Genomic DNA, 72089 nt, shown 5'->3' with positions numbered 1-72089 from the left:
TTTATTTTATCAGTTTTGTGTGTAAGTGACCTCACTGTCTCGAAAAATAATTCATTCTTTTTAAAAATGAAATAAAATAATTATTTCTGCTTATTATCATGAATTTTAGGCGCGATAAATTTTATGCGCACGTGACCTCATTATCTTGAAAAATAATCTTTTTAATAAAAATTGTGATATTTTATCTATGTTAGAAATTTTGAATGCTGTAAATTAGAAAATTAAAGTTATTTATTTTTCTTGTTTATTGTTAGAAATAAATGCGATATTTCTGCTTGTAGTAAAATTGCGATATTTCTTTCTACTGTTTTGAATATTTAGACATTGTAAAATTCATGTGCAAATGACTGCCTTATTATTTAAAAAAATTGACATTTTTGCAATTGATTATAGTATTGTTGTGAAATGTTTATTTGTGGATTGATATCCCATAAATTGTGATAATTCCGTATTCTTGAATTTTTATAAGAGTTTTTCGATACATATTAAATTGACAATTATGCTAGAATGCCTTTACAAACTGCTACCTTTCTAAATTTGAGCCCAAAATATTTGATTGGTTATTTTTGAAATATTATAGAGAGTGACTGTTATTAATGGTTTAAGTGAAATTCATATTAATGGTTTCAGTGATATGTTGAGTACATGATATTGCTGCTTTCGAATGTTTAAAGAGATTTAGAAATAATTTAAGTATGCAAGTGGACTCATCCGGTTCGCCGGTGAGGTATAAGTGGACCTATCTGGGACGACGGTAGGGATTAAGTGGACTCATCCGGTACGCCGGTGAAGTATAAGTGGACCTGCAGGGATTAAGTGGACCTATCTGGGACGCCGATAGGGATTAAATGGACCCATCAGGACGCTGATGGGGTATATAGGTGACCTACTTGGGACGCCAGTAGGGTATTTTGTGAAATCCTTTGAATTATGTACTACCGTTAAAAGTGTTATAAGCATTTCAATTACTCGGATTATACTTAATTATGCATTTATTGAAAGTGAAACTGTTGATGCATTTCTGTTAATAGATCTCATTTTGGAAAATATTGATATCTTTCAATCATGATTATTTTTAGGATGATGATGATCACTTACTAAGTAGCCAAACTCATCAAACTATGGTAAACATTTTTTCAGGATAACTACGGATTCATTTTGAGTGCTAGTCAAGATCAACCTTGGAAGATACTGTTGTTGTGCTAGCTTTCTTTATTTACTATGTAAGACCTCGCCACTGTAAATTTGTCCTCTCAATAGATGTATATATGTTTTGTCCGTCACATCTCAGGAATAATAGTATTGTAAATTCTTGGGGTGTGACAGTAAGTTTATTCCCAAAGCATAGACATTGAGATGTAAGTTTATTCCCAAATCATAGACCATTGAGAAATGCATTTGAAGTTGCTAAGCTAAACATTTGCACACGAGAAAGAAATGTACATTGGTCTCGCCCACCTAAAAATTGTGTAAATTTGAATTTTGATGGCAAGTCAAATGGAAACCAAGGTCTTGCAGGTTTCAATGGGATCATTAGATACCATATGGGCAATTATATATGTATTTATTTGAGGCCATGTGCGAATATAACAATGAATGAAGCTTAAGCAAGAGCCTTGTTGGAGGGTTTAAAATTACTAAAAGATCTCAATGGCCGTAAGGTAGTTGAAGGGAATTCAAGTAATGTCATTGCTTGGGCAAAGGGAGAATCGAAACCATTATAGAGATTGAGTAGCATTTTTCTTGAAGTTTTTTCAATTTTAACATGTGGATCTTTTGAATTATATCATTGTTTTAAGGAGGCTAATGTTGGATAGTAATATAATGAAACGATTTTCAAAAACAAATGGCCCAACACATGGTTTTTTAATATATATGGGGCGTGATTTCATGCAACGGTTGTATAGTAATATAATGAAACGATCTTCAAAAACCATGTTAGGGTCATTTGTTTGACTCCAATTATAAATATACATTTTTTTCATTCCAATGACAAATCACAAAACGAAAAATTAAAAAACACAAGTTAGAAAGTGCTTTTTTCGCCCAATTAACATAGACCGTCCATTTTGATAATATGCTTAGATCTAAGCCTTCGAAAGAGTTTTTTCTTTCCAAAATTTTTAAATTACTTTATTATCATTAGATTAATAATATTAAAAATAAAAAAAATAATTAGAATTCATAAAGGCTTAGATCTTGATTATTATTATTATTATTATTATTTTAGATTGATTATTGAGATGAAGAGAGTGTGGTGTGCAAAATTTTGGATCATACAAATACTACAAATATGGTTTTCTAGAAGTGTGGTTGCATTATCCTATGATACAATTGTTGCATTAGATTCCTACCACATATATAGGGTGTGGTTTTCTATAAGGTTGCAACCTTAAGGCGCACCTCCAAATTTTATCATAACATGTAATTTTGTTGTAAAAAATTGTTAGGATTATCTTGAAATCCATTTTCATATCTAATTAGAAAATTTTAAATTTCAAAAATGGTTAAAATCAAGTAGATCTATAAATATAAGAAAATCTTGAAAATGGACGGTCTAGATAATGTGTTGCAATATGCATTGTGGCTAGGACGCAAAATTTTTTTGTTTTTCATAGTCATACATCTTGTTGTCTGGATGATCAATTAGAGGGTTTTTCAACATTAAAACAACATTTATAACAGATTTTCGAGGTGCATTTGTGATTATACATTTTAAGGTTGCAACCTTATATAAATGTTTCCTATATCTATATACATATATATATATATATATATATATATATATATATATATATATATAGAGGTTATATTAGGGTGCTCATACTATAAAGAATTTTATAGTTGTACTCAATAAATTTTGGACACTTATACATAGGAAAATTGTTTGCTGTGTCCAAAGCCGCCCCTGTTATTGTGTCGGCTTGGATATCTACACCGTCCACCAAAATCAGGTCCCGTAAATAATGGTCCTCCAAAGAAAAAGTAAAATCAACTGTTCAAATTTTTTTTCCAAAAAATATCATTTTTAGTTTTTGAAATTTATTTATTTTTACATATTAATAATCTACATGTTAAATATTATATATTCCCTAAAAATTAAGATCAAATTCGATATTTGTAAACCCCTATCGCCCCCTCTCCCCATGCATGCACTTAATTGAGGAATTTGAGGAGCTTGGCTAGGAGCTCAAATCCAACATTTAGGATTTCGATATTTTGCGACAGGAACAAGTTTAATGATTGATCCTCCCTTCTTGATTTTCATTAAAAACAAATTCTCTATTGACCCAACTTTCATCAATCAAGGCAATCTTTTTGCCTCTTGAATTTTCGTCATTTTTTCTCTTCCTCACCCTTCCTAGCTCTTACAATGTGTTTGATTGATGGAAGAGAACTGCGAAAGCAACCTTTTCCACTAACTCCGGACGTCACGGGTTTCTATAGAGTAAGATGGAAATCGTAACTTCTTAAAGTCGACATCATTTAACAATATTTTAGATGTTATATGTCACGTTTCCTGTACAATAAATACAAAAAGTATTGCAGTTAAGGCACGTTTCATTCATGTAAAAAAGTTTTCTAAAAAAATATTTTCTTACGAAAAAATTCTCTTATGTGGTCGTGTAGGAATATTTCTACATCAATTAGTTGCCAATTAGTGTGAAAAGATGTATTAAGACCAATTTATATGAAAATATTCTCACACTTCATCACATAAGAGAATTTTTTCGTGTGAAAACAGATTTTAAAAAACATTTTCATGCGAATCAAATGTGCCACATAGACGTTGTGGGTTCTAGAAAACAAACACGCTCCTATCTCATCTGCATGGTTTAGATTTTATCTAAAAAATTTTCAAAAAACAAACAAATAAAACACGTTGAGAAAGGGAAAACATGACTTCACTCTTACACTCTACATTGTGTAAAGTTGTTAGTTACAATAAAAAATTTACAAAAAAAAACCTAACTTGTACGTCCAATCTCATATTTTGTGTCCGACCCTCAAATGACTTGCCATGGTGATCATGATTACCGAGCATCATAGGTATTTAACGATTCTTGCAAAGGTACTCTCCTATCACGATACCGATCCCGATCCCGATCCCTGCTGTCTCATCCCGATCCCGCTCCCGCTACAGAGGGTCAAGCTCGGGCCCACCAAAGGACTGTAGAGAAATTTCGGTATCAAGTCAGCCATAAGAGAAACAAATAACGAAACAAAATATACATAACCATAGTATTTTGGGAGTGATTCAAAAGTCGGCGAGTCGCTTGCTGTATTGTATTTGGGAGTGATTCAAAAGTCGGCGAGTCGTCCGCTGATTCTTCAATAGGTATTTTTGTAAATTTTAAAAAGTTCATGCACCTTAAGATCTATACACCTCGTCGCATGACTCTCCTCACTTTACACGCATTATCCTTGTTAACTACAAAGAGGTATTTATTCACTACAACTTCCTTCTACCTCTTCGATGTGGGATAATGTGAAGGTATTAACTTGAAACATTAATATATTATATATTTTGTTTGCGCTTTTAATACTATTAAGTAGCATGTAGCTTACTGGTGGAGGGCGTGGGTTCCATTCTCCTAGGGACGAAAGGGGTTTTTTTTATCAACTATTTTTCTTGTCAATTTTATTTTTTTGAGCTCAAATCTTTTTCTTATAAATATTTTTCTTGTCAATTTTATTTTTTTGAGGTTAAATGTTTTCTTATAAAAAAAATGAAACGTTTTTTAATCAATTTCGCTTTTTGTCAAATTTTTTTATTATAAAAAAATTGTAAGGTTTTTTTTTCAATTTCGCATTTTGTCAAATTTTTTTCTTATCAATAAAATAAAAATTTTCATATAAAAAAAAATGAAAGGTTCTTATCAATTATTTTTCTTGTAAAATTTCTTTTTTTTGTCAAAAAAAAAAGTTTTTGTCAAAAAAAAAAAGTTATTGTCAAAAAAAAAAAAAAAAGTAATAAAAAGTTATTGTCAAAAAAAAAAATTTCTTATAAAAAAATAATAATACGACAAGTATTTTTGTCATAAGAAAAAAATGAAAGGCTTTTTTATCAGTTTCGCTTTTTGTTAAATTTTTTTCTTATCAAAAAAATAAAAGGTTTTTTTTTATCAATTTTGCTTTTTGTTGAATTTTTTTCTTATCAATAAAATAAAAAGTTTCTCATAAAAAAAAAATGAAAGGTTCTTATCAATTATTTTTCTCGTCAAATTTCTTTTTTTTGTAAAAAAAATAAAAGGTTTTTGTCAAAAAAATAAAAAGTAATAAGAGGTTATTATAAAAAAAAAAAGTTTTTATAAAAAAAAATTAATACAACAAGTATTTTTGTCAAAAAAAAGGTTCTTGCTAAAAACAAAAAAAAATGTAATACAAAAAACATCTCTTGTTAAAAAATAAAAGGTTTTTGTCAAAAAAACTAAAATGTTCTTATAAAAAAATCATTATTTATTGTAGTCTATGTATGATTATATACTTCATCTATGATAGTTCTATGATTTTTATTTTGTATGATGTAATTTAATGGTTAAAATAAGTTCATACAAAGAAAAAATATCTCAATATTCACATATTGATGAAAAAAATGAAAATTAATAATATAGTATCCCGATTTCTTATTGGATTCCTAAAAAACAACATTTATAATAAATTTTAATAATTTTTTTATATTTTTTTTACAGCTTAATCCGACCGATTTGGCCAATTCCCAATCCGGATCACCGATCCACAGATCCGTATGGGTTTTTGAGGTGCCCGATTAAAGCCACCGATCCGTTTTTTAAACCACTGCATATAACAATAAAAAATAGAACATATAGGTCCAAGGCACAAAATGCTCAACATCAAGATATATTACCACATCAAAATGGACTATATGGCCAGATCGCCAACCAAAATATACATTGCAAAATAGAGCTTCAACGGAAGGGGGGTAAGGGACCCTAAGTACGACTACCAGGACATGCCACTCCAATTACGGCTAGCTATCACTCTACATGAAGGAAAATTTATCAGAGTGAGTTATAAAACTCAATAAATAAGATCTAGGTTCCATGCATTTATGCTTACAAATATTTTGTCATATAAAAAATCAGGGTTTTAAGCGAGTCTTACAAAAAATAGAATCATGTGTCAAATTCAAATTTAAACATACGTATCATGTATGATTTATTTCATGGTGGAGTAATAACTAATCAGATTAATTAGATATGATTGTAATAAGAAGTCAATCAAAACATTCAAGCATGCGAATTATTGAGCATCATGACCTCAAGATGCTTCGATAAGGGGAAAAAAGGATTTCGATGATTGAAAATAATATCTTGTAACACATTTTCTTGACTATCTATTCTTAAGATTTTCAAGCATTCAAAGATCTACCTACACCATTTTTTGAGTTTTAAATTGACAATTAGAAGTGAAATAGAGGTTTAAGCCATCCTAAGAATTTCTTTTGCCAAAATTACATCTTTTGATAAAGTTTAGAAGTGAGGCGAAGTTTAGAAGTGAGGCGGACTTTGATTGCTCAAAGTAGAGTCCTAAAATTAATTAGATCCACAGTGAGAAAGATCAAGAGAGCAAATTAGATCCAAAGTGAGAAAGATCAAGAGCGAACTACAGTGAGAGGGAGAGAGAGGCGCATCCTAAAATTAATTTGATCCAAAGTAAGAAAGATCAAGAGAGCACTATGGAGAGAGAGAGAGAGATAATGTTCACAAGAGAGAGGCCTACTTAGAACATGAAATTCAGTTGTCTCGTTGGCAGAGGAGAGGGAGCAACAGGGTGGGACCCGACCCGAACCTAGATCCAACCTCGACCCAATCTTTGGTCTAGAAATTAAAAAAATAAAAATTAAATTTATATAAATATTGTTGTATATATATAGGAAAAGTCTTCCCACAACTTATAAGCAAAAATGAGCAGCCGTCCAAAGTTCATCGCACGTTCACAGTTGTCCGATAATGTTTCAATTTTCATTTATTTTTTACAAATTGGAATAAACTGAAATTTGGAACGTGTGTACATTTTAATAAGGTGCACCTAATAAAAATATAAAAATAATAATTCGTGAAAACAAAGCTAACCAAAATACCCCTAAAATGTTTTAGGGGTATTTTGATCAATTTTTTCATGTAAAATATATTTTTAATATTTTTGGTAGATTCGCCTATTTTTTATGAACACGCGTTCCAAATTTTAGGTCATTCTGATTTGTAAAAAAAATGAAAAAATCAAACACTACCGGACAATCTTGCCTGTGTGATGAACTTTAGACAATGATGAGGGTAGGCGAAATCACTGTTCATTTTCACCTATAAACGATTTTGAACAGTATTTTGTCCTGCCACAAACAAGCTATGTCCATAACAGTTTATTGAACGGAACCGCAACGGACGGCATGTGGCCCGTGGCAGTTTCCGCATGTTTTTTGATCGCCACAGACATATTATGTCTATGACGGGATACCGCTACGAACATGCTAGGTCTGTGGCCATCTTTAATCCTCGCCATCCGAAAGTCTATGGGGGAAAAAACTATTCATTTTCGCCCATAAACATTGCGTAGTGGCTTCTTTATATATATATATATATATATTATCGACTTAGATTTTGTGCAAATCATTTGGACCCAACCTCTACCCATGTATCCAAAACATAGAGCTGGAGTTAGACTCGTTTGGGTCGACCCAACCCGGTTGCTGCCCTTGAAGGGAGAGATGACGCTTTCCTCTTCCAGCATGAGTGGAATATACGTTTGGACGCTTCTGATTTCTTACTTGGTAGCAGTGGTTTAAAAAACGGATTGGGTATCAAAAAAACCCATCTAGATCGATGAATTGGCATTTTGGATTGGGAATCGGTCGAATTTGGCCTTAAAAAAATTAAGAAAAACTATTAAAAATCATTATAAATGTTGTTTTTTAGGAATCCAATAATAAATGATGGTACTATATTAATAATTTTTATTTTTTACATCAGTATACGAATATTGAGATATTATTTCGTTGTGTGAAACATTTATTAAACCAAACTAAATACAATATTATACATTGAAATTAGAATTATTGGTTTGCATGTTTTTATTTTATCATCATTTTACTATACAAATAATAATAAATTTGAAATTTGTTTTATAATATCATCTATTTTAAAAATCTAATTTACAATTATAATAAAAAATAATACATTGCATTATAATGTAAATAAATTAATAAATAAAATATAAGATTTTATTATCACTATAGTTAGTATAATTATTCAATATTATAATAAACATGATTCAAAAAAATAAGGGTATGACTCTCACAAATAAATAAATCTAATGTATAATAATTGGTGTTGATAGAAATATAAAATTTAGTAACATAAATTTGCAATCATATTTTAATAAAATTAGAAAATAAAAAAAAAAATTCATATTTACAATGTGGGATAATTGATAAAGCAACTTGAAATAAATTCTAAAGTGGTATGAGCTAGTGTTATTTTTATCTATTAAAAAATCTCATAAATAAGTATTTTTTTAATGTTTAATAAACCAGTATTAGTATTATTTTTTGCTTTTTTTAGTATCCTATGAGCTAGTACTATTTTTTTTAATCCAAATTAGCTAATAGCCTAATAATATTAGTTTGTTTTTTTTTGGATAAGTAAGTTTAATTTTTTTTGGTGAAGGATAGGGGTGGTGGGCCCTATCAACTAATTATTATTTTTAATAATTTCCTCCTTTTTTTTATCTCTTAGTTTTTTTTCTTCAAAAAAACACTATAAATCTCTAAAAATAGTGTTCTTTTAGTTTCTAAAAGAAACTAGAAGTGATGCATTGTGTACTTTCATTATTTTGTAAAAATAAGTGCATACTGAGATATTTTTCTGTCTGGATGTTTGTATAATTATTAATTATAATATGGTTTTATAATATTATATCAAAACAATTTAAAATATTAGAAAACACTTCCATATTATAATATTAAAAAACTTATTTTTCAACATAAATTAGTATCACATCAAAGTATCAAACGTTTATTAATTCGTTTTACTCATCCAAAAGTATTACAACCTAACTAACTATAATAATATATATTGAAATTGAAGTTGTTGGTTTATAACTTTATATGTTTTTAGTTATTTTTCTATACAAATAAAAATATAAAATGTCTTACAATATCATCTAATTTTAAAAATGCTATTTACAATTACAAGAAAAAAATGATATATTACAAAAAGTATAATATAAATAAATTAATAAATAAAATACAATATTTAGTTATTAAAAAATTTAAAAATTTCATATTTGCAATATGGGATAATTGATAAAGCAACTTCAAATAAATTCCGAAGTGGTATGAGTTAGTGTTATTTTTTTCTTTGAAAATATCATCTAAACTAATATTTTTTTTATATTCAATAAAATAGTATTAGTATTATTTTTTACTTTTTTTAATATCCTATAAGCTAAGACTAATTTTTTAATACTAATTAATTAATTAATTAATTATTAATCATATAATGAAATAATCCCATGAGATAATAGCCTAATAGAGGTTTTATGTTTTGTTTAGTAAGTAAATTAAAATTTTGGGTGAAAGATAAGGGCGGTGGGCACCCAATTATTATTTTTAATAAATTTTTTTATTGTGTAATTTAATAAAAAAATTACATACATATCAATTATACTTTGCATTATTACGGATGTACCAAATAGGTTTATGTTATTACATGTATATCCGTTTTTTACCTTTTATAACGTAATTTTTTTTAAAAGACGATTTTACCTTTTTTCGGATGTTGAAAAACCGAATTGGAGGGTTTTTCGGATGTTCAACATTCGAAAATAGGCTGAAAGTTTAACATTCACATTTTCATTTTCGGGTGTTGAACATCCAAATTAAAGGGTTTTTCGGATGTTCAACATCTGAAAATATGACTTTGAATTTCCAGAAAGTCTATGGAATTTCGTAGCCATTTTCGGATAATGAACATAAAAAAATATGACATTTTCGGATGTTCAACATCCGAAAATGTAATATTTTCATAAAGAATACAATGTATCGACATAATCCTTCAATTTAGATGTTCAACACTCGAAAAGGGGAATGTGAACGTTAAACTTTCGGACTATTTTCGGATGTTGAGCATCTGAAAACTCTCCATTTCAGTTGTTAAAAATCCGAAAAAAGATAAAGTCGCATTTTTTAAAAGATTGAATTATAAAATGTAAAAAACAGACATACATATAATAGAAACTATTTGGCAAATCTGTAATAACGCAAAGTATAATATATATTTATGTAATTTTCTCTAATTTAATTGCCACCATAGGACGTACACCCTTCTTATTCATGACGTGCCCATCCCCACCTAATAGTACACTCACGTAATATAGTATGCCTAATAGTATTAGTTTTTTATAAGCTATAAAGTTTATTGGATGCAAACGTGTATTAGAGAAATGTCCCATTGAAGGGTCACCCATGATAATAAGTATTGGTGCTTCTGGGCCATGTTCAAATTTTTAATTGAAAAACATTATTGACGAGTCAGATCCGGCAATCCCTGACATCACTTGGTGACTCATGATGTCATCGAGGCGATTCTAGGTAGAGAATCGTTTGAATCCCATTTTTCTATACGATTCAGGATGGGCTGAGCGATACCTGATCAGGTTTGCTCGATTCCGAATTGGGTTGCCGATTTTTAAAACACTGGTGTACACCAATCATTATCGGTGGGGGCATGTAGTTCAATTTTTTAATAGAAAAACATTACTAGCTAGTCAGATTGGACGATCCATAACATCACTTGGTGGCTCATGACGTCATCAGGGCGATTCTAGGTAGAAAATCGTTCGAATCCCGTTTTTTACACGATTCGAGATGGGCTAAGCGATACCCGATTTGGATCACATGATTCCAAAACGAGTCGCTGATTTTTAAAACACTGCTTAGTAGTGTACTAAGATTCTAACGTAATGCAAAAATCTTCTTATAATTCAAACAGGTCGCTCAATCGTTAGACTAAAGCAACTAACGGCTTTTCCACCGTGGACCTTGGTGATAAATGAAATTTACTAGCCGTACGTTGTGGTCATCGTACGCTGCAGGCTTTTCCTCCCTGGACCTTGGTGATAAATGAAATTTACTAGCCCTACGTTGTGGTCATCGGATGGTATGCGTTCTGTTTATTTCCATGCTAAGTAATAGGTACCACCTCGTATTTCTCATGAGCCCTTGAATCAAGGGGTGGCAATGGACACTTACCCGACCTGGGACCGATGGCTAGACCTGACTCGGGTTGTATGGGTCTAAAAATTGGACTCGGCTGGTCAGTTTGGGTCCTAATCGTGGACCCAAATACTATTCGAGTTGGGGTTTGAATCGGATTGGATTTGAGTCCCACATTTACCAAGTTATAAACGTGTGGTTTCCATAAGGTTGCAACCTTAAACAATCCAAGTAAGGCACACCTCCAAATTTTGTCATAATATGTATTTTTGGGGTAAATTATTTTTTAGAATTATCTAAAAATCTATTTTCATATATAATTATAAAATTTTAGACTCCAAAAATGGTCAAAATCAAGTAGATATATAAATGTAAGAAAATCTTAAAAATGGTCGGTCTAGATAATATATTGCAAGAAGGACTCTTTTTGGGACTTAATATATATATATATATATCATATTCATATATCTCGTTCTCGAGATAATCAATTAGAGGGTTTTTCAACATTAAAACAACATCTTTCTGATAGATTTTTGAGGTGCGAATATAATTCTACATTTTAGTGTTGCAACCTTATATAAATTTTTTAATTTATAAAAATATATTTAAATATATAAGTATTTTAATTTTTGGGGTGCGTCCAATTGGATTCAGGTCCTACATTAGATTTTCAGGTCGAAGTCCATATCTAGGTCCCATCCAAGCTCAGCCGAACTCAGACCAGGACCCGGACCCGGAGCCGGCCCATACAACCCGACCTGCTGACCTTATTACCTATCTTCACACGTGGGGGAAGCGGCATTAGCGTATTATTTTTCGAAAGTGAAGGCCTTCATTAAGTGTGGTCTTAGTTCATTCACCCGCCTCCCTCTTATTGCGGTTGCATCCCACGATTGACCGCAGCTCCTCTCTCTTTCTCTCTCATCTTTAGACGGTATAAGTTTCTCTCTCTTCTGTACTCGCTCTTTTTTTTTTTTGCACGAAGACGATCCCCGTCTTTTTTTGCATGAAGACGATCCCTGTCTTGTATAAACAGAGCAGGCCTCACGTTAACCGCTTCTCTCTTATACAAAGTCTCTCTCTCTCTGTGGATATTTTTTGTCCCCTCCCCCCTTTTTTTTTCTGAAACCTCTGTGAAATCTTATTGTGTTTAGGATTGAAGAGATGTTGCGCGTTGCTGCTAGAAGAATTTCTTCATTGCCATGGGGGGTTCAGCCTGCCATGGCCTCTATGCTTTCGAGGAGTCCTGCTTCAATAATAAGACCTGATTCCGAAGCACACTCCTCAAAAATGGCATCTATTCCGCCTAGATGGGCTCATTTTGACATGATCAGAGGTTAGTTCATGTTTCCCAAGTTTCATTTCTTTTGAAAGTTTGGGTTTTTATCGCTCTATTGATTTCTTATGTGATTTGTTGTTTTATGATTTTATCTATTGGGTTTTTTTTTTTGTGATTTCTTCTCTCTTTATGTGTTGCTCGTTTGTTGAAGATACTTGGGTTGTTATTTCCTTGTTTCGTTTGATGTAGTATCTTATTTCTCTTCTTCGTTTGGATTTTAGGTGCTTCTCTGCATAGTTGGTTTTGGTGTAGATGTTACCTTTCCAATGAGCATGTACTTGGGATGGCAATGCATCATTTGGAATTAGGGTTTCTGTGACATTTGATTCAATAGCTCAATTGATTTCTCAGAATATCTCGATTGGTTTAATGGAAAAAGGTTAATGGATCAGCTCATCTAGGGTTACTTGAGTGGCTCGTGTTCATTGTCGAGTGCTCACTTCCCAATTTATCCAGAGCATAGGTAAAATTCTGGGGTTCTGAAATTTCTAAAAATTTATTGGGAACATAGATAAATTTTTGGAGTGATGAATTTTGTGGAAAAACCTATAAGGTTGGGTTAAAGAAGAAAGGTTGTCGATATGCCAAAAGCCTGCTAAATTACAGGAACTAGTTGGGTTTCCAATAAATCGTTCTTCAGTTTTGGAATTCCAAATTCCTTGGGTGACCATGATTTCACGTTATTTCTCCCTAAATTAGTGCAAAGTCATTTTCATGGTCTTTAGGTGAATTATCTGGGTTCAACGCATTGAGAGTTTCACTTCCCTGAACTTGTTGCATTTATCTATTGTTTTGTTTATTTTTTATAATTTTTAAGCTTTGTAACTATGATTTTAGGGATGCAAGTTTCTGATTTTGCTCTTCCTTTTCCATTTTGGTTTTGGCATCTTGAATATCGTAAGTTGCAGAACTCGGTTTCATATTTTTGTGTTCATTGCATTAAAGGAAGTGAAGTGTAATTTTTCATGGGAAGCATTCCCACAATGGAATGGACGATGTTTGTGGTCAGGAATTTCCTTTTCATATAGTAACAAATTTGTAGTAGCAGATGACGACCCTTCCATATCAATATCTACTCTGTCTTTTCAAGAATTAATGCCAGATTATGATGTCCTGGAGTTCTTAAATGTTTCATGGTTTCTTACATTTGTTGGTATGGTTATGGGGTAGTAAACGATTTTGTGTCTTTAATTGTTTTCTTATTGGTACAGTTGGGGGGAATAATCCTTTTAATAGGTCAAATTGGTTGAGAGCTACATCATATGTTTTCCTCCTCTTCGATTAAAGGTGGGGGTAGGATAGGGAAGAGCTTCGCTGATTTGGTTACAATGAGAGAACAATTAGCATATGTTTTTGGTCGAGATAGAGGCCATCATTGTGGGTTTTTTTAGCCATATGATAGGAAGCCTGCTTGATTTATCTAGGGACAATTAATTTAAAAAAATTAAAGATTTAGCTGGGGAGAATGCCTTTTGAGCCACATATGGAATATCTACCCACCAAGTTTCTTTTATGATAAAAGGATTGTTTGACTTCGAGGGGCAAACTCTTGCATCGAGTTGCTTGGAGAACAAAGTAGGGGTTCTTGTTCTTTCATGGGCTCTAGTTAAGCAAGATTTGTAGTGGACCATGGCTGGCGGAGCTGATTCATGAGTGGATGACTGTCTTAGTGAATCCTTGATGCAGCCATTGAAGGTGCCCTTGAAATGAAACTTTGATGGCAGCTCCTTTTTAGGCCTTGACCTTTTTGGTGCATGGAGAATCTACCATGATGATAAAGCTTCGGTTTTGAATTTCTTTTCTTGGCCTCTTGGTGCTTGCTGTTGTACTAGGTTAGAGGCATGCACTTTTTGAGTTTGACAAACTTAAGATTTTCCTCTCATCAACTTGTATCTTGTAGGGTATCTATCATTCCCTTGGAGACTCACAGTCTCAAAAATATTCTGGTTTGTATGCTATGCATTTCCAATTTCCTTGGATTTGATCATTCTTTTCCATTTACCGGGAGCGCTCTTGGGGGACGTGGTTCTGGCTCCAAAATCCAAATCCCGCGCTCCGAAGCCTAGAACTCGACTGAAACTCTTTTTTTTTCAAGGGAGCTCGCCCTTTTTCCAGATAATCTTGATTCCTTATCCGTAGGGACCTCGATCCCACCTAACAATGGTGCTCGATCCCTTTATTTGTGGATCTTGATCTCTATCATGTTTGGATCATGATCTCTCCATTCAGGGATCTCGATCCTCGATCCCTATATTTATGGATCTTCATCCTTATCGGGATCTCGATCCCTATATTTGTGGATCTTCATCCTTGTTGTGTATTGATCCTAAACATCAGGAATTAAATTATAATGTGTAAATTATAGTAGGAATTAAAATAATTAAAGCATTTCACACAATCGAAAGAGGGAACTCATTTGTTGCGTAATGGGATCGAGTTTCCGTGAGCATTGGGACTGCGATGCTTTATATTTATAGATCGAGGACCCCAATTCATATGGATAGCGGTCCCTGGGTATTTGGGGTCGAGATCCAATAAGAAGTGGGAACAATGGTCCTTGCAAAATGGGATCTTACTCCCTTGAGCATTTGGGAATGATATCCTTATATATGGGATTTAGCTCCAGGATAGATACATTGTCTGGAGTGTGCTCCCTGAATATTGGAGCTTCTATCAGCCTTCGATCCGCCATTCCAGCTCCCAATCCCAGAGCCATCCCCGATCCGGCTCCTAGCAACTATGCTCTTTTTCGATAAGTATCTAATTCTTGTCCATGGTAACATAGGTTTTTAGATATATAGTTCTATTTATGAGATTTATTGACGACCAATGGGACAGAATAAATGTTGAACATGTGGGCCTTTGAGTACTTTGTGCAATTGAGTTTAGACAATTGCTTATCCTGATAAACGAAATGAGGGATTTGATTATGCCAAAAAGTGGGATATTAGTTAAGAGCAGCAAACAGATTGTGTTGGCAGTCCTAAACTGCTTGGCACATTGATTCAATTGACGCAAGATCGACTGAGAGGTGGCTGGTTGAGAGGTTCAATGGTGTATATTAGTGGTAGAGACAACGATTTAAGGATTTAGAGGTCTTGTGCCATCTGGATGGATTTAAGGAGGATGAGATCTTCTCTCAATGGTGTATAGTATTGGTAGAGACAAGGATTTAAGGATTTAGAGCGCTTGTGCCATCTGGATGGATTTAACCTTTTGAGGAGGATGAGATCTTTTTAGTAGTGTCTTTGCCTATGAGGGCTGTACACATATCTAATTTCATTGGCCTCAATTTGTGGATTGTGAGGAGTTTGTTCAAAAGCATGTTATTACTTTCTAGGCAGATCATTACAATGACTTTAGCATGACAAATGTTAATGCACATTTTTCTGCCTTGTGGGGTCTTTTCTCTGCATCTACTGGATACCATTTTTGTTGTTCTCTTGCATAAATGGGTTCTTTGAGAGGCTTATGTAACATTTGGTGGGTGGGTAAGCCCGGTTAATGTAATTCTCCTCTGTAAGCCATGTAATTCCTATCCCACCATGGTTTTTGGGTTGTAAACCATTGCATTTCACCGATCGGGCATTTTATACCCTTAGCCCCTATATGAAAAATCTCTCTTATTTTCTTTCTTAGTTAGTATGCTTCCACCACATGGAACAATGCGATAATGTACACTAAAATATTTTAGGCGCTAGCATTAATAAGGAGCAGCCGGTTCGCCTAAGAACAAACATTGGAAGTTTCCGTGGCCCAACTTCCTCACGTCTTTCCACCATGAGATCCAATGACTCGGCTTACACCACACATGGCGAATCTTATGCTTGTTAGCTTATCAGGTAGACTGGACTCTACTAGCACGAAACAAGTGTACAGCGACTACACGCCAACAACCTAGGGACACCCGATGAAATGGGGGCATATAGAGCGAGCAAGCAAGTACGGTAAGTTTGCCTCGCTTTCTTAAAAGCAAGGACCACTAGAGGCCAAGAATTTGGGGCTCTACCTTTGTAGTATAGTGAAATATAGTATAGTATAGTCTTGAACCTTGACCTCAATCGAGGGATCTGAGTGGTCCAGGGGGACCACTACGGCTCCTCTCTTCTGAAGAATCCATACATAGAAACGAAAAGGGAGGACGAGCAGAACTTTCCAAGTCGCAGTGCCGATCAACCAAAGTGAAGAACACCGTCGTTCTCCCTTCACGTTCACCTCTATTGATATGTTTTGTGACAACAAAAGTGCCATTCAGATTCCTTCGTTTGATTCCTACAGTGCATAGGTCTCATGTGATGGATTTTTTATGCTGCCTGATGTCAAGTCTGAATGCTTAATGCCAAGTCGAGGTTGGGAATCAGCCAACTAATGGGCAACCATGGGAAATACGTTAGAAAAGATTGGGTTTCTAGGGAGCTAGTGTTAGTGTAGGGTTCGAGAAAGCTCCTTGGCCTATATGTTACATATCCATATGATCGAGTCCTGGGGTCTCTAAAAGAGTTTAAAAAGAAGTGTTTTTGCTACCACTGGCTTTGCTCATTGGTTGGCAAAACTCACACGCTATTTGCTAAGCTATCCTTTTGGAACCACACGACTGTATGAGCGAAAAACTATTGAGAATTGGGCTGAAGACATCTGTCTAGTACGAACTAAGATAGCTCTAGAGGAGGAAGGAACCTGAGCCCATAGCTGTAGGAATCAATCCACTGTCTCGTTGCTCGATGAATCAGTTACAGTAGAGCCAAAGGCAGCTATCATGGTGAATTGTTATGATGAGTGCCTCCTTATCGTCTTTCTTTGGCTAAGTGATGTGTGCTTCTATGGTGCCCAAGACCAAGATTTGCACCTTTCATAGCTGCTGTTCATCCAGCATGATTGGATGGGACCAGACGCTCAAGTTCCTACGGTCCCAAGCAAGGGATCAGTAGTCCAATGGCAGCAAGGGCGAAGGTGTTCAACAAATCAATCAATGTATCGAGTAGTAAGCACTTGGCATTTTGTAGAGCTTTCAGATTTGCTTACCAAGAATACATGTTTAAATCACCATGATACTTTTTGGACTATATTGTTTAATATATCATTTTTTTTTTAAATTCACATCATGGTCATTTATTACAAGGAGGACCACGAGTCAAATTTTAGACCCCCTTGTACACCTAGCAGTTTGCTTTCAATTTTTTTCCTCAATTGAGGTGGGGGCAAGGGTACTTGGCTTTAATTGTTTCTGACAGATCCATTAATATGTATATTTTTTTTATGCATGCTTTTTCTTTTTATCTTATGTTGTTGACTCATGGTTGATGATGTGTTAACATCATCCATCTATATATAAAACCCATTGTCCCTCTCTTATATATATATATATATATATATATATATATATATATATATATATATATATATATATATATATATATATATATATATTATTTATTTATTTTTTTTTATTTTTTTATTTTTTAACGACACAAACTCTCTCCAATTTAGGTTGATATAATCTCTCTATGAAAACAAAAAGGTTTCACAAGCAGCTGCAATTTTACGAGATCATGAGGCTGAAGTGAATGATGTGTGTACAGTTTCTTGTTTTATAGAGCATCTAGTTTTGTTTATAGGAAGAATTTTTCTTTGATTTACCACTTAGATGGAGTAACAGAAAATCATCTCTCTGTTTCACGAAATATTGTTTAGATATTCATGATTATGTTATGCAATATTTATCCCTAATCGATGGTTGTTTACTTTGAGATAATCCAAGGGATTATAGGCTGGGGTTCAGAGTTTATAAGGATACTCTTACTTCCGATTTACCGCTGAAGGATTAGGTCCGGGTTTGGATTAATAAGGAGAGGGAGAGTCAAAAAAATAAATATTTTTGAATCTAAGTCCCAAAAAAAAAGGGGCAAAGTTGGAAGGCATTTGGAGGCATGAGATGGTCTTGCTATCATCATAAGTGTTAATGGCACGTGACTCAGTAAAATTCCGAGATGTAATTAGTCCTGATGAGTAGCTAGGATATAGCCGGTATCAGCATTTCACTTCTTAAGTTACTGAGTTCCATCAATAACTTGCCCAAAACCATAGCAACAAATTCTGATTTGTTTTCCAATTGGTGACGCTATCTACCAAAGTTATGACGATAGGATTGGACTGGCAGTGAGACTGGCAGAACTGGTGATTGGACCCATATGTTGTCCAACATGAGCACCAAACGGGTATTTCTTGAGAACCAGTCAAAACAGGTGGACTGCCGGTTATGGGTTCTCTTGGACGAACTTGCCCAATCTTTTCCCTGACCTCTCTTGCTATTTTTTGGCTTTATTTTGCCCCCCCCCCCCAATTTTTTTTTCTATATTTTCCATTTTGATTGCCCATGACATTTTATTTCTAAAATTTTCCAAAATCTTTAATCCAAAAGATCTCAAGATCTTGGCAAAATTTGTCACCCTGAATGGGTAGAAGGATTTGTTATTATTACCAACCATTTTGGCATGCATTCTTCACTTTTTGGCTGCATTTTTCTTTTTATTTAAAAATTTTCTTTCGCGCTTCTTGGAACCACACCATTTCTCTGTTTATAATAGGGATAAAGGCACACGTGGTTCTGCTTCATTGACACACTTCAACTTTATGACTAATGATGTCATAGGTTATATTAATTTTTTTTTTTTTTTGATAAAGTTAACATTGTATTACTTGGACATTAGCGGGAATAAAGTAGATAGAGGGAGGAGAGTACCAGGATACCCACGAGACGGGTGTCTTAGTCCAAAAATTGGTTCATTGACCCTATACACAAATATAGCCTCTTGAACTGGCTTATAAGAATGCCCAAATACAAAAAGGAGCAAAAAGGTGTCTAGTGTCCTAGGAAACCTCTGTGGTCTAGAGCAAAAAAGGAGATGGACCAGTCAGGGTCTTCTAGATGTGACGGGCTCTGTCTTTAGCCAGAAGGTCAACGAACTCATTCGACGTCTGCCAAGTATGCCTCCAATAGACGTTGGTATCCTTGCATATGTGGTAAATTTCGTCAAAATTTTGAGCGTGCCTGCTGCCCAAGATACAATATTTTGAGCGTCTCCTTCCACCACTAAAGGTTGGCCCCAAGAAGGATTAAATTTTTTTAGGCCCATAAGGAGTGCCAAGGCTTCGGCAAATTGAGAATCTCCATGTCCGACATATTCGGAATATGTCATGAGGACATTGCGGTTGTGGTCACGGTAGACCCCCCCAACTCTTGAATGGCCCGGGTTCCCTAATGAGCAACCCTCGAAATTAAGCTTTATGGCATTTTCTGGGGGAGGCAACCAATTGTGAGGTTTATGTACCTTGAGAGGTTGAAATTGAATAATATTCTCCCACTGCCTAAGAAAGGTTTTCATGGGAACCCCACGAAAGATACTTTGGGTGGAAGCCCAAAAAGTTACAAAGGGCTGTAACCTTGTCAAAAAGCATTGAAACTTTGTTTTTGTGTCCTTGAAAGACTCTCTCATTTTTTTCTAGCCATAAGACCCATAGGGTAGCAGCGATTGTTGCCTTCCACAATATCTGCTTTGGGCCAATGACCGCCTGAGTAATAAACGAAAAGTTCCTTAACCGATGCTGGGAGGACCCAATGGAGACCAAACTAGTGAAGGATAAGAGTCCAAAGTTCAAAGGCCGTACTGCAATGTAGAAAGAGGTGAGGGTTAGACTCCTCCTCAACTAAGCACATTACGCATCTGTTTGGGAGCGGCAGGGCTCTCTTTTGAAGCTGATCGAGCGTGAGAGCCCCTTGACAGCAGGCAATCAAATTGAAGGTTTGGACTTTTGGAGGAGCTACAGTATTCCAAACTTTGGAGAGAGGAGAGATGGGATTTAACGGGTAGGTAGGCAATTGGGTAAATTTTTTGTAGAAAGAAGCTACTGAAAACTTACCAGATGGGGATAGAATCCATATCAGAGAGTCATTCTCTAAAGAAGGTAGGAACACCGGGTAAAGAGCAGTTGAAAGGTTGGAGAAAGCTGAAGTTTCCTCCTCGGTGAGGTTCCTTCTAAACGAGGGATTCCAAGTTCTACGCCGCCCCTGCAAGGACCATTTCAACTGCTATGGTGGACTCTTTGTTGGATGAAAGTTCAAAAAGGTTGGGAAATAAGTCCCTAAGGGGAGCATGTCCAATCCAAAGATCAGACCAAAAGCACGCTCTATTGCCTTCTTTTGGATGGAAGCGTAGTGATTACTTGAACAGAGCAAGAGAAGAGGTGAAGGATTTCCAAGCTCCTAAAGCCCTGCTACGGGAAGTCTTGTGAGGCACCCAATTGTGATCCGGAATCTTATATTTGTTTCGAATAACCTATGCCCAAAGAGAGTTTGGTTGGGTGGCCAATCTCCACCACCATTTCCCCATCAAAGCCAGATTGTGTTTTTAAGATCTCTGATTCTTAGACCACCTTGGGACTTGGGTAGTCGGACTCTATCCCAAGAGATGAGGTGATGTTTGGTTTTTTCTGCTTGGCCAGACCACAGAAAGTTCCTCATTAGTTGGAATTTTGGCATTGGAGTCATTTTTTGTACTTAGGTTATATTTAATTTTTGCATGAGTTGGAATTTTTTTCAACAAACATGAATGCCTAAACAGTATTCGTGAAATAGAGAGAATCTTCTCTTACTCCATCTAAACGATAAACCAAAGAAATTTTTTCCTATAAATAGAACTAGATTCTCTTTAAAATCAGGGAATTAGATCACTTTTCCTTTGAAGATGAATTAAAAAAAATGCTCGCTTCATAGCCTCATGATAACCTAAATTTGGAGCTGTGTGAAGCCTTGATCTTTTCGTAGACATATGATATAGACCTTATTTGGAGTGAGTGGGTGTTGTTAAAAAACAAGAGATAAGAGAGGGACAATGGGTTTTATATATGGATGGATGATGTTAACACATCATCAACCATGTGACATAAATACATGGTCAAAAGAAAAAGGCATGCATAAAGAACATACACATATTAATGTATGTGTAAGCAACAATTAAAGCCAAGCACCCCGACCCCCAAAGTCAATTGAGGGAAAAATAAAGACAAACCCTTACGTGTATCAGGGGGACCATCATCATCATAGCTTTATCCTAACGATTTGGGGTCCGCTACATGAATCTTGTTTCGCCATTCCGCTCTGTTAAGGGCCATACCCTCAGTTAAATAAAATGACCATGACGTGAATTAAAAAAAATAGTCCAAGAAAGGGATATGTTTAAAACATGTACTTAGAAAATTAACAGCCCCCAATCTGTTTCAAAACAACTAGTCTCTCTTGAATAAATCAAGAAAGACAATGCATAAGTGAAGGTGTCCTATAGACTTGACCTTCCACATAATGTTATGCGGAACACTTACCAGGACAATGAGTGGAGAAACCTTGAGCTAGGTCCATTAGAGGTAAGCCTCCCACATACAACACATTCATAGTTTTAATGATCGCTCAAAAGAAAACCCATTTCTCATAGGAAACGGCCTCCACTTCGACACTCATATAGGTGAATCCATGGAGAACATCCTGCTGTTCGACACTCAGGTTTATGCTTTACATCATCTAGACAAATGAACTCATTGAGAGGATAGGTCTGTGTTTAACCATACACAAGATCGCTACTGGAAACTCGATGAAGGCTATGATCGAGGATTTTGTAAGCGGGAACATTTTGATGGTGTAAATTTTAGAAGGTGGCAGTCCAAGGTCCATTTCTTGTTGAGGACTTTGAGGGTCGACTATATACTGAAGAAACCATGTCGTTTTGCTAGGACATATATTGCCTCTTTTGGTCAGTCATTTGCTTAGACTGGCGATAATCAGAGTCATGAACCATCAACTGACCCAACCAAGAGGAATCCAGTCTTCCAATTGTCAGAAGAAAGACAGTAGTGGGAAGAAGATGAGTACAATGTCAAGGGCATATCGTGAGACTTGAATGCTTTTGAGTTATCCTCTGTTTGATCTCTACTTAGGAATGCCAGCTGCAAAGGAACCGTGGGAAGCTCTAGAGACAAAATCTAAAGTGGAAGGTGTTGGGAGAAAGAAGTATCTAATTGTTAGATAGTTGAATTTTAAGATTATAGAGGAAAGATTGGTGCTAGCTCAAGTCCATGATTTTCAAATTATAGCAAATTAACTTGTGTCAAATGGCATCATCCATGTGGGCATGATAATAAGATAAATTCCGCCCGCTTTGGAAAGGCTATGGAGGTACATTGGTGCATAAATGAGAGGGTTTGAGCTTGGAACAACTAATGGCTCATTTGAGAATTGAAGAGGAAACCAAACTCAGAGATATGAAAGCACACAAGTTCCATATGGTCGCCAGAGCCCATGTTATTGAAGGTCAGAAAAGAAAGAAGCCAAGAACTGAAAAAAGAATTAAGATTGAAGAAAAGAAAGAAGAGAAGAAAGAAGAAAAATGAAGAAAAATGAAAGACAACAAAACTCCAAAGCCAAAGATAGCTCATTACAAGGGACGGCAACTGATGGTATGCTATTTTGACTTGTTTATAACTATTCATTCAGCAGTTGCTTGTTTCTTTGCAAGTGTGTGTTGTCAAGCACACAACAACAGAACAGTTTCTCAATCCATCTGAGTTTGCACAACAAAAGAACAATTTCTTTTGTCTTTTTTTTGAAACTGTTAACTGTTGTATTGACAGAGAGAGAATAAGTACAATAGATTGGCAGAGGTGGCCCTCATACTAGGCCACATGCCTCAAAAAAGAATTAGATGTCCCTGGAAGGGTGCTCCTGTACAAAAAAGGTCTGGCATTGTGGAACCATTTCTCAATCCATCTGAATTTGCAAAGTGGGGATATGGAACTCGATTTGGAATTATGTTCAAGCCCACCTTCTGATTGTCATTGCTCAAGCCTTTCCTTTTCCACTAAGTGATGTTTAGATTTTTGTTTTTTGGCCCAAGTCCTACACATGCCCTATTCCCCATGGCAGTGAATGAAATACGCATTAGTGTGACCATTTTGTTAATAGCCTCTTCAATTGTACATGCTTGCATATATCAATATCCAAACCTGGTTGTCAATAAGTTTGCCTCTCCTTTGATGTCATCACCCTCAAGTCTTATTATCTTTTACAACTTCATCTTCCACCAACTTATTATACTCAAACAATTGGGGTTAGAAGAATTGAACCTTTCATTTTTGGATCCTTAAATGGTGTATGAATATGCCATATGTCAACTTATTATACTGAAATAATATAGCTATTGCTTGAGATATAAATGTTAGTTTTGCATTGCATTTTTGTTTTGTTGCTCATAAGGGGACATGATTCAGTCACTTTCCTCCCTTGGGGGGGGCAGAAAAGGGAGGGAGAGGCAGAGGGAAGGCAGGGTTATTTCATTTTCTAGGTATTTGCAGGAAGAGAAGATAATTTCTCATGTTTGCATGGACACCTGGGTACTATTTTCTGGAACTCTGCAATGTTATATCTCGCCCTGTGCAATAGTATCTGTTCCACAGCATGGTTGACATGAATGAATGCGATTGTTTATGTTTATGTTGAATGAGTAATAAGAAATAAGGGTTTGTGTACATAATCATTACTACCTTCTTTTTCAATGTTGTTCATTAGCTTATTTAGTTTGAAATGACCTTTAAATAATTCACATTAAGTCTTGAATGCATTGTTATGCAGTTTTCTTTTTATTTGATAGACACTGTCACCATTGTTATAGTTTCAAGGAAAAGTGATTTTTGGAAATATATATTGGATCATATGTAGAAGAACACAATTTCTATGAGTCCATGTAGAAATGAGTCACCTCTTAAAAATCTATTTTTGAGATGGATTTTTGGACTTACTTTTTAAGGATGTGTAATCTCTAACATGGAGATCATGAATATAAAAAATAAATAAATTTTAGAAATTAGAAATAATAATTCTATGAGTAATGATCCTATGGGACCCTCCCACACCCATGTGTGTAGGACCCCAAAGGATCACCATTAAAATTGGCACAGATATCTAGAAAAGTTATCACATGGGTGTGGGACTTGACTTTTTTAGATATCTGTACCAAATTTAATGGTGATCCTTTGGGGACCTACACACATGGGTGTGGCAGGGTCTTATAATCTAATTCTATTAAGGAAACATTTGGACAGTTAGTTTCAATTGTTTTTAGATGGACCACCTATGTGCATCCATCTTTAAGATGGATGCTTTATACCTTATTGTAGACTTGCGGTCCAGCCCTGCATGAAACAATTTTCCTATATAGGAACAAAACACATTTTGGAGATATTGCAATCCTTTGCCACATTCATGGATTAGTTTTGATCAGGGTTGGCAATGTGCCTGTCAGTCTGGCCCTAGATAAACCTGGGTCCAGCTTATATTTTTGGTCCTCGGGTAGGCCTGGGGTTGAATCCAGGCCCGGGTGCCCACCAATTCCTGGGGGGCCCTGTAGGCATGGCCTCTCTCTCTTTCTCATACACACACATGATTTAGTGAACATGACCTCCAAAACTGGAGAAGTTATAGTAATGGCAAACTTAAAAATAATTAAATCATCACTATACATCCATGATTAAATGTAGATGAACCATTAGTCTAAGACTTTATCTAATACATAAAATAATAATTAATCTTTTAAGAGGATCTTAGTGATCCTGCTTTTTATTTCATGCCATTCTTACTTTTTCAATCCAAGAAAAAGTAAAATAGGGCTGTATCATATTTTAAGGAGCATAATAGAATCCTACAATAGTAATAGGGCTTCCCTATGATCTCTCTCTATCTTTTTAATCTATCGTGTAGCCTTATACTTGTTGGATTCATCTCTTCCAATTTGATAAAGAACAAGAGAGGAAGAGAGGGAGTTGTTAATATACTGAATAAAGTGAACTATATCTGCCTACTGAATTGTGCCTTGAAGATGTCTTTAATTCCCTTTAAAAGATATGGATGGATGGATTATGTTGGAAACAAAATCAATTTATGGGAGAGGATATATGAAGTACGTTAACATATTGGACTGGAGAGAAAGAAGAGCCATTTGATATATAGGAAAAATCAATTGAAGGTTATCCAAATTATCAAGAGATATATTTCATTGTGGGAACAAGATGAGAAATCTATAATCTATATTACAGTATATATTAGGGAAAGAAGTGAAATAGTGGGCAATAGGTTCTGGTCGGGCCATTTCTATGCATAGACCAATAGGGCCAGGCTAGAGCCAGGGGCCTTACTTGGTTAGGGCCTTGGGCCATCCCTTGCTCGCCCCAGGCCCGATTGTTTCCATTTGATCATGCTTTCACTGTAAATTTCGCAGGAAAATATTTTTTTCTCCTCCCATGTCATTTCATTTACTCCCCAATTTTTCATTCTTTAAAAAAAAAAAGAGTTTATTTCAAATTAGTTGATGTTGTCTAACGTCTATGTGAAATTTCATGTAGTTTTATTGTATTTCATTTCCCTACATTTCATTTGCTGCACCTGCTTGTCATCTCTCTTCAACCAAATGTGGCTATAATCTCCTATACAGATTCTTGTCATAGAATTTTTGTGGGAATATTCTATTCTTGCTTTCTGCATCTGTACTGGTTATGAAACATTAGTAATTAATTTGCTCATTATTTACTATCAAAGCAAAAAATTGATCTACACATTGGCAGTTTTTGTTTTCTGAGATATGGTAAGTTACACATCGGAATCTGATTGGGGTATAGAAGCTTCTCTTTTTAATTTGTTTGCATAATCTCTCTTTCTCTCTCTCTCTCTCTCTCACACACACACACACTCTCTCTCTCTCTCAAAAGGGTGTGGTTTGTGTGAAGCTTCAACCTTAAAGGATCCAAGTAAGGCGGACCTGCAAACCTCGCTGAGAATGCAGTTTTGGTGCCAAAAATCTATATGATCGTCCAGAAATATTTTTCCCCGAGTATAGAATTTAAAGCATAGAATGACCAGGTCTATAATATTTGAAAATCAGGATGGTCTTCATAATGTGTTACAAGATGCCCTATTTACAAGACTTGAAATCTATGTCTTTTCCATATCTATATATCTCAAGGTCAAGTTGATCTTTGGAGTGTTTCCAAGGTCAGAACGAACTTTTTTATGGGGTTTTTGAGTTGCATCTTACTTCTATCGTATAATGTTGACACCTTATATAAATATTTTTCCTCTCAAAATTCACGTGAACCCATGTTATTCTGAAAAGTGCGACACTCTGTAAAAACAGAAAATAAACCATCATTATTTGCTTTTGGTGTGTGACCTGAAATCCATACTCTCGCCATATTTGTTTCTTTTGTTACATCCAAACGATCAAGTGAAGGGGCCAAACAATTTTCTTTATTCCTTTTTCCCCCTCAAATTCCAGCCAGTCTAATTTAATCAATGTTGATCTTTTCCTTTTCTTTTCTTCACTCATGTGTGTGCATGTGTGTGAGGGAGAGGTGCAGAGAGACCATTCACCATTCCTAACCAACCCTGTTCTGAGTTACGATAGGTTTTGCCTCGGAGACACTCGCACCCCGGCAGGACCTCAGCCTCCCTGACCTCCCTGCCACTGTTGCTGCCATCAAGAACCCGACGTCGAAGATCACTTATAATGAGCATAACCACGAACGCTTCCCACCAGGCGATCCTAGCAAACGGGCATTTGCCTACTTCGTCCTCGCTGGTGGTCGCTTCATTTATGCCTCTTTCATTCGCCTCTTGGTCCTCAAATTCATCCTAAGCATGTCCGCAAGTAAGGATGTTCTTGCCCTCGCCTCTCTTGAGGTTGACCTCTCAGGCATCGAGCCGGGATCCACTGTTACAGTCAAGTGGAGGGGCAAGCCTGTTTTTATTCGCCGTAGAACTGAAGAGGACATCAAGTTAGCGACGAGCGTTGATTTGGGACAATTGAGAGATCCACAACCGGATGAAGAGAGGGTCAAGAACCCTGAATGGCTTGTGGTGGTCGGTGTGTGCACCCACTTAGGGTGCATCCCTTTGCCTAATGCTGGTGATTACGGGGGTTGGTTTTGCCCTTGCCATGGGTCCCATTATGATATTTCTGGAAGGATTCGGAAGGGCCCGGCACCTTATAATCTCGAGGTCCCGACCTATAACTTCTTGGATGAGAACAAGTTGCTTATTGGGTAGGAGAGATGCTGTGCTTGACTAGTGTCGATGTTGATGATATGGATTTTTTTTTTGGCCGGCTTTTGCTGAACTAAATAATTGAGTTGCATGGCCATATAGCCTTTTGAGGTGTGTGAAAATGCCTTTTTTTGATGGATTACTATGCCATGTAACAACTTGCTGTACCTATTTTTTTTCCTCATTTGTCTTCTCTATTTTTTTTTTCTTAGGTGTTTCAACTGTGCGTATTTAAAGGCTTAGAGCATTGCAGTCTTATGCGACTTTTAATTTTGAATAAAATGGTGGGTTTCTTAATGGTGTGATATTTGTTTTTGGAATTACCGTAATTGTGAGTGGAACCAACTTTTGTTGCAGGAAAACTATTGAAATTAGTCTCCCTTAATCTCCCATCATATCAATTATTTATAGATTTTTTCAATCATTCAACTTTTGTTTGGAAAATTAGAAAATGCTTTTATGCATCAAACATTACAGGAAGAATGTGATTTCCAATTCCGTTAAAAATGTTGAAAACAGGTTAATTCCATTTGGAAGTGATATCCACACCTTCTGTATGGTTATGCAGGTCATACAAAAGCAGTGAACGAATATGTTTGAAAGTAACAATATTGCTCCATTCAACAAAACCGATATTGTCACCTGTCCTTTTGCTAGTTGCACCCATGAACGTGGTTCACAACAACATTACCGCTGAATGGCCCACTCAATTTTTAGTCCTCTGTCTATAATTCCACCCATATTTGGGGTTTGATTAGCATAAGGATGGGTGCGACCAGCAATTTCTTTTGTCACTTTCTAATGTATGGGTGTACGCAGGTCGAATCATAGCTATTATGATCGGATCGAATACACCGGCTTGGTTGGTCCTTTGGCTGATCCTGTTTAAAGTAAAGACTTGACTTGATTGATTGAAAAGTCTCAAATATGACTCGTACCCTTTATTTTTACTAGCTATACTAAGTTGAGAAACTTATTTATAATATATTTTATATTTTGAAACCATCAATTGTTTTTTTTTGAAATATAATCCAACTTATTCAACGGGGTTTGTGATTGAACTAAACCACACGTCGAATCCAATAACATCTTCGCCATTGAACCCAATGACCAATGGTTGTGATTGACATGCATAGGATGGGCCCACGTGAAATTTGTGCCCTAATCGCAGCACACCCGGCTCACCCAAAACACAGTGCGCCACTCTCTCCTTGTCGGGGACAATTTGGTCATTTGATTATTTCCTTCCAACCTCTTTTGGTAATTAACTTAAAACCTCAGGGACCATTTGGTCATTTTGTTCACTTTTAAACCTTGAGACGGTATCTCTCCCTCCGTTAAAGCTCAGTCGTCTCTCTCTCTTCTCAGTTGCCCTTTTGACCTTAATTCTATTCTGTCCCAAAACTAGAACCCTAACCCTAACCCTAACCCTAATTCTCATAATAATGTGAACTGTGATGGTACTTATTTCATAAAGCTCTTCTTCTTGAGCAATCTTCGAAGGCCTTAGAATCAAGGGAATTTGTGGTTATTTTCCTCTATTTATCTCTTTGGTAATGCCTTCACTTCCCTTTACTTTAACCTTTAAGGTTTACAAAGCAACATTTCATTCTTTACCAGGTCTTCTATGATATGGGTGTTGTTTCAACAAAAGAGCCTTTCCAGTGTATTATTAATCAGGGGATGGTATTTGGAGAAGTAAGCATTGAGTTGTCTGTTTGTGCCCACTTTTGTTAAATTACCACTTATGTTTCTGATGGTTCAAGTGACAAGTTGAATATACCGCAAATAGAGACCAGAAAGGAAGATTAATATCTGCTGATAATATTAAGGATACGGTTAAGTACCACCATGAAAGAATTCCAGAGGAGAAAGTACGCCAAACTATTTCTGGCAATTATTTTTTTGAAAAATTTCGTACAGAACTCTAATTTTCTATCTTATTTCGTGGTAGACTCTCTTCCTATTTTTCTTTTAAGCAGCATAAAAAAATCTATAAGTACTTCATTGTATCCCCTCGTCTCTTATCTCCCTCATTTACTCATTTTTTTTATAAAAAATAGCCCCAACAAATTTTTTTATATCATTTCAACTAAAAAAGATTTGAAAAACGTTTCAAAAACCTTTTTAACCCACCCTTTTATATCTCTCATCCCATTGTATCCTTTAACCCAAAAACGTTTCAAAAATATATTTTTATTATATTTTTTTGCAACTTCTCTTTGAACTCTTTGTAAAGTAAAGTGCCAATTACTTTTTTTGACATGTATGCAATTTTAGGGGCAAAAAAGGTAAAAGATATAAAAAAAAATATTTTTGAAACGTTTTTGGGTTAAAAGATATAATGGGGAGGGAGATATAATGGGGTGGGTTAAAAAAGTTGTTGGGTTAAAAAGAGTTTTTGAAACATTTTTTAGAACGTTTTTTTGTTGTATAAAAAAGTTTGTTGAGGTTAATTTTTGTGTTCAAAAGTAAATAAATAAAAGATGCGAGGTACAGTAAAATCTTTAGACATTTTTTTATGCCATTTGAAAAAAAATTGAAAAGATGAACGACTTAAGGTTATGTACTAAATTTTCCCTTATTTTTTTTTGCAATAGGTGCTTAAAATCCGGTGACTCTTATCTGCTTAAAGAGGAGCCCAACATCCGTTTAAGTGCAAGGGCATATAAGATGAGTAAAAGCAGGGGAAATGTAATCAATCCAATGATATTGTTACTGAATATGGAGCGGCCTCTCTTCGTCTATATGAAACGTTCATGGGATCTTTGAGGTAGTCTATATAAAATGTTTATTAAAAGACACTTCATGATAAACCTATGTAAAACAAGTGTAATTAATTGGTAGAGGAAATAATTTCAACACCATAGTGTGGCTTCATGGACTTCATGTTCTCAAGTGTAATCAATTCATTACATGAATCATATAAATCATATAAAATGATTGCCATCAAAGTTGCAAATAAATGAAGTAAAAAGAAACATTTATGGGCTGCAAAAAGAAGTAACTAGCTCATGATCCAGTAAAAGACAAGGCAGTACTCTATACAAAAAATGGTACCTCTAGGAAAAAGGTAACATGCACAAAAAAAAAAAAAAAAAAAGATGTTTGAGGTAGCACTCTTCATAAAAAATTGTGCTAATGAAAGCACATTGTACAACCAACAAAGTAAAAAAACAAAAAATTTGGAGCGAAATACAAAAATATTGATTAACTTCCACCAAAATCCCACAATTCTTGATAAGCCGATTTTCATGAAAGCAAGAGCAGCTTCAACTATTATGGTTTTACTCAATGGTTTAAAAAATGGATCGGTGACCCGGATCGGGCTTCCAAAAAATCGATCTGGATCGACGAATCGGCGATCAGGATCGGAAATCGGGTGAATCGGTCAGAATAAAGCTTAAAAAAAATTCGAAAAAATTATTAAAATTCATTATAAATATTTTTTTTTAGGAATTCAATAAAAAATGAGGGTACTCCATTAAGAATTTTCATGTTTTTGAATGAATATGCGAATATTGATATGTTCTTTCCCTGCATGAACCGCCATTCAGCATTTAATTTACAGTATTTCGTGCTCATCCCTACACTGTTGTTGTTGGGACTCGATATGTGAATAATATGGCTGGGATAGGGTGGCCTCAGAATCATCATCTCTCTCATTTTCTCTTTGAAAAATATGGATTAAAAAAAAAAAAAAACAAATTTTCAAAAAAATCGATCATGGATTAAAAAAAAAATCACAAATTTTCAAAAAATTCTATCATGGATTACAAAAAAAAATTCAATCATGGATTAAAAAAAAAAAATCACAAATTTTCAAAAATTCAATCATGGATTACATAAAATTCGATCATGGATTACATAAAATTCGATCATGGATTACATAAAATTCGATCATGGATTACAAAAAAAAACAAAAAAAAAAAAACAAAAAATTCAACCGTGGATTACAAAAAAAGAAAAAAACAGTTCGATCATGGATTACAAAAACTTCAATCATGGATTACAAAAAACTCTATCATGGGTTACAAAAAAAGCAAAAAACAAAAAATTCAATCATGGATTACAAAAAAAAAAACAAACATTTCGATCATGGATTACAAAAAAAAAACAAACATTTCGATCATGTATTACAAAACATTCAATCATGGATTACAAAAAATTCTATCATGGGTTACAAAAAAAAAAAAAAAAACAAAAAAAGCGATCATGGATTACAAGAAAAGAAAACAAACATTTCGATCATGGATTACAAAAAATTCTATTATGGGTTACAAAAAACCAAAAAATTCGATCATGGATTACAAAAAAACAAAAACAATTCGTTCATGGATTACAAAAAAATCGATCAAGTATTACAAAAAAATCTATCATGGATTACAAAAAAAAAAAAAAAAAAAAAAAAGAACCGTACGGACTCATTGATTCCGTACAGTGAATCGGCGAATCACTGTGCGGAATCGTCCGGTTCTCTCTAGAACCGAATGATTTCCGATTTTTCAACCGATCCGGTCCCTTTTCACGAATTCCGAGTCGAACAGGGCGAGTCCGGTTCGACTCGGCGTTTTTTAAAACGCCGGTTTTACTTAGTCAAGGATATTATTCCTCTTATCTCGTAATATTTGATTGATCTTTATGAACTCATTTCACAAATTCAAGACTCGTTACAAAGCACAACTATTTTATCAGTCCTTTACCAGCTTTGAACCTTCCATGACAAGCTTTATTGCAATTCCCTACCACCAAGAAGAAAAATTACAAGTCAATTTCTGACACAAAAATTAGTTTCAAAGATTTGGACTAATGGTTAGAGTTAAAAGTCCATAAAAATGTTACTAATATATGATCCAAAGAAATTAAAAAATGAAATGCCTATGGTTTCAAAGGACATGAAACTCAAATCAACACTACCACTCAAACTCATAATTCATACTAGCAGCAACACATTAGATCCAATATCCCCTAACATAAGAAAAAATATAACCTAATTTACTAGAAATTGCACACAATATAACACATTTAAACTATAATGGAAACAGATGGAGAGAGAGTGCCCTTGGTGGTCATGTTGGAGCGAGAGAGTGACCCTCTATCATCATAGCCAGAGAGAAAGAGCCCAGTCATAGTGAAAGTTTGTTTTTTAGTTCAAAATTTAAAATTTTTATTTCAAATATGAAAATAAATAACAATTGGCATATATATCAGCCATTAGCCTGCTTTGAATGAATTATTGTGGATCACCATCTACCTAGTAATTACAATACATAAAATTTGTCAAGGAACAAGGTAAGCGAACATGTCTACTTACTACCTTTATAAAAGGGATTTATGTGCAATAGTGATACATAATTACTTGAACCAAAAAAAAGGGAAAACAATTAGGTCAATTTTCATGCTAACTTTACCCAATATGTCCAAAACCTTCTCTCTCTCTAGAATTTTTATCTAATAAAAAAACTAAAAATCATAGAAACCCAAAAAATGAAGAAAAAAATCTGAAATAGACACACCTAGTTTTAAATTATTAGGAAATCAAATATCCCAAAATAGGTTGGTCCTAGTACAAATTAGGAGAAAATATTTCAAGATTTGTCAAATAAAAAATTTTCGAGTAAAATAATCCAAAAAATATATCAAAACAAAAAATCCCAGAAAAACTTGTATAGATTCGAGTCAGACTGTTGTCAGTGACATGGGGTGTGTCACTGGACCTAGAGCTCTCAGCGATGTGCCCTGTGGCACCGACACCTGGCAGCGCTAGATTGGATCCAAACCACCTACTTCCTATTTTAGGGCAATTTTAATATATAAATAGCCCCTTTCCATACCTTTTTCACCGGTCAGACATGGAACCCTAATCTCCATATCCTTATCCCAATCCTATATTCAAACATAAACTTAGACCTAGGCCACTAAAATCCTACATCTAGGATGCTGTTTCCAGCAGCATTTAGAGATAAAACAATCTTTTCAAGTCGAATCAAAGTCGTCGATGTCAATTCCTAAGCAACACTCTTACCCCGAGTGCAATCATTCATTTGGATCTACAATGTCGAAGAACAAGGAGCAAAGACTCAATCTTTGTCATTTGATCCAGACTTAATGCTGAGTTCTAGGCATGAGGGCCTGGCTTCTAGGCTATTTTGTTCCAAATTTTGACTTTCTTTATTAATTTCAAATCTATTATTCGTATTTTCTCTTTACTTCTACATTTATTTTTGGATTTTACACAAACCCATGCCCACAACTTTCCAAAGAATAGGTTTTTTAATGCCGATTTCTTCGCTACACATAAATTTGACGGAACCCACCTCTTCTGACTTTTAAATATAAGTTTTGGACACATTCTTAGACAAATCAGACTGTATTTGACATGTTTGGGAATAACGTATGTATAGACATGTGCGCATTCTACTTAAAAAATAAATAGCACTGGAGTTAATCGTGTGGTAAAAAAAAAGTTTTGTTAGGAGACTCATAGAAAATGAGTGTTTTTTTAATATGCTTAGCAGTTTTGGACAATTGATTACCCCACAATGTAGTAATTTTTTTGTCAAAGTTATTTTAGGTCATTTATCAAAGGCAAAGTAAATTTTTTTTTGATTGAAAATCGTTTATTAACTATAGTGGAGAAAAATATTTATTAACTATAGTTGATGAATATATCATCCATCACCCACATAGAGTGTTAATTGCTTTTAAACTATTAATAAAATGAGACTAGTTTGTTTATAGAAATTTGTACTCTACCCCTACTAATGATGAAAATTACCCATATATGAAAAATTTTCTATTATAAAGAGGGTAATAAGTGTCTAGTAAATATTGAGTGTATTAAAAAAATACTCCATGTTTATGAGTACCTCAACAAAACTTTAAAAATTATTGAGAGGGCAATGCATAGAAAGTGGAGTTGAGGTTTGGGGGGCACTATAATTTTCCCTTTCCTTAACTGCCCTCTTTGAAAGGATATTTAGGTAAAGAAAAAATTTTATGTAAGTCCGACATTATATACAATGTCCCAAACAAAATTTCCTTATTGATAGTACAAAAAAAAAAAAAGGGTGTCTAATCAATCAAATTAGAGCCTATCTTCAAATAGTATCGAGAAATGTAGTTTCAATACCGAAAACCTTTGTGATAGCCTTAAAATGTATTTTCATCTTTACTTATAAAGTTTAAAGCTTAAAAAATAAAATAGATTGATAAATATATGAAAACTTGAAAATCTTGAAAATTGATGGTCCAAAAATGTGTCACAAAATACTCTATTTCCAAAACTTGAAATCCATTTTTTTTTTTCTCATGTCCATGCATCTTGATGTCCAGATGATGAATTTGAGGATATTTGGGCATCAAACCAACCTCTTCTAGTGAAATTTTTGAGGTAAGATCTAATTTGATTGTTAAGAGCCTCGACTCTATATAAACTTTTCCCAAAAAAAAAACTCCCCAAAAGGGCATATTTTAGATATAAAAATTATATATTTTTTATATTCATGATCACCTTGGCCTAGACCATAAATCCGCAAAAATTTAGATAAAGAATCCATCTTTAAGAGGTATATTATAGAGAGAGGACGCATATGTTTATACGAGTGACTCATAGAAACCCAATCCTGAGGTAAATTTATGTGTGAACGGTTCCACTTGACTCCACCTAATTCTAAAAAGTGAAAAAATGAAATAACTCCTGCGATCACTTGTTCGCTACCAGCTTTCTTTTGTTTCAACTTTCAACGGATAAAAATCTGTGCATATTTTATTTGGAAAAGAATGCCGAATATTTTCTTAAAAATTTTGAAATAAATGGAACTGCTTTTTCTCCCAAAATAAAGGAATAACAGTTGAGCCGTCAACGTTCAAATAAATCATCGGGAAGGGTGCTTCCGTAAAAAGCCACGATTCTTTACTCTTTACAAACAAGCCAAGGTCATTTTCGTAATATTTACCAAAAACCCAAATCGATTCCTTTTTGATTGGCTGCCCGTTAGGGATGGCAACGGACCCGACCAAACCCATGATTGGATGGCTAGACCCGATATTGGACCCGGGTATGAGTTTTATTTTTGGATAGGAAAAGTTAGATTTGGGTTTAAAACCTAGGCATATATAGTATTGAGGTGCGGGTTTGAGTCTAGCTAGGCCCAACCGTTGCCAACCCTACCGGTGGGCCAGCCAGGTCCCATTAGTGCCGATTGTTAATCCGATTTTGCTCAGCCCATCTTTATGTATTTATGGGTTTTGTTAGGCTACACCATCCGGTGATATAGACACTTAAAGTGCTCAATATTTTTTAACATTAAAATACCATCGAATTGTAATATAAAATTTTTCAAATAAGTGCATTTTTGGTCGGTTAGAAAGATATAAGGGATATTTTTATAAAAAATAATAGCATTCTATTTATAGTTAAAAATAATCAATACATCTAGTAATCGATGTCACACACCATATCAGAGATGTCATTGCCTATTATTATTAATAAATGTTTTTGTTTCTATTAAGAATTTTTAGTTTACCTTTGAGTAATTACTTAAAATTCATACTATTGGATAAAGGTATCTAAATATCTAAAAATATTAAATAGTTTAACGCTCTATACCACTTATTTTGAATAAAGGCCGACCATACACCCCTAAACAGTGGTTTAAAGTTCTACACCCCTAAACAACCGTTTAAAGTTAGTATACAATTGGATAAACGCCTAACAAAACATTTTATTTATTTACGTTTTTATTTTATTTTTTATTTATTTAGTTTTGCTCTGGGCCCATCTCTAATAGGGTCAGGGCCAAGGACCGGGCCGTTGCTACACATACTTTAAGCACATTTTAAAAAATAAAAAATAAAACTAAAAACTTGTCACAAAGAGAGAGGTGGAGGATGCTGCTTCTGCAACAACGGACGAATTCCTTTTATAAATACCTGAATTTCGAGGGAAATCGCCATTGAAATCATACCTTGAGCTCTCAAGTACCTTATTATTCTAAAACCCTTACTCTAATTTTATTGCTTGACCTCATTCAAGAGGTTCTGGCACAAATGCACCATTTTAGGCGTCTTTGGAGCTCTTAAAACCCTAACATACTGAAACTCTGATCTTATCATTCTCTCTCTTCCTTCATAGCTTCAATATGGTGGGAGCTCTTTCTGGATTACAAGATCATGTGAAATTGGCGAGGGAATATGCGTTGGAAGGCCTATATGACACTTCTATTATATTCTTTGATGGCGCCATTGCTCAAATCAACAAGTACTTCCTCTAAGCACTTGCATTCAATTTTATCTTCTTTTAGATTCTCGTGACGTTTTAGTTTTCTGTACTTTTTCTTTGATTTCATGCTCTGTTTGACTGTGACTGAAATTGGATCACTGTGTGATTTTCCTGGGGGAAATTCCATTTGAGTTTCTGCATTCTTCAAAAATTTTAAGAAATTTGTTATGTAGGATGACCAACAGTTCTTAACCCTCTCTATCGCTCCCTCTCTCTGTCTCTCTCTAATGCAAACTTATGGGAAATTGCTTCTGAAATGTTGACTAGAGATTTTATATACATTCAATTTCCAAAGATTTTAAGAGTGATAGCACCCTAGCGTTTCTTTTTCTTTCTCTCCTGTTTCCAAATTTATTTCTTTTTCTGTTCTTCTTGTGGGTTATTTCTAGAAGTGGTTCTTTTACCTAACTGTTATCTATCATAGAAAAATAGGTATTGTGATGTGTTCCTAAAGCTGAACTTTGCTGAGGGTATTATCTGGAAATCTAGGCTGGTTGGTTTGGAGTTGTCATCGTAACAATGGATGGCTCTTGTTCTTCTCCTCTTGGGTTGATCAATTGATTGCAGGGGAAGGTCCTATCAAATTTGAGTTAACTATGGGAAGCATACTATATCGATGTTCATATAGGTTTATTGATCTATGTCGCACCGGTTTATCTGGTTCCAATGGAACCAATTAGACAACCCATAAAGAATCAATAGGTAAACTGTTTTTGGTTGTTTGATTTGTTATATGTGTTGATGTTCATAACCTCTTTAGATGGTTAGATTCATAGAGAATCAGTCAGCAACCAATAAAGAGCCGATTAGACGAACCATCAACAGCCAATCAACAAAATTTTCATGGTATTTGATTTCTTTGTATGTGTAATGTGCATAAATTCTTAGATGGGCACAGATCCATAATTGTAGGGAGATGCAACAATAAAAGTTGGAATATTCTTAATTATAGATGGTGACATGCTAAATAAACTAAGTTAAACTGAATTTAATGCCTCAACCGAAGTGCTTATTTTTCCAATTTTCAAGCTGCCGTCCTTGTTTGTGCTTTACTTGTATGCATGTTTATAAATTCCGTATTCCGAATATTTGACAATCACTATGATGTATTACTTTTGTGTGCTGTGCTAGTCGATGGGAATCCAACACAAGGCAATGGCTATGGAAATGTGTTTATTTCTCTGTCGTCATTTGGTTTGTATACAGTTATAGGCTTCATGACAGTTGGTAGTTCAAATATTGTAAGAATAACAGAGGTGTAAATGAAACTTGCTAGTACCTAATTACTGTCCACAGAAAATGAACTCGGTAGGACTTGATTGTTCATATGTTCTTGGGAGTGGATTCTTTGCCCTTGATTTGCACACCTTTGCTTTGGGTCATTGATGCTGGCTTACCATTCTGTTTTTCATTTTTCATTTTTCATTTTTATTGTTTCCCCATAAGTCTCACATCATTTTGATGTTGCTTTCATGTTGTCAGGTATCTGACCACACTTGATGACCCATTGATTCGTTCAAAATGGATGAACTGCAAGAAAGGACTCTCTGAAGAAGTAGATGTTGTAAAGCAGTTGGATGCAGAAAGAAGAGCTTTTAATGAAGTTCCTGGAACAAGGCGATCTTCTTCACCACCAATTCGAACTAAGTCTTTTCTATTTCAACCGGTAGACGAGTGCCCACCTTTCTCAAGTGCTCCTATAGATGATCCTGATGTTTGGAGGCCACCTAATCGAGATCCTCAGCAACAATATGGTAGTAGGAGGTCTACACGTGCTGGCCAAATGGCCTCTTCAAGGAAGTCTAATCAAGATGCAACGTGGGCCCGTGGGTCGTCTAGGACTGGAACAGTTGGTCGTGGAGCAAAGGCTAATGCTACGGGCACTTCAGGGAAGGCCGGGGTTCGAGGTTCAGGACCTCCTGGGAAAAAAGGAGCTGGTGCTGGCAAGTCCAAGGCAGATTCAGGGGTAAATTTTGTCACTCTAAGAGTTGTTTTCTAAGATACCCATCAAGGGAAAGGATGTTTTTTTTTCCATTGTTACAATTTAATCATAAAAAATTTTATTCTGATTTTTCATGTTCTTTTGATATCCTTGTGATTGTAAAGACTCCGAGTAAGTTGGAGAAGTCAGGCATTTGTTCTTTGCGGTTATGCACAATGAAACAGACTTTTTTCATGTGTTTTTCATTCGTCTCTTTCTTTTCTTCTAGAAGTTGAAGCGATTTAGCATGTATTCTTTTTCATAATATGTACTTGTGGATATTGTTGACATATACATAACTATGTTGACATATAAACAATGTCTATGTTGTTGACTGATAAATATTGTATGAGCACGGAATAATATGCTGTTGATATATAAATAGCATATACAAAGGAGAGCATGTTTTCTTTTTTCTAATAGTACTTATGGATGATCTTGCTCTGGATTTCATGCTTCTTATTCTGCTATTTGGACTTCTTTGTCCAATTTATTCATCATAAATTTATTGCATGGTCATACAAATTGTTTTATTCCCTCTCTTTTCTTCCTTTACTGTTATGTGATTACGTCTGTCCTATTCAACTCCCACTAGTTTGCGTTCTTGGCTTCTATGCTACTGTTTGCTTTTCAAACCAAGTGTTTTGGGTTTTCTAGCTCCTAATTTGTTTGTGATATTGATAGAATGGTGATTCAGATGAAGGGAAATCAAGAAGGGGACAATACGAAGGACCTGATGCTGATTTGGCTGCAATGCTTGAAAGAGATGTTCTAGAGACCAGTCCTGGAGTAAGATGGGATGATGTTGCTGGACTCAGTGAGGCCAAAAGGCTCTTGGAGGAAGCTGTTGTCCTTCCCTTGTGGATGCCTGAGTATTTTCAGGTAATTCATTTTATTTGGCTGAGTGTTTTTTTTGGGTTGCTGGTAGTTGTCTTTTTGAAAGGTGAGCTTTATTGTTGATTGGTGGAGGATGTAAAAATGTTAAAATCTGGGAAGCCATAATCCCTTGTAGGAAATGTTAATTTTGCTAGGCCTATTAGTTCAATTTTCTACAGTTTTTTTTTCTTTTCCGTGTGAAATCCGAACGTTTCTTTTTTCAGTTATAAATTTCTGCTAGAATCAAATGCACTATGATGGAAATCAATTACCCGGCAGGAGATTTTTTATTATAAACAAAAAACATTAATGTTTTTCATGTTCACAATCTACAGGGTATTCGTCGGCCTTGGAAAGGAGTCTTAATGTTTGGCCCACCTGGTACTGGAAAGACTCTTTTGGCTAAAGCTGTGGCAACAGAGTGTGGAACAACATTCTTTAATGTTTCTTCTGCCACACTTGCTTCAAAATGGCGTGGTGAGAGTGAACGTATGGTTCGTTGCTTGTTTGATCTGGCAAGAGCGTATGCTCCAAGTACAATTTTTATTGACGAGATTGATTCCCTTTGCAATGCTCGGGGGTATGCAAATCTAATCTTTCCTTTTTCTGGTTTTTCTAATTTTTAAACATGGTTTAACTTATTTTTTAGGGAGAAATTTATGGAAAAATCTCATTTTATTATTGGAGTTTAAAATGCCCCTTATATTTTATATTTTTATGCTCATATTCCACTTTTGAGTGTGCATATTGTGTTTTAATAGGATTTTTTTATACACTGGATTGCGCTCAAATTTGGGAGTTAATACTTCTCACCACCATGCGCTTATAAAAAATTATAAAAAAATTAAAAGAAATAAAATGACCAATATTGTTTTATGTTATTGAATTATATTTAAATTTTTTTCCAAGTGTGTAATGAAGTATAGATGCCAAAATTTGAGCTGAAACCGATGTATAAAAATATTACGTTACAGTACAATACGTGCTCTCAAAATGTGGGACTTGAGTGTAAAGATAAATTATGGGGGAATGTTTCCGAATTCCAATTATAATATAGGATTTTTCCACCAATTTCCCTGGTTTTATTAACTTTTCTGCAAATTATTTGGCTTCGCGATTTTCATAGTTGGTGCTTGTAGTTGCTATAAAGATTTTCAGATCCCCAGGATTTCATTGAAAATTACCTGAATCATGGATTGTCCTGCTCAACCATTGACTCTCTGTCCACAACTATTACCACCCATTTATTGCAAACATTTATCAGAATTCAGAAATGCTCGTTATGCGATCAAACTGCATTATCAGCAAGGAAACATCTTCCATATCAAGTCCCTGATGCAAACTATACTGTTCTTTTTAGCTTAAGAGGCAGGGCGCAGATACACTTTCTTTTCTTATTCACGGGGTTTCAATTGACTGTGCCTACAAAAGGACTTGATTTTCATGTCAAACAGTGATATAAATTTCTCCGAGGCCTCAGATGTTACAATCCCTATTTCATTTGTTGAGATTTTTTTATTTTTTTATGGCTTCTACCTCAAGTGTTTTGATCATAGTTGATGGGATTGGGAGCGAGAATGGTACTGGGATTGGGGTTGGGATCAGGAGCGAGGGATCGTGAAACGCTAGAAGATCCCTATGGTTGGGAACATTGTCCGTACAATGCACATGTTACGGATCGAGATCCCCGAATGTCAGGGATTGAAATTCCAATCTTTTGGGGATCTTGATCCTGACATTTTGGGATCTTGATCCCAACATTTTAGGGATCTTGTTGCCAACCTTATTATGTATACTCTTTAAAGTGGGGATCTCATTATTTATAGCAAACAAACAATATTTGTGTTGCTAGTTGGCTATAAACAAAGAAAATCATCAGTTTGGTTGTTGTTTTAGTGTTTAAGGTTGGGATCGAGATCCCTAACGGCAAGAATCAGGATCCTTTTCTGTGGGGTACAAGATCCCAAAATTTAAAATTCGAGATCCCTTAGAGATCTGTTTCGGGAGCGACAGAATCGAGATTTTAGAAGGGATCGCCTACCAAAGTAGGAGATCCCGGTAACTATGGTTTTGATTATAGAACACTTCAATATTGTGTCTTTGGTAAATATTCAGCATTTTTTTGGATCAAGGTAACTGGATTAGATGTTATTACCTATTTTCAGCTTTTCTATCTCACTGAGTGAATTTGTTTGTTGCAGGGCTTCTGGGGAGCATGAATCATCGAGAAGGGTGAAATCAGAACTTTTAGTACAGGTTGATGGTGTTAATAACAGCTCTACTGGCGAGGATGGGGGAAGGAAAATTGTCATGGTATTAGCAGCTACGAACTTTCCATGGGATATTGACGAGGCACTTAGGTAGAGATTTGTTGAGCTCATCCTTTATGTACCTTTTCTTTCTTTCTTAAAATTGGGGGTTTTATTAGAGAATTGCTGGTAAAATTTGCACCAACCAGGAGTCTAGTTAGCCATAGCTTTTAAGCTATGGTAGGCTGATGCAGATGAAAATTCACAAAAAAAAAAATATACATATTTTTCTTTTTTTTTTTAAATGGGTTATCTTTCTAGGAATTGGGTAGGTGTGGCGTGAGTTTTTTGTGGTTTGGGGGTATGATTTTAGGATAATTTAGGCTTAGCTTTTTTTAAAACAGTGTTCGCAAGACCGAGCGATCTAACCGCTAACCGCCCGGTTAGACCTGAACCGGCTATTGGCTGGTTTCGGTTTGGGCGGTTTTGGTGATCAACTGGCATTTAAAAAAAATACTTAAACTCTCAAAAATAAGAAATTTGATTTGTAATGCATTTTTTAATATTCTTTACATTATGGTAAAAATTAAAAAATGTTTTGGTCATTAATACTCACTTCTATATTTTCCCATCTTTTTCAAAAAAATTTAAAACTGCCCCTAGACATACATCGATTCGTTAAAATCCATTTTTTTTTATTAATTTTCAACTTCATTTGAATGTGTTTTGTTTTAATCATTCTTTTTATGCTTTTCATATTTTAGTAGATTTTTTTCCATATCTTTGTTATGTTTTTTCAACACTTTTTTAACTGCCCGGGACTTGCCCTGTTAGAGCGGTTGAATCGGCCGGATTACCAGTTAAGCCAATTAAATTGCTTCCTGGCCCATGTCCGGTTAATCGTTCTGGTTCGATTTTGCAAACTTTGTTTTAAAATGATAAGTTACGCATGGTTGGACTTTTCACAATATATTGCGGTAACTTGGCCTTACCTAAAGAAGTCCTACTTTTATGGAATTAAGATTTAGGAAGAGATATGGAGGTTGCATGAGAGAAAATAAGGAAATAAAGGGATATGTAGGCTATGTGAGAGAAAATAGGGAGATAAGAGCTATGGAGGATCATAGAGATTCACGTGAGAGAAACAAGAAGATAAATATCATGTAGGAGGGAGATAGAGAAGAGAAAGTCCGTGCAAGTTAGAGAGAGAATTTTATGGGATCTTTTATTTTTTATTTTAGTCTATTTAAAAGGAGATGTCCCTTCTTTGTAATGATAAAAAAATGAGAATTAAGTAAATTGATCTTGTAAAAAGATCGTTTTTGGGGTGGACTCCTTTGTAGACCTTGAGAGAGGGTATATTCTCTCAACCTTATTATTATTATTATTCCGGTTTATTATTTCTCCATGCATTAGTTGGTTTCAGAGTAAGTTAGATCCAAAGATAGCAAGTAAGATCCATCAATTACGATGTCGCCGAATGCTGCTCTTACAATCGAGGATATGGAGCTTGAACACAACTTGGAGGGTATTCGACGAGAAATAAGTGAAACCAATCAGAGATTGCAACGGTTGGAGGATGCCATTCATCGAGAAGAGGGCTCTTGCAACCACGTGGACTTGGCGCTAAATCTCACCGTTAAGACAAATCAAGCTCCCCGATTGACCCAGGCGGCCGATCCAAAACGTCCTGAACAAATTTGCAGATAAGATCTGCATCCCATAGAGCGTCCACGAGATTTCAATATTAAAATCGATCTCTCGAAATTTCATGAGGAACGTAAGGTTAAACTTGTTGCTACCAAGCTCCGCGGTTGCTGCAGCCTGGTGGGAACAAGTTCAACAATCCTAACTTCGTAGTGGGAAGGGAAAAATTAGTGATTGGCAAAAGATGAAAAAGAAATTGAAAGAATAAAAAAAAAAGTGGAAGATTATACTGGGGAGTTTTATTGATTAGTTGCTCGAAATAATCTCCAAGAGACAGAAGGACCAAAGGTTGCTCGATATGTAAATGGCCTTCAATCAACCATTAGGGATGATTTTTTTCTCCATCAGCCATGGACTTTAAGTAAAGCTTTTCAAATTGCTTTACAAGTAGAGACTAAATACCAATAGAGCACCGATAAGCGATTTCACACCCAGAAGGAAGTTTCACGCCAATCAAAATTTAATGAAGAAAAAAAAGGATACTGCAAAGATTACGTATTATCGATGCAACGAACCAGGACACCGTGCATATGAATGCCCAAAAAAGAGGATGGAGGTACACTTGGCTAAGGAAGAAGATGAAGCTCCAGAAGAATATCAAATTCAAGAAATAGTCATGCATGGTGATGAAGGGGATCCACTTTGAATCAAGCTCGAGGTCGTGCTTCTCCCAACCCGAGGAGAATGACACGGATGAAAATTAAAAAAGTCAAGAAAATAATTTATTTTTTCTTATTTTTTTAAAATGGGTTACCTTATAGGAATTGGGTGCGTGTGGTGTGAGTTTTTTGTGGTTAGGGTGTTTGATTTTAGGATAAGTTAGCCTTAGTTGGTTTTAAAATGATAAGTTAAGCATGATTGGACGTTTCAGGATATATTGGGTTAACTTGGCCTTATCGAAAGAAGTCATACTTTTATGGACTTAAGATTTAGGAAGAGATATGGAGGCTAAATGAGAGAAAATAAGGAAATAAAGGATATGGAGGCTACGTGAGGGAAAATAGGGAGATAAGAGATATGGAGGATCATAGAGACTCACGTGAGAGAAATAGGGAGATAGAGTTCACGTGGGAGGGTGATAGAGAAGAGAAAGTCCATGCAAGTTAGAAAGAGAGATTTTTATGGGTCCTTTTATTTCTTATTTTAGTCGATTTAAAGGGAGATGTCCTTTCTTTGTAAAGATAAGAGAATGAGAATTGAGCAAATTGATCTCGTGAAAAGATCGTTTTTGGGGTGGATTCCCTTGCAAACCTTGAAAGAGGGTATATTCTCTCAGCCTCTTTTTATTATTATTATTCTGGTTTATTATTTCTCCCTGCATGAGAGGGCAATAGGTGTTTTTACATGTAGACAGAGGGATTTTTGTCTTCTATAGAAGAGGGGGAAGTATGGCCCAGTAGATTGTGGAAAACCGTCATCCATTGGATCACCATTGTCCATTGAAATGGATGGTGATGGAGAGAAAGTGATCCACAGAAGTGTGGCATAACTCTTACGGTGGTCCTCACTGTCTCTCCATCACTGTCCTGATCAACGGATAGTAATTGCCTAATGGGCAATGGTTTTTCCATAGTCCATTGAAGTACAATTTACTTTCCATGTAAAAACGGTTTTACCGTTTTATCTTGCATGAATGCTAGCATGAGTTTTGTTGCATGGAGTGACTGATGTTATTTTATGGTAGACGACGACTGGAAAAAAGAATATATATTCCACTTCCAAACTTTGAAAGCCGAAAAGAGCTTATCCGTATCAACTTGAAAACAGTCGAGGTATGCAATAATTCCTCCCCTATAGTCAATTTTTATTGTACTAAAGTTGTTTAAATGTCTCACATATCGTCAGCTTTTTTTATTTTGTTGTTTCCTAAGCTAAGTGAAATTTTTCTTTTGTGGTTGTGGGTATGGTTTATTTTATTCCATGTATTTTTTTTGGGTGCGGTTTGTATAGAGCCTAGGCTCTAAACAATCAAATTAGAACCTACCGTCAATTAGTATTAAGAAATGTGGTTTCAATACTGAAAATCTTTTTGATAGCCTTAGAATATATTTTCATCTTTATTTATAAAGTTTAAAGCTTAAAAATAGTGTAGATCGAGAGATCTATGAAAACTTGAAAATCCTGAAAATTGACGGAATGACGGTCCAAAAATGTGTTACAAAATACAATATTTTCAAAAGTTGAAATCTATTTTTTTCTCATGTCCATGCATCTTGATGTCGAGATGATCAATTTGAGGATATTTGGGGATCAAAAGGACCTCTTCTAGTGAAATTTTTGAGGTAGGCTCAAATTTGATTGTTTAGAGCCTCAGCTCTATATAAACTTTTCCCATTTTTTGTTTGTTGTACTTCATCTATCATTGAAATCTTACTCTGCTAAATTGGTTTATCTTGGGGTTGAAAGATGGAAGACACGAATTGGGGTACACGGGGTAAGAGCAAGTTAAATACAGATAAGCATAAGAATAACTTCACTTGCATGAAAAAACCACAAGAACTTTTCTCATTGCAAAACCACTCAAATTAGATGACTTTGATAGCATGGGGAAAAACGAAGGGTGCAATGGGTCGGCAGCCCGACTTTGAACAGCTTGGGCTCCGGGGTCCTGACCCAAGCCTGAAATCTAGATCTAGTGTTGGAGCGGGGCCTGGGATATGGGCAATGACCAAGCCGAGCTCGATCCGGACTGACCCTATCTTTTTTATTTTTTATTTTTTGAAAACAAGAAAGTTAATATCACATACCCTAGGGAAAGCTGGCCCTGCCCCTTGCCCTAGCCCTAGCCCGGCCCTACCCTAACAGGGCCGAAGAGGCCTTGGCCCTATCAGGGCCAGGCCAAATATAATAGAAGTAAACAAAAAAGCATTAAGAGAAAAGGGTTGGGTAAGTCGAACCGGGCTAGCCATGTTGCTGACTTGGCCCCAACCTGGCCCACCCCTGCCCTTTCCTTGGACCGTGGTGGCCCGACCCTGGCTCTTGGGATATTTTGTGGTCCAGGGCCCTGTCTTTTAGGGCCAGACCAATTGGGCTGCACCGAACCAACCAGCCCATTGCCAGCCCTAGCAAAAACGCAGTCTTAGCCCTTAACCTGGCAACCCCAGTATTTCTTCTTGTGGCTCTAAGATACCATAAAGAAGCCAAGAAAGACACCATAACCAGTGGGGTGGTGATTATGGTAGCCAGCTCGGTTATCATTAAACAAGGCCTGTTCATCAGACTATGTGAAGAACTAAAGTATGATATCGTTACCATGATAACCAATAGGCCCATGTAGCTATGGAAGCCTCCTTGACTTGTCTGGTACTTAGTGGACCGCTAAAATCCCCTCATAACACTCATGACTAAGTGAATATTTACTATATAGTTATACTAATGATCTAGATACCCTAGTGCTCTAGGATACCTCTACTAGAGTGATAATATAGTGCAGAATATATGTCAGCTGTTCTTTGCTTGCTTTCTGAAAATTAGAAACATTCCTCATGTCACCTTTGTGCATGCTACTAATTGATTCATCAATGCAAATTTAAGGAGGCTTCATTACTCCTTTGAGTTACCTCGTCCTTAATAAAATGAGAAAATACCTTGTGTTGTGTCCTGAAGCAATAAGTTTGTGTTAATATGTATGGCACTATGACTTTTGCCTTTTTCGGCTGGATGTCGAGCTCATGGTTTTTCTTTATATGTATGGGTATCATATAGATTGATTAATCTTCTTGAAAAATGGCAACTCAAACAATCAGCATCTGAGTATCCTATTACTTGGAATGAGCTTAATTAATTTCAATAAAAGACTGCAACTTAAAGCATATATTATTATTAACCAAAGAAAGATCCATGGGCACGCGTTATGGGGATTTCATATGCATGGCAGGCGCTCAGGTCTCCTTGAAATCTCTCTCGCTTTTTCAAGTATTTCTCTTTGCAACAACAGGCAGTTTGATTATTCCTCAGAATAACAAGATCTGCTTTGATTCCCTAGTCTTGCATTGTTTCACTGTGAGAATCCTTTGCAAGGAACAACTTCCTTACCCTCAAGAAAAGGGACAAGATCCAAACAAGAATAGTTCCTAAGCAGCTTGCTTCTATCTCTTTGTGCATGTCATTGAGCACATATAGTTCCTTGCAACATGTGAGGCAGGGCTGGAGGATCTCAATCTCATTGCCTCTTGCCAAAATTAGGAAAGTAAAGATTCATTTTGCCAATTGCAGTAATATGATGAATATTTCTGCCAATTCCTGGTATTTTGTGCATTATGTTTTGTATGTTAGTCATGCATTAATAATAAGAATAAAATAAAATTTCTTGCATGTCATGTAAGTCCCTCTCTCTCTCTCTCTCACTCACTCTCTCTCTCTCTCTCTCACACACACACACACACAATTAACATAATTGAATTATCTTGTACCTCTATATAAATATTTGCCTATCATGTACCAAGTCCTTTTCTCTCATGTCTTTTATGTCAATAGGTTGCCCCTGATGTGAACATTGACAACGTTGCTCGTAGGACAGAGGGATATAGTGGAGACGACCTCACTAATGTGTGTCGAGACGCCTCATTAAATGGAATGAGGAGGAAGATTGCAGGGAAGACTCGGGATGAGATCAAGAACATGTCCAAGGATGAGATATCAAAAGACCCGGTTGCAATGTGTGACTTTGAAGAAGCCCTCACCAAGGTTCAGCGAAGCGTGTCTGCAGCTGATATAGAGCGCCATGAGAAGTGGTTCTCGGAATTTGGCTCTGCCTAGTGGGGCAGTCTCTTTATGCACAGTGAGTGAGAGACAGTTGCAGCGGGTACACCTGTTTTTCTCCTTTAAGCTTTGTGCTGTCTTGAAAGCCACAAGTATGCATAGGAGAGAGAGAGGTGTCATTAGGTGCCTGACCTTAGACCTCATTAGAGCATTGTGAAAGGGAGAGAGTTGCATGGAGTATTTCTTTAGTCCATCTTTGGGCTTTGTGATGTCTTGGAAGCTACAAATGCTTTCCTCAACTGTTCTGTTGTAATATTTATGGAAGGGTGCCATTTTGGTGAGGCTGCAGAATCGGACCATGAAAATTTGGTATTGAAATCAAGAGGGGAACCGGGCTTCTTCGTGCCCCAATTTTATTCTCTCTTGTTTCCCCTCTCTCTCTCTCTCTCTCTCTCTCTCACACACACACCCCACAAGAATGCTCGCCTTTACTAGAAATTCTTTCTATAAGAAATCTCTACTAGAAAATCTCTCTTTACCACAAAATGATTGGATTCTTTTACGTTTTGGGTCCTTTCGGGACCGCGTTATGTTCCTCTACCACGGGACCTGCTATGTGTATTAGTTAAGGTCTCGTTTCTTGGAACTATTACTTGACTCCAATTTTCTTCCAAGTGTTTCCTCTAAAAGCAACACGTCTATGGCCTGTTCCATAGGTGGTTTGGACTTTTGAATCAACACCCTTGTGGCATCAAACTTGGCCCTTGGATTTGGCCTCTTCTATAGGTGGCTTGGACTTTTGAAACACCCATGTGGCATCAAACTCGGCCCTCGGATTTTTTTAGATGATGGCAACTCGGTTCTCATTCTCCGTCTTTATGCCAATTGTTTTTAACTGTTCACAGAGATCTTAAACTTTTCGAGTAAACTCCACAGTGAAGTCATTGCCTTATCTTCATGCTCATAGTTATACTTCAAATAATGCCTTTCTCGAACCGCTCACCTGTTCGTGCACAATGGTAAGCTAACCCCAAGTTATATTTGCTATTCTTATATTTGGATCACCTGTTCGTGCACAATGGTTCGCTAATCCCAAGTTATATTTGCTATTCTTATATTTGGATGATGTATATGTTCATTCCATTCTACTTTTTCATGCCATTATTATATCTTGGGCAGCTGGCCAAGGTTCAATACAAACAACTACTTTTTCATGCCATTATTATATCTTGGGCAGCTGGCCAGGGTTCAATCCCATCAACTACATTTTCTAGAGAACGCACTTTATCAAGGAGCTTTTTGGCCACACTTTTAAGATTTTATAGCAGTGCTTGATTTACATTATTTTGGAAGCTTTAAATTTTATAGTAAGTTATAAAAATATATTTTAAGGTTATCACCAAAATTTTTAGTATTGAAACCACATTTTTCGATACTAATTGAAAGTACGTTTTACTTTGATAGTTTAGAACCTCAACTCTATATAAACTACACCCATAAAATTCTCTTAAGCATATATCAAATACCGAAAAAAAATTAAAAAAAATCACAATAATCTTTACCATAAAAAAATAAAAAAATATCACAATAATCAGACCGTCCAAAAGAGGAGATTTTCAACGCTAAATTCCAATATTTGGGCAGGATATGTATTCTTTATACACTATATTTCTTTTCCATGCTTCCTTTTAGTAATAAAATTCTATTCAAATATAGATGAGTTCTTTTTATTGGCCTTTTCATTGAACACAATCAAACTATTATTTCTTTCTCAATCCCATCGCCACTCTTATAAAAAATTTCTTGGGTTTCTCGTTTAATTCAAACCCAACCATGCCTATAAATATCCCTCTCTCTCTCTTAGAGTAAAAAAATCAGACCAATTCATCCTTTCTCACATCTCATTCCTCTCTAAAAAAACAGACCATTCATTCTTTCTCTCACTATCCAATTCTCTCTCACCATGGCTCTGAAATACATGTTACTTCCCCTCCTTTTCATTGAGATTCTCCTCCTCTCTCATCCCACAAAAAGTGACCCCATAATTGGTACATAAAAACTCAAATTTTGTTTTCTCTCTATCATCATCATCAAAGGCTTTTTTCTACTATTTGAAATCTGTTGTTTTCTCTCTATCAAATATGACATTGAAAAAAAGAAAGCTTTGTATCATTTAGTTATGGCTCTTTGTACTGGTTTTATATGGGCTTGTTACAATGGGTTGTGTTGATCTTTTTCTCTTTTATCTCGTAGATGGTGTGTGCAAATTGGTGGACTGTGGTCAAGGGACCTGCAATGCATCCAACCAATTTTTGGTGCCTTTTAAGTGTGTATGTTTTCCTGGATGGAAAAATATTGAGATTGGCACACTTGTTGGCTTTCTCCCTTGTGTCATCCCCAACTGTAAACTCTTTCTCTCTCTCTCTCTCTCTCTCTCTCTTTTATGTCATCCCCAACTGTAAACTCTCTCTCTCTCTCTCTACTTACCATGAATTTTGGTAATGGTTGTTGCAGGCACGCTTGACCTTGGTTGTGGGGAAAGTGCACCTCCACCTCCTTTCTCTCTCTTGCCACCAATCCTTCCACCTCCAATCAACCTTTCGGACCGTAATGTCTACAACCCTATGATTTTTTTCAATATTTTTTTTTGTATTTTAAAGTTTTGAAATATGGAGGTTACGGTCATCTTTAGCTATAAAATGTGAAATCAAAAAAGCTTAAATCGTGTTATTAATTGTGTACAATGCCCAATAATTTTTTTTTCAAATTTTGTAACTCATTAATATCTTGATTTAAAATCTAACGGCTAAAATGATTATGATTTCTTGTATGAAAAATAAATAGTCTCCAGTATACATTCCCCTTCTCAAAATAAGTCGTCCAAGCATGAAACATATGTAGACCACTTAAACAAGGGGAAGATGGGATTTTAAAATGCATCATGTATTTTTATTTCGAGATTTCAAAAAGAAAGGTTAAGAAAAATTTTAGTCATGTAGAGCAAATGACATGGGTGTGTACTAGAGGAGCAAATAACTATAAACACGCGTGTGCACACGACTTAGCATGTGCATCAAGTCAAAGAGAGTAGTAGTTAGTTGTTTTTCAAAAATGGGCTTGCCCTTTATTCACCAAATATTATTAGTAAGATAGTGGATTGCATTAGCAAATGTATATTATGAAACTATTTATCTTTAATACATAAAGATCACAATCATTATTGACTTTTGGATATAAAATTGGGTGGTTGGGGTTGTGTTATTAATTAGGTTCAAAATCCAAAATAAAAATTTCAAAAGCTGTGATACTTAATACGTCTGGGTTTTACATCTAATGACTATGAATAATTGTAACCTTCTTGAATAAAAAGTAAGAGTAATGACTCTATGAGACCCTCCCACACCCATGTGAGTAGGACCCCAAAAGATCACCATTAAATATTGACACAGATTTCTAGAAAAGTTATCACATGGGTATGAGACTCGGGTGAATGGATTTATTGATAACTTTTTTAAATATCTATGTCAAAATTTAATAGTGATCCTTTGAGATCTTACTCACATGGGTGTGTGAGGCTTTTATAGTATCATTATTCAAAAAGTAAATGATCTCTATTATATGATCCTCATGCATTATATAATACTATTTATTGTTTATTTATATGATATTATATTATGACAATGAGGGGTTTTGTAATTGTGCAGCATGTACTTACACGTTGTGTGGAGAAGGAAAATGTGTGACGATAGATGAAACTAGTCATGTGTGCGAATGCAACCCAGGATCTGCCAACCTCTTGGGTTCATCAAACCTTCCTTGTTTCAAACAATGTATGTATGCCCCGCAAACCTCCTTGCATACACGTAGAGAGAGTGTGCATGTGAGAGAGGTGTCTGATATGGATTATTCCTAATGAATTGAGTTTTTTTTTTATGCTTTTCAGGTTCTTTGGGAGCTGATTGTGGGGGAATTGGGTTTGGGGCACCACCTCCTCCATCATCTAATGGTATGCTACTAATCATAATTTACATCTACCCCCGATAAGAAAAATGATATTTACTTCTAAATACTTTTTATTTTGACCAGATATATCTAAGGGCACGTTTGGTAGTGCTGAAATATTTCTCTGAAAGTATTTTCACATAAGAAAACTCCCTCATGTTATTAGGTATGGGAGTTTTTTAACACAATTGGATCCACTACATTTTTTTTATACTAATTGACAGCCAATTGATGTGAAAAAACTCTCATACATATTCACATGAGGGAGTTTTTCATGTGAAAATACTTCCATAAAAGTATTTTCACTCGTGCCAAACATGCCTAAGTACACAATTATTCATTATAAATAAAAAGAAGGGACAATAGTACTTAAAGGGTCAAACTTTTTCAAAAATAATTAAGGTGGTCAAATAAAAAACTTATCTTTGGAGCGTTTCTCTTACATGATGTGTTTCATTCAGGGAGCTCTCCTTTGAAAATACCCACATCGCCGTGTTTCCAAATGCAAAACCTTGAATAAGTTGGGCTCAATTCAACTGCCCCGAGTCAAATGATATAAGTATTCTTACTTGTTTATCGAGAAAAACCCAAAACAAAGGTCACTAATTAAAAAAAAAAAAAAGAAAAAAAAGAACTAGTTTCTATTTCTTAAACCCTGAACAACTAGGGGTAGCATCATTATTTTGCTCGTGGCACTTAATTCAACTAAAATAACAACATTGCCTATTTTTGTTCAGGTTAGAAACTTAGAACAAAGATTTCTAGTAGAAAAAAATGAGTTCCAGTTTGCTAACCCTTAAAATGGAGGGGTATAACCTTTATTTTCAAAATAATTATACTACGCCTCCCTCTTCAGGGTTGGCCTTCCAAAAACAAGTGTATCAAGTGATAGAAAAAATGAGTTCCATTTACTAAAGCTTAAACAACCCAAGGGTTTGTTCCTCACTTGACTTGTGACACTTTGCCTAAAGCCAAAATGACATAAACAGGTCTACTTGGTTAGGTTTAAGAACCCGGAATGAGATATTTTAACATGGGAAAACACTCTAGATTATTAATCCTAAACAAGTAAGTTCTTTTTATGTCATGTAGCTCGATCCAATTAAACGAGTTCAGTTAAAAAAAATGCTCCTGTTTATTCGGGGTTCGACATCTAGAACACCTACTTTGGAGATGTGTAATCTAGGGAGGTTCCCAAATGAAAGAAATCCTACAAAATATATTTAGGTGATATTTTACCCTCTAAGATAAAGAATACCGGTTCTAGGCATATTTTACAAAGATGATGAAAATATTAGAAAAATAGTAAGAAAAAAAAACTGAGTCTCTAGACCATCACGGAGATTTATAGTCCATGTCCACCGTTACCATCCATGTTTAGAACGGACGGTTGATGGCTGCCGATGAATATACATTATGGACTTCATGTTTTATACTGAGAAAAGTTTATATAAGGTTGCAACTTTATCTTTACAGCGAGGGATGCACCTCAAAAATCCATCAGAAAAGATAGTTTTTTTATTGATCATCTCGTCATCGAGATGAATAACCATGAAAAATAAAAAGATTTAAGTCTAAAAAATAGTATATTTTATAACATATTATCTACACCATCTATTTTTAAGATTTTTATATGTTTATAGATCTACTTGTTTTTAACTTTTTTTAAAATTTAAAATTTTATAATTAGATATAAAAATAGATTTTGAGATAATCTTAAGAACATTTTACATCAAAATTATATACCATGATAAAATTTGAAAGTGCATCTTACCTTTACAGCTATGGATGCATCCATATGCCAACTGCACCCTTTATACTGTATCTTTCCAAAAAAGGAAAAAGATAAAATTCAGCCTTTTGAACAAAGACATAAGCATCCTTACATATGAATCACTGAATGTCCTCTACAGGTGGGGCACCCGGCGATGGACAGCAAGCAGCTGGTCTCTCTCTCTCTCTCTCTTACTCAGACGAACACACACAATCAGTATTCTAAAACTCGAGCGAGACGACTCGTCCGTGTTACTTGGACTTGGCAAGGTGCCGAGTCTAAGTAGGAACTGCCCAAACTCGGCCTATTCCTATATTTTAGTAGTATTATTGCTTGTACTGACTCAGTTGAGTCCCTGACAGACTCAACAGAGGCTATACAGATGATTCAGACTCAAGACCCTTCCAAGTCTCGAGTCTGAGTTTTGATTTTGGACATTACATACAGCAAACAAAATCACATAAAAGGTGTGACGAAAATATTTAGGGGAATGATTTCACGCAACGGTTGTATGGTAGTATCATGCAACTATCTTCAAAAACTATGCTAGAGATATTTGTTTGACATGAATTTTTAAATGTACACTCTATTCATTCTAAAGAACAATCACATGAAAGAAAAATTTGAGAAAATGCTCTAGAAAGTTTTCATTCTAGTCCAATTAATATAAACCGTCCATTTTATTGAGATAGTTAGATATAGGACTCAAAAGAATTTTTTTATTCCCAAAGTTTTTATATAGCGTTATCATCATTAGATTAATAATGCTAAAAAGGAAAAAAGTGATTTTGAATTTGTTAAGGCTTAGATCTTGAAATTCACCAAATGGATGGTTGAGATTCAATATTGGATGGGTACTAATTTTGACCATATCTAGGGTGCAAATTGAAATTTTTTTTTCCGTAGAATTGATTATGAGGATGAAGAGAATGTATGTGCAAAATTTGGAGTCATACAAATGACAAAAATATGGTTTTCTAGAAATGTGGTTGCATTATACTATTATACAACTGTTGCATTGGATCATTTCTCAAATATTATATAAATAATTTGTTTGTTGTTGCTCCTTGTCTCTCATTTTCCTTGGAAATATTAGATTTTAAAATATTTAGGCCTTCAATCTTCTTTATTTGTTTGCGTGTTTAGTTTTCTAATTCCATGTCTACATAAAACTCTGATTCTTATTGGTGGATCCTTATCTCATAAAATAGTAGTAACATTTAATTATCCATTTAAATGATCAGAAATGACTACTATTTACTTATCCATTTAAATGATTAGAAATTCTCAATTTTCATTTTTGCAGTTGGGACAACGTTTAAAGATTTATTCAAGCACTTGGTGTTATTGATTTTGCTAATGTGTATGGCTCTCTATATTCCTTGGAATATGTGGGAGATATGAATTTGAAGACCCAGCAAGTTCAAGATTCAAATATTGATTGCATGGATTATGGCATTCGAGAGAGGAAATCTTTTCATGAAGAATACATTTTAGTTTTTTAAGTTTTTCCCCGAGGTGCAGGTTAGTAATGAAATTGGAAGATGCAAAACTATGAATGTCTCTTGTATTTGTGTTATGATTACTTAATGAGCAAAGAGCAACACATATTTTATAGCATACATACATAAAATTTCCTTTGTTGCTTATCTTTCTACCTTAATCTCTCTCTCTCTCGCTCTCTCTCGCTCTCTCTCTCTCTCTCTCTCGACTTGGATTATTGAAGGCCTAGTCCAATACTTTGTCGCTCCATGTTATAGCAACCGCCCTAAAACCTGAGTGCGGCCATAAAGTTGATTGTCAAGGTGTTGGGAAGAATTTACCCGGTTTGACCTGAAACCTGAATTTAAGATCCGATTTGAATTTGAGTATAGGTTCAAGATTTGGATCCAACAGGTCGGATCCAGATCCACATCTTGGATACAAATACTAATTCAGATCGGATCCAGGTGCTGTGGATCCGATCTAGATCAGATCTAGTTATTAAATTGCTACGTATATTATATATATATATATACATATAGTATTTTTTGAGTATTCGATGGGATCCAGATCTCATGTGTACTTTTTGCATCTGGATCTTGATCCAATTGGGTATTGGTTATGGATCCCATATATACTTTTCGGATCTGAATCCCTATCCCGGTCAATCCAAACCCAATCCGACCCATTCTCAACCCTATAAAAGAGACGATTTAAATTATTCTTCAAAGAAATATCCGAATTTCGATAGCGTTTTGTTACAATTCTATTCATTTCAAAGGAAATAATGTGAATACGAAATACAATTTCAACGTTTAAAATTCTCTTCAAGTCCTTACAACTCTTATCTCAAAGCAACCATTACATACCTCCCCAAATACCTCGTCAAGAGACACATCATAGTCACCAATTATATCAAGGGTGCGGTTTCTATAAGGTTGCAGCCTTAAACAATGCAATTAAGGCGCACTTCCAAATTTTATCATGATATCTAATTTTGGTATAATTTTTTTTTTTGGATTATCTCAAAATTTTAAACTCCAAAAATGATTAAAATCAAGTAGATCTATAAACGCATGAAAATCTTGAATATGAATGGTCTGGATATGTATTGCAAGATGCACTATTTCTGGATCTCAAATTTGTTTTTTTTTTGCATATTCATATATCTCGACGTCAAGATGATCAATTTGAGGTTTTTTCAGTATTAAAACAATCTCTTTCGATGGATTTTTGTGGTGCATCATTTTAAAAGGTACAACCTTTTATAAACTTTCTCCTTATATCAATATTAAAAAAAGAAAAAGAAAAGAAAAGATAAACACCAATTATATCATTATCCTATTGAAAAGCAAAAAATAATTAATTAAATATAGCTTTTAAAATTTTTACGAAATTGTGAAATAACAAAATCAAAGTCGCGTAACAAATTTAATGAGGCGTTCAATAAAGAGCACGTATATTATGCTCCCTCGAGAACACCGTTTACTTCTACACTTTGAGTCAGAAGACCCACTTGGATTTTTTGGAGCTGAAATCTTGGGAACCATGTAAGAATTACCAGAAGATTATTCGTCAAAAAAAAAAATTGAAATTTGGGTTTCCTAAACCTTCAATCTCGCCATCTAACAATTGGATAATCTCTACTCAATCTCGAGACATCATTTTCTTCGAGTGCATAGAGGGTACTCTTAAAAATTGTTTTTTATTGAGATTAACATATGGGTTGAAGAGGTAACATACCCAAAGTTTAAGGGGTCCTAAAATTAGTTGTACGTGGAGTTTTCGTGGGAGAATAAATATTATAGGGAGTAGAATATCTTTTAGCTTCAATCTCTCTTCAGATGTCCTAAGCCCAAATGGATTCTCTCTCTCTTTTGAACCTTTCATTGTGAACATGAAAAGGATTACAAAAAAGAAAATAAATAAAGGAGGAAAGTAGAGAAGCTACAAGAAGAGAAAGATGATGAAGGATAGAAGAGGGAAGGGAAGAAGAAAAAGATTGAGTAGAAATGAAGAGATTGACCAAAGAGAAACCAAGGCATTCGAGTTGTTGATTCCCCTCTTTTTCTTTTCACGTTTAACATGCTGATACACCACCTCTTTCCCCTTCACGTACATAGAGATTTGATTCATCAGTAGAACCCAAACTCAGGGAGCAATCAATTTATCCTTGCATAAGGTGATTACATTAGTTGAGCCACCTCCCACTATAATACATCTTTGATCTGTTGTAAGCTTAAATAGCTTGAAGCTTGGGCTCATTAATATCACACATCTGCAAAGATCCATTGTATGTCCATATAATATTTCTATGACTATCTTTCAACAATTCTCCATAGCCTGCCCTTTGATCCTCACCCCTAACACTTCCATCAGAGTTGAACTTATACCACCACATCCGGCGGGGGGCACCAAGTTGAGTTCCTTATTACTTTTGGCCTTAGTTCTCGCCAATAAATCACATAAGTTATTGTAAAAGAACTCCTTAGGAATTCCGACAAAGCTTTTATCCATTGTAAAACATGGAGGAAGATAGAATGAATTTGTCGAACATCCCTAGCCTTATCCTAAAAAAATCTCGTATTTCTCTCTTTCCATAAAGTCCTGCAGATTGCTGCCCACTGTTATTCTCCAATGATGTTTACCACTTTTTGGAAATGGTGGGTTTAAGCTTTGCTGGAAGAAGTCTTGAATCCATTCATTTATTGTCCATTGTCAAGAAGATAGATTTCCAAATGACTAATACATAAGGAAAAGTAAGGAAGAGATGGAGTACTCCATTCAGTATCCAGAAACTCTGTTTGGAAATCCTGATAGCATCTTCCTTCTTCTCAAAGATAATGAGGATGCAAATCACCTAACTTTCTTCAAACAAACTCTAGGAGCCCAATCTTGGAACTTATTCAAATCTTCCAACGCATTTCCTAGTTTAGTTGACCAGCTTAACATTCTCCAAAACAAAGTGAGGCTCGGTTTTCAGCATGTTTTTTCCCTTTTCGTATCTCCTCAAGTCCAGACACCTCCTCTGATATTTATGTGATCCAAAGCCATTGTTCTTGACTAAATTGTTCTGTAGATAATTGTTGCTTCTTATCTTGAAAGAACTTACCTCTCCCTGAACTTCCAATTTAGCTTCGATCCATAACGATATTCCGCTTACCACCAGTATCGTTTCCCATCTCCTTACAGAACCACGACCAGCTTCTCGGAGCTCTAAAGTTCCCCATCAGCTTTGTTCTATCTCTCTACCTTTTCTTGTACCTCTCTCTGCTCTCTCTCTCTATACCATTCATGCATGTTCTTTCGTTCTCTCCTCTCTCTCTCTCCTCATTTCTTTGTAGCAAAAATATCGGGCAATAGAATCAACGACATCAATCTTGAATCATCAGAGATTTCTAGATCTTTAAATTAACTGAAAATAACCAAATTATAGGAAGATCTTGAGTAATTTAATCTGCAATAGAATTTTGGAAAAATATCGTTGTACACCCAATTTTATTTTTTATTTCTACCAAAGGTTTCAAACTATATGTCGAGGGAGAGAGAAGGTGGTTTAGAAAGGCATCTCTTTTTAACATTAGTTTACAATTGTTTGGGCTAAAAAGATGATACAAAGTGGATAAAGTTGATTTATAGGTTAGAAGATATAATACATAGGATCTCTATGCTACAAGAGCTTTTAACCTTTGGTGTATAATCTATTATGGGAAAGCTTTTTATGTCCCCCCTACAATATAGAAGTTATATCCTCTCCCTACCTTCTAACCGTCTATTTTTTATCAAGAGAGTCACTCACCTTTTGATCTTAGATCCGGCATCTCAAAGTATTTTATTTTTAGTTTTTTTAATACAATTTTTTTGAATATGAAATTTGGTAGTGTCATCTTCTCATTGGGATGCACCTATAAAAAATATTAACAATAACTTTTAGATAAAAAATAATGACCAATATACCCCTTAAAATTTTCAGGGGTATTTTGATCATTTTATTCTATGGAAAATATTTTTTGTTAGTGCGAGTTTAATAGAGGAATGGATGTCCAAAATTTGGTGTTAAAACAGTTTATAGAAAATAAAAATAAAAATAAAACAATGAAGAGACGTAACATTGTGATTGGGACAATCTTAGCCCTCAATTAAAAAATGGACGGTTGGATAAAGGTGAGGATAGAACTTCTAAATTGTGGGGACCATCTATTACAAAAAAAAAAAAAAAAAAAAGAGGAAGAGCGTACCGTCCAAAAAAAAGGAGATTTTCAATACGAAATTTTGAGATTTAGGCCGGACATCTATTCTCTTCTTTGTATACTATAATTCTTTCCCAGGTTTCCTCTTAGTATTAGAATTCTATCAAAATATTGATGGGTTCTTTCTTTTGGACTTTTCCTTGAACACAATCAAACTCTTCTTAGGTTTCTCCGTTTAATTCAACCCCACCAATACCTATAAATATCCCTCTGTCTCTCTTAGAACCAAAAAAACTCAGACCAATTATTTGTCTCACTACCTAATTCTCTCTCAAAAATTCGGACCATTTCAATCTCTCTCACTACCCAGTTATAGCTCTCAAAAAATCAGACCATTCATTCTCGCTCACTGCCCAATTTTCTCTCAACATGGCTCTCAAATTCATCTTACTTCCCCTCATTTTCTTTGAGATCGTTCTCCTCTCTTATCCCTCAAAGAGTAACCCCATAACAGGTACATGAGAACTCTATTATTATCATCGTTAGAGACTTTTCCCAATTATTCTGGACCGGTTCTTTTCTCGCTATCAAATATGAGAAAAAAAAAGCTTTGTACGATTTGGTTATGACTTATGACCCTTTATACTGGTTTTAGATAGGTTTTTTACAATGGGTTGTATTGATCTTGCTCTCTTTTTCTTGTAGATGGTGTGTGCAAATTGGTGGACTGTGCTCAAGGGACCTGCAATAAATCCAACGAACTTTTGGAGCCTTTTAAGTGTGTATGTTTTCCTGGATGGAAAAATCTTCAGATTGGCCCACTTTCTGGTTTTCTCCCTTGTGTCATCCCCAACTGTAAATTCTCTCTCTCTCTCTCTCTCTCGTCTCCAACTGTCAACTCTCTCTCTTGTGTCATCCCCAACTGCAAACTCTCTCTCTCTCTCATTCATTACTTTGTATTTTGGTAATGGTTCTTGCAGGTACGCTTGACCTTAGTTGTGGGGAAACTGCACCTCCACCCCCTTTCCCTCTCTTGCCACCTCCAATCAACCTATCGGACCGTAATTTCCACAACCCTATTATTTTCTTTTATTATCTTCAATATATTTTCTATATTTTGAATTCTTTTTTTCCTTTTCAATTTTCATAATAATTATAATTTCCTGGGTTTGGCGATATCTAGTGTTTCATCGTTGACCATTGGATTTAAAATTGGGTGTTTGGGGTTGCAAAATCTAAAATAAAATTTTCAAAACTTGTGATGCATTCCGGTTTTCAAATCAAATGGCTATGAGTAATTTTGACCTTCTTGTATAGAAAGTGAATGGTCTTATACTATAAGATCCCATTGCATTGTGTAATACTACTTATTGTCTATTTATTTGGTGTTATATTGAGAGATTGAATGTTTTGTAATTTTCCAGCATGTAGTTACACGTCGTGTGGAGAAGGAAAATGTGTGAGGATAAATGAAACAAGCCATATGTGCGAATGCAACCCAGGATCTGCCAACCTCTTAAATGCAACAAACCTTCCTTGTTTCAAACAATGTATGTATGCATTGCAAGAGAGAGAGAGAGAGAGAGAGCCGCGTTTGTTATGAATTAATCTTAACGAAATGAGTTTTCCATGCTTTTCAGGTTCTTTGGGAGCCGATTGTAAGGGAATTGGGTTCGGACCCGGGGCAACTTCACCTCCTCCTCCTCCTCCTCCTCCTCCTCCATCAATGGCAACTTCACCTCCTCCATCAACTTCTGGATCAGATAATAACGGTATGCTATTAATGATGTTTTACATCTAGCCCTAAGAAGAAAAATGATATCTTACATCTAAGCACTTTTTTTTTTTTTTACAAGATATATCTAAGGGCACATTCAGTATGCATGAAAATACTTCTTTGAAAGTATTTTTACATGAAAAAACTCCTTCTTGTAATTAGGTATGGGAGCTTTTTAACACTAGTTAGTCCGAGCGAATTATCCCACACCTTATTACATGAGTGACTTTTTCACATGAAAATGTTTTCCCAGACGTATTTTCATGGTACCAAATATGCCTAAATATATAGTTGTTCATTAGCAAATAAAAAGAAGGGACAATATTAGGGTCAAATTTTTTGAAAAATAATTAAGGTGGTTAAATAAATAAATAAAACCATTGTAGTGTTTGTTTTACATGACGTGCTTCTTCCAGGAAGCACTCGAGACACTTATTTGAAAATACCCAATTTCCCATGTTGCATATGCAAAACCCTGAATTAGTAGAGACATTTCGATAATTGGGCCCATATTAAATGCCCCGAGTCGAATGATATAAGTATCCCTACTTGTTTCATGTAAGGAACCCAAAACAGAGGTCACCAATTAAATACTAAAACAAAAAAAACAACAAGGGTTCATTTCTCACTTGGGTCGTGCCACCTTGCTAGAGAAATGACATAAATAATGCCTCATTGTTTTGGTTTAAGACCGGAACAAGATTTTTAACATGGGAAACATGCTCCAGATTCTTAATCCTAAACAAGAAAGTTTTTTTTATGTCATTTGGCTCAATCCAGTTATACGATTTCAATTACTAAAAATACTCCTATTTGTTCAAGAGTCGACATCTAGAACTCGAGAAATTCCCAAATAAAAAAATCTTACAAAAAAAACCAAGATAATTTCAATTAATTGATTTACCACCTTTTGTGTTTGCCGATGAAAATGTATAATATATGGACTTCATGTTGTATATATATTTACCCAAAAAGGAAAAGAATAAAATCCAGCCTTTTGTAATAAGGCACAAGCATCCTCATATCTGAATCACTGAATGTCCTCTACAGGTGGGGCACCAGGCGATGGACAGCAAGCAGCTGGTCTCTCTCTTTCTCTCTCTCTCTCAGACAAACACACACAATTAGCATTTTAAAACTCGAGCGAGTCGACTCGCCTTTATCACTTGGACTAGGCAAGGCATCGAGTAGGAACTGCCCAAACTTGGCCTATTCCTACGTTTTAGTATTGCTGCTACTATAGACTCGGCTGAGTCCTTGACAAACTCAGTCAAGTCTCTACATATGACTCAAACTGAAGACCCTTTCAAGTCCCGAGTCCGAGCCTTGGTTTTGAACACTTCAGATTATAAACAAAATTACATAAAAGATGTGATGAAAATTTTTATTTAAATAATTAGTCGGTTGTTGCTCCTTGTCTCCCATTTTCCTTGCAAATATTAGATTTTAGAATATTTAGTCCTTCAATCTTCATTATTTGCTTGCATGTTTAGTAATCTAATTCCTTATTTACATAAAACTCAGCTTCTTATTGGTGGATCCTTATCTCATAAAATAGTATTAATATTTAATTATCCATTTAAATAATCAGAAATTCTCAATTTTCATTTTTTGCAGTTGGGACAACGTTTAAAGATTTCTTCCAGCACTTGGAGTATTTGATTTTGCTAATGTGTATGGCTCTCTATATTCCTTGGAATATGTGGGAGATATGAATTTGAAGACCCAACAAGTTGAAGATCCAAATATTCATTGCATGGATTCCGGCATTCGTGATAGGAAATTTTTGCAACAATTATATATTTGAGTTCTTTTAATTTTTCCCCAAGGCGTAGGTTTAGTTGGTTGGAATTTGTGCATGCAAAACTATGAATGTCTCTTATATTTATGCGTTATGATTACTTAATGAGTAAAGAGCAACACATATTTATAGCATAGATAAATAAAATACCCTTTGTTGTTTATCGTTCTGCAACCATTTAAAATCTCTCTCGTTCTCCCTCTCTCTCGACTTGGATTATTGAAGGCCTAGTCCAATACTTTGTCGCTCCATGTTATGGCAACCGCCCTAAAAATTGAGTGCGGCTGGCCATAAGGTTGATTGTAAAGGAGTTGGGCTAAGAATTTTCCCGATCCAACCCAAATCCAAATTTCATACTCGATTTGGACGTGGGTCTCTGTACAAGATTTGGATCCGACATGTTGGATTCAGATCTAAATCTTGGATTTGAATAGTATTTTGGATTGGATCTAGTTATAGATGGATCTGATCCGGATACAATTGGTTATTAAAATATTACATATTATTTTATATATGCATAAATATATATTTTATAGAATTTTTTAAATATATATTGTATAGTATTGCTTTGTAATATATTATTTTATAGCTATAAGATAATATATAAAATAGTTTTTCTGGATTCGATTGGAACTGGATTTGGATCCAGATCCTATACACTTTTTGAGTCTAGATCTAAATCAAAGTATTTTAGATCTGATCAGGTCCAGATCCCGATCCAGATCTCATGTATACTTTTCGGATTTGAATGTGGATCCTGGTAGATTCGGATCTGATCCAACCGATTCTCAGCCCTAAAACGAGACGATTTTAATTTAAAATATTAAGCTTCAAAGAATATCTGAATTTCGTAAGGGTTTAGTTACAGTTCTATTCATTTCAAAGGAAATAATTTGAATATGAAATACAATTTTAACGTCTAAAATTCTCCTCAAGTCCCTACAACTCTATCTCATAGACACCATTCCATAACTCCTCAAATACTTTACCAAGAGACACAACGTCATAGTCACCAGTTATATCAATATCCAAAAAAAAAATCACCAATTTAGAGCAAAATCATTGCAAATTTTAGAGAGAAAAACAATCTCAAAAAATTTAGAGAGAGAGAATATCCCAAATTTTGAGTTTTAGAGAGAGAAAGTATATTAAGTTTTAAAGAGAAGAACTATATTAAATGTTGTTATTACGCACTGGATATGAAAATGATGGTAAGGAATCCATGAATCTTGTATTATATATCCAAACTAGAGATTTTAGGAATCTATGACAAGAATCACTGATATTGGAAATCTGAAGATTTTCTTGTATTTCAAATTTCCAAAATTCATAATTTCTTCTTATCCAAATGGGCCAGACTTCCGCTTCTAGATAGAGAAATTCTTTCCGTTGCTCCCAATATAATCTTTGCACTAGTGGGGTAGCGATGACAATGATGAGATTAATTAGAGATATTCTTATGTCAGAGGAGCAAGTGGAGAAGGGAAGGTTGGTGAAATTTTTGTCTTTTTTTAGATAGAAATATATTTTTTGTGACTCAAAAATTGTAATATTCATTGAGATAGTGGATTTTTAATCGTTGAGGCCGTGGAGGTGTAGGCCCACGAAATGAATTATAAAAAATTTATATTATTGTGGCGTGCTTTTAGTTGTATTCTATACTTGATTTGTGGTTATATTCATCTATTTTGCACTTAACTATCTACGATGGTATCTCAGTACTTAGGTTTCCTAATTCCACAAACAGGGGGTTACCAAGGACCCTACACCATATGGGTATAGCTACCATCTTTTGGGTGTTGAACTTACCGCTCTTAAACATTATTCGTTTATAGAAATATCAATTCTACAAAAAGCGCAAAGGCTATGCTTAAGTAGAACTACTAAAAATAGGGATTGTATATTGTAAGACCATTTATTTTTTTACACGAGTAGGTCACACTCACGTTTAACTATTAGATGTGAAATATAATAGATAAAAAGTGAGTCACAACATTTGAGAAATTTTATTTGGGACTTTATTCTCAAACAATGACACGTCTTCAACTACCCAATTTCAAATCTAACATTAAAAATATTTAATTTTAGTAAACTATATCTTTGGAAATACTTTTCATTTGAACTACACTATCACACACCTACCATGAGCTATACTCTACTAAAGTAACTGAAATTCCTAGGCCATGTCAATCTCATGATTTTCATTTGTAAACGATTATGTTAGGATACTCATTAATATGAGTAAGAAATATTTTTTATTTGAACTACATTATCACACATGTACCATGAGTTATTCTCTACTAAAAGTAACTGAAACTCCTAGGCCAAGTCTATCTCATGACTCTTATATGTAATGAAATATCTTAGAGTACTCATACATATCAGTATTTTCTTAATGTATTCAATATTTTTTAACATATTGCCTTTTGTTTTGTAATACAAAGTTTCTTGAATATAAGCATTTTTTGTCTTTAGAAGAGATAAGATAGATATTTCTATAAAAAAATTATTTCTCTATGTGAAAGATATCACACGTCATGTTGAGTATTTCACTCTCTACTATAATTAGTAAATACTTCGATTTCTATCAAGTATTTTACTTTACCAATAATTAATTAGGTAACATACCTCTAGGCAAAAAAAAAAAAAAGGTTACTTCATGACAAATTAAGGGTATAAGTGTCTAAAAATATCAAGTACCTTAAAAAAAAACACATATGTAAAGAGTACCATAACACGACCCATTTGTAGATTTCCTTGACCAGAGGTGCACCATGCTAATGGTTGTTTTGTTCAAGAATCGAGAGCACAGCAAGGTTCACGTAAACTTCAATAAGGTGGGTTCATTGCATAATCCCATGTGGTCCCTGCTTACTGCAAATGCTTTCATGTCAAAGAGTCACACCAATTACGCTTTGCCATTCCTTTCGTCGTTGAGATATCAAGTCTAACACCGTGCTGGGGTGATCCATATGTAATCTTTAGATATGACCTTGAAATCTCTCTCTTTCTCTTTCTTCTGATATGACCTTGAAATCTCTCTCTTTCTCTTTCTTGTGATATGACCTTGATATCTCCCGCTCAATGTCTCTTTCTCTCTCTCTCTCTCTTTATGTATCAAACTTTTCCAGCATCAATTCGAAGTAATGGTTTAAAAAATGGATCGGTGATCCGGATCGGGTTTCCAAAAAACCGATTTAGATCGACGAATCGGTGATTCGGATCAGAAATCGGGTGAATCGGTGAGAATAAAGCTTAAAAAAAATTCGAAAAAATTATTAAAATTCATTATAAATATTGTTTTTTAGGAATTCAATAAAAAATGAGGGTACTCCATTAAGAATTTTCATGTTTTTGAATGAATATGCGAATATTGATTTGTTCTTTCCCTGCATGAACCGCCATTCAGCATTTAATTTACAGTATTTCGTGCTCATCCCTACACTGTTGCTGTTGGGACTCGATATGTGAATAATATGGCTGGGATAGGGTGGCCTCAGAATCATCATCTCTCTCATTTTCTCTTTGAATAATATGGATTAAAAAAAAAATAACAAATTTTCAAAGAAATCGATCATGGATTTAAAAAAAAATCACAAATTTTCAAAAAATTCTATCATGGATTACAAAAAAAAATTCGATCATGGATTAAAAAAAAAAAATCACAAATTTTCAAAAAATTCGATCATGGATTACATAAAATTCGATGATGGATTACATAAAATTCGATCATGAATTACATAAAATTCGATCATGGATTACAAAAAAAAACAAACAAAAAAAAAACAAAAAATTCAATCGTGGATTACAAAAAAAGAAAAAAACAGTTCGATCATGGATTACAAAAAATTCAATCATGGATTACAAAAAACTCTATCATGGGTTACAAAAAAAGCAAAAAACAAAAAATTCAATCATGGATTACAAAAAAAAAAACAAACATTTCGATCATGGATTACAAAAAAAAAGCAAACGTTTCGATCATGTATTACAAAACATTCGATCATGGATTACAAAAAATTCTATCATGGGTTACAAAAAAAAAAAAAAAAACAAAAAAAGCGATCATGGATTACAAGAAAAGAAAACAAACATTTCGATCATGGATTACAAAAAATTCTATTATGGGTTACAAAAACCAAAAAATTCGATCATAGATTACAAAAAAACAAAAACAATTCGATCATGGATTACAAAAAAATCAATCAAGTATTACAAAAAAAAAAAAAAAAAAAAAAAAAAAAACCATACGGACTCGCCGATTCCGTACAGTGAATCGGCGAGTCACTGTGCGGAATCATCCGGTTCTCTCTAGAACTGGACGATTTCCGATTTTTGAACCGATCCGGTCCCTTTTCACGAATTCCGAGTCGAACCGGGCGAGTCCGGTTCGACTGGACGTTTTTTAAAACGCTGATTCAAAGTATTTCAATCCTATCACAGTATTAACATGCTCTCTCTCTCTACCCAACTTTTCCAACATAAATTGAAAGTATTTCAATCCTATAAAAGTATTAACAATTCAGTCTCTCTCTCTCACTTTCTCTAAAGTTCAATGCCAAATGTCCTAAAAGAGTAAACTCAATTTGTTGATAATGACAAAGCATTTTCTTGCTTTCCCTTGTGCAAGTAAATAGCTTTTTCCAATAAAATTGATACTTCAATGCTTGCCTCGAGGCTATGTCATGTGCATTTTTTAATTTGTTTTTGTTTTTTTCTTTTTTTTTGACAAGAGCACTTACTTTTTATTTACTAAATGGGAATTATAAGACATTTATCAAAATATAACAGATGACACTATCAAAGGGTCCAGCAATGCACCTTTTGTCACCAAACCATATGCGATCTCATTTGCTTCTCTATATACATGATGTAACTAAAACAATGTTAGCTCCATAACCTGCAACACAAGGATCTAAGACGCCAGATAGTCTCGGCATCTTATTACACGTTGAGGGAATCACCTTCAATAACCAGCATATCACCAAACAAATTTCTTTCCAAATTAAGACCCTTTACACAAGAGCAGTAATTTCAACATGATTGACAGATACAGCACTACATGAATGAGCATAATAGCAGATGACCGAACCGTTACTATCGCTAGAAACACCACCCACTCCTGCCATCCTCTGGTTACCCAAAGAAGATCCATCAAATTTCAATTTGCAACACTCAACTACAGGCGGCTGCCAAATATTTTTTGGTTTCACCTTTGCAAAACAAAGCACTTTTGACTTTTGAGAGAGAGAGAGAGAGAGATAGTTGTTCCATGAGAGAGAAGGTTATCTCAATTCTTGGGCACCAGGTGAAGTAAAACTAGTCGTTACCAAAAAGTGAAAGTCTGCACCACAAAATTTATGCTATCTCTCTTGAACAATGGTGGTCCATTTGAACCAAAGTTCACAGTGACGAGGGATGTACCATTGATAGTTGTTTGTCATCTCTACCATTAGTTGTTTGTCGTACAACTTCATGATCCACATAGAGTAGGGTATACTTTTTGGTATTAAAGTACAAGTTTTCAAGCTCTTTAACATTACTTCCAAAATAACGTACATTTTCCTCTCTTATTTTGATACAAAAAAACCACAATCATTTTTAATCATTGAATATAAAATTTAATAATTGAAGTGAGTCATAACATATGAAAAAATTTATTTTAAACTTTATAAGGGATCAATAACACATATACAACTGTTTGATTTCACATCTAGTAATCAACCATGTTTGTGTATCAAAAGTAGTCAAGTAATAGAAATGGGTGGAATAGGAGGCCATGGCATTATATTAAGAGTAAAGTTGTACCACAAAACTCGAACCAATAAATGCAATTTTGGCATTGGAAGGCAAATTTATTTCTTTTACTAGTTATAAAATTTAAAGCTTTAAAAAATGTGCAGACTTGTGAACGCTTGAAACAAAATATCTAAATGATTTGTTAGAGCTTGATTTTTTTAAAATTATAATTATTTAAAGCGAAAAGTTTATATAGAGCCGAGGCTCTAAACCATCAAATTTGAGCCTACCTCAAAAATTTCACTAGGAGAGGTTATTTTGATTCTCAAATATCTTCAAATTGGTCATCTCGACATCAAGATGTATAGACATGAGAAAAAAAATGGATTTCAAGTTTTGGAATAGTGTATTTTGTAATGCATTTTTAGATTGTCAATTTTCAAGATTTTCAAGTTTTCATCGATCTATCAATCTACACTATTTTTTAAGCTTTAAACTTTACAAATAAATATAAAATATATTTTAAAGCTAGTAAAGATTTCTAAAATTGAAACCACATTTCTCGATACTATTTGAAGGTAGGTTCTAATTTGATTGTTTAGAGCCTAGGCTCTATAGAAATGGCACCCTTATTTAAATAGTTAGATTTTGAAAGCTGTCAAGATTGAAAGGCATGATTGCAACTAAAATATAGGGCATGCTACCATGCGCTAAACAAGGCTTTTTGGGGGAGATGAGCCATGTGCTGAGTTTTCCTTATGCATGACTGTGGTATCTCTTAACTAACTTTTATGTTTGATCCCAAAATAGGAAACTAGTAAAGGGTGCCACAACCCATATTGGAATTCTACCTCCACGGTAAGTACCAAGGTTAGGTTACTCAGCCTACCTCTCCTTTACATGATTTAGGGTTGAATGAAGTTTTTATAGGGTCTAAGCTTTAGGAAAACGCCTCACCTCATATCCTCATTTGGAAATCATTTTCGGCAACAGAAATCTCTCTAAATCAATTATGAACACCGACAATAAAATTTGAAGCTAAAAAAACGGTAAAAATCTTGCGGATATGTGAACACCTAATTTTGGAAGATGATCTAGATAATTTGTTATAATATACACGATTTTTAGAGCTTAAAATCCTTCTTCTTCTTTTTTTTTTTACAACCAATATGTTCCAGCCGAGATGATCGGTATAAAGGTTTTTTAATGATTGAATTGTAATTTTGGATGAATTATAAGGTGAAGCTTTTCTTATTTTGATAGGGCTGCAGCCTATCAAACCATTTTCCTTTAGGGCCTGTTTGGATTCCTAGATTTTACAATCTTGGGAAAAGCCAAATATGGAATTGAGATTTCCTTGAAATGTCAATTCCATTGGATCGCATAGGGTAGAAATCAAAAAAATACAAATTCCCTGTTTGGATTGTCTAAAATATCTTTTTTATGGAAATGCAAATCATTTCTCTCTCTATCTCTAAAATTTTTGAGATAGTTTCTCTCTCTAAACTTTTCTCTAAAATTTGAAATAGTTTATCTCTCTAAAAATTTTGAAATAGTCTCTCTAAAAAAATTAGGTACTTTCTCTCTTTAAAATTTGATATAGTTTCTCTCGCTAAAACTTAAAATTTGATGGTTTCTCTCTATAAAAATGTTGATATAGTTTCTCTCTCTTACCAATTTCAGGTGGTTTCTCTTTCTAAAATATGATATAGTTTCTTTCTCTAAAATTTTAAGGTATTGTCTAAAATTTAAAATTTGAGATAGTTTCTTTCTAAAAATTTTAAAATAGTTTATCTCTCTAAGAAATTTTAGGTACTTTCTAACTCTAAAATTAGATACAGTTACTCTTTCTAAAGTTTTAAGATGCTTTGTCTCTTTAAAACTTAAATTTTGAAAGAGTTTCTCCCTCGAAAATTTTCAGGTAGTTTCTCTCTCTAAATTTTTAATATACTTTCTCTCGCTAAAACTTAAAATTTGAGATAGTTTTTCTATCTAAAATTTTTCAAATAGTTTCTCTCTCTAAAAATGTAGGTACTTTCTCTCTCTAAAGTTTTAAGATATTTTCTCTCTGTAAAACTTAAATTTGAGATAGTTTCTCTCTCTAAAAATTTTAAGCAATTTTTCTCTTTTTAAAATTTTAATATACTTTCTCTCTCTAAAACTTAAAATTGGAGATAGTTTCTCTATCTAAATTTTTTTAAATAGTTTCTCTCTCTAAATATTTCAAGTATTTTCTCTATCTAAAATTTGATATAGTTTCTCTCTCTAAAGATTTAAGATATTTTATCTCTAAAACTTAAAATTTGAGATAGTTTTTCTCTCTAAAGGTTTTCTGGTAGTTTCTCTATCTAAATGTTTTGAGATATTTCTCTCTAAAAAAATTATAGTTCTTCTCGTTAAAATTTAATGTAGTTTCTCTATCTAAAATTTTAAGATACTTTCTCTCTAAGATTTGAGATAGTTTCTCTCTCTATAATTTTAATATGGTCTCCCTAAAACTGTAAATTTGAGATAATTTCTTTCACTAAAAAAATTTGTATATTTTCTCTCTAAAAAAATGTTCTTATGCTTTCTCTCTCTAAAATTTGATATGGTTTCCTTCTCTAAAAATTTTAATATATTTTCCCTTTAAATTTTGATATAGTTTCTCTCTCTAAAATTTTAATTTTTTTTTATTCTTTATTAATAAAATAGATCATTTCCATGAAATGTCAATTCCACTTATTGTGGTGGAATTGAGATTTCCAAAATTTAAGCTTAAAATGAGCATCCAAGAATCCCATAGAAATCTCAATTCTAATAGAAATGTTATTTCT

At 34.7% G+C, this 72089-nt stretch overlaps 4 protein-coding genes across 6 annotated transcripts; all 4 read left to right on the top strand.

Annotated features, from left to right (window-relative positions):
• The first annotated feature begins 12109 nt into the window (after positions 1-12109).
• LOC18425010 (cytochrome b-c1 complex subunit Rieske-4, mitochondrial) lies at positions 12110-28016 on the top strand. The gene is made up of 3 exons (XM_011630899.3): positions 12110-12170; positions 12391-12572; positions 27074-28016. Exons 2-3 carry the CDS (start codon positions 12401-12403, stop codon positions 27712-27714), a joined length of 813 nt encoding a protein of 270 aa, XP_011629201.1. The 5' UTR covers positions 12110-12170; positions 12391-12400; the 3' UTR covers positions 27715-28016.
• An 8565-nt stretch (positions 28017-36581) lies between these two features.
• ERH3 (P-loop containing nucleoside triphosphate hydrolases superfamily protein) lies at positions 36582-48927 on the top strand. The gene is made up of 8 exons (XM_020661849.2): positions 36582-36693; positions 36848-36973; positions 38477-38960; positions 39660-39857; positions 40187-40431; positions 42053-42211; positions 45492-45579; positions 48284-48927. The coding sequence occupies exons 2-8, from the start codon at positions 36855-36857 to the stop codon at positions 48563-48565; spliced, it is 1575 nt and encodes a 524-aa protein (XP_020517508.1). The 5' UTR covers positions 36582-36693; positions 36848-36854; the 3' UTR covers positions 48566-48927.
• A 1321-nt stretch (positions 48928-50248) lies between these two features.
• LOC18425012 (uncharacterized) lies at positions 50249-55904 on the top strand. Of its 2 annotated transcripts, XM_020661828.2 has the most exons (7): positions 50250-50556; positions 50762-50911; positions 51023-51115; positions 52213-52338; positions 52452-52514; positions 54424-54456; positions 55591-55904. In XM_020661828.2, exons 1-7 carry the CDS (start codon positions 50472-50474, stop codon positions 55686-55688), a joined length of 648 nt encoding a protein of 215 aa, XP_020517487.1. In that variant the 5' UTR covers positions 50250-50471; the 3' UTR covers positions 55689-55904. The 2 variants fall into 2 exon arrangements, with proteins under 2 accessions (XP_006829632.3, XP_020517487.1); XM_006829569.4 differs by lacking the exon at positions 54424-54456 and having other exon boundaries at positions 50249-50556.
• A 4359-nt stretch (positions 55905-60263) lies between these two features.
• LOC110006441 (uncharacterized) lies at positions 60264-63695 on the top strand. 2 transcript variants are annotated; one of them, XM_088867939.1, is made up of 7 exons: positions 60264-60470; positions 60662-60811; positions 60937-61017; positions 61381-61506; positions 61597-61728; positions 62784-62816; positions 63351-63695. In XM_088867939.1, the coding sequence occupies exons 1-7, from the start codon at positions 60386-60388 to the stop codon at positions 63446-63448; spliced, it is 705 nt and encodes a 234-aa protein (XP_088724065.1). In that variant the 5' UTR covers positions 60264-60385; the 3' UTR covers positions 63449-63695. The 2 variants fall into 2 exon arrangements, with proteins under 2 accessions (XP_088724065.1, XP_088724066.1); XM_088867940.1 differs by lacking the exon at positions 62784-62816.
• The last annotated feature ends 8394 nt before the right edge of the window (positions 63696-72089 follow it).

Source organism: Amborella trichopoda, chromosome 5 (assembly GCF_054954075.1).
Source record: "Amborella trichopoda isolate Santa Cruz 75 chromosome 5, AtrichopodaSantaCruz75HAP2 v2.0, whole genome shotgun sequence".
Lineage (NCBI taxonomy): Eukaryota > Viridiplantae > Streptophyta > Magnoliopsida > Amborellales > Amborellaceae > Amborella > Amborella trichopoda.
This window is presented reverse-complemented; position numbering and strand designations above follow the sequence as displayed.

What these genes read in the sequence shown, in the direction of transcription:
- LOC18425012 (XM_020661828.2), top strand. Translation starts at nt 50,472, where the DNA reads ATGGCTCTGAAATACATGTTACTTCCCCTCCTTTTCATTGAGATTCTC. An exon ending in CCTTCCTTGTTTCAAACAAT is followed by an intron (nt 52,339 to 52,451) that starts GTATGTATGCCC and finishes TATGCTTTTCAG; the next exon opens with GTTCTTTGGGAGCTGATTGT. An exon ending in CGATGGACAGCAAGCAGCTG is followed by an intron (nt 54,457 to 55,590) that starts GTCTCTCTCTCT and finishes TCATTTTTGCAG; the next exon opens with TTGGGACAACGTTTAAAGAT.
- LOC18425010 (XM_011630899.3), top strand. Translation starts at nt 12,401, where the DNA reads ATGTTGCGCGTTGCTGCTAGAAGAATTTCTTCATTGCCATGGGGGGTT. An exon ending in TCATTTTGACATGATCAGAG is followed by an intron (nt 12,573 to 27,073) that starts GTTAGTTCATGT and finishes GAGTTACGATAG; the next exon opens with GTTTTGCCTCGGAGACACTC.
- ERH3 (XM_020661849.2), top strand. Translation starts at nt 36,855, where the DNA reads ATGGTGGGAGCTCTTTCTGGATTACAAGATCATGTGAAATTGGCGAGG. An exon ending in GCCATTGCTCAAATCAACAA is followed by an intron (nt 36,974 to 38,476) that starts GTACTTCCTCTA and finishes TCATGTTGTCAG; the next exon opens with GTATCTGACCACACTTGATG. An exon ending in TCAACTTGAAAACAGTCGAG is followed by an intron (nt 45,580 to 48,283) that starts GTATGCAATAAT and finishes TTATGTCAATAG; the next exon opens with GTTGCCCCTGATGTGAACAT.
- LOC110006441 (XM_088867939.1), top strand. Translation starts at nt 60,386, where the DNA reads ATGGCTCTCAAATTCATCTTACTTCCCCTCATTTTCTTTGAGATCGTT. An exon ending in CCCTTGTGTCATCCCCAACT is followed by an intron (nt 60,812 to 60,936) that starts GTAAATTCTCTC and finishes TGGTTCTTGCAG; the next exon opens with GTACGCTTGACCTTAGTTGT. An exon ending in TTCTGGATCAGATAATAACG is followed by an intron (nt 61,729 to 62,783) that starts GTATGCTATTAA and finishes TGTCCTCTACAG; the next exon opens with GTGGGGCACCAGGCGATGGA.